At 34.6% G+C, this 72089-nt stretch overlaps 1 protein-coding gene and 1 pseudogene across 1 annotated transcript; one reads left to right on the forward strand and one right to left on the reverse strand.

Moving 5' to 3' along the window:
* Positions 1 to 43834: 43834 nt before the first annotated feature.
* LOC149557220 (peptidyl-prolyl cis-trans isomerase FKBP62-like) lies at positions 43835 to 50756 on the reverse strand. The gene is made up of 13 exons (XM_089831940.1): positions 50425 to 50756; positions 49180 to 49266; positions 48229 to 48489; positions 48065 to 48142; positions 47819 to 47899; positions 47498 to 47692; positions 47315 to 47401; positions 47032 to 47204; positions 46812 to 46934; positions 46529 to 46675; positions 46301 to 46428; positions 44278 to 44398; positions 43835 to 44185 (listed from the first exon to the last, which is right to left on the reverse strand). Exons 1-13 carry the CDS (start codon positions 50600 to 50602, stop codon positions 44117 to 44119), a joined length of 1728 nt encoding a protein of 575 aa, XP_089688066.1. The 5' UTR covers positions 50603 to 50756; the 3' UTR covers positions 43835 to 44116.
* A 1656-nt stretch (positions 50757 to 52412) lies between these two features.
* LOC149557221 (aspartyl protease APCB1-like) lies at positions 52413 to 56682 on the forward strand (annotated as a pseudogene).
* The last annotated feature ends 15407 nt before the right edge of the window (positions 56683 to 72089 follow it).

Here is a 72089-nt window from a genome sequence, read left to right on the forward strand (position 1 = left end):
TAGAAGAAGGCGAATCATCTAAGAAATGAGCTCAAAAGAATCAAAGAACTACTTGCAATCATTGTGTTAAGTTAGGTCATACATCAGACAAATGTTGGAGTAATAATAAAGACAAATTCAATGGAAAGTGTTACAATTTCAATAAGCATGGTCATAGAGCAAGTGAATGCAAAGAGAAATCTAAGTTTGAAGGTAAGTTTCACAAGCACAAGAAACAAGGAAATAAATCTTCTAAATTCAAAACCAAGATATTGAATCTAGTAGAACACATTGTAAAAGCTATATTTGGATGGGACTACAACACATGGTGTAGATGCCACTACTATGGAGAATTTGGCTACATTGGAGAAAATTGTGCGAAACATCGCATGAGGAAAAGAGACACCACTAGAAGATGTTTTATTTGTATGGAACTTGAACACCTTGCCAAGAACTATATGAACACTAGAAGAATTTGTAAGAATTTTTCTTAGGGAAAAATAAAGCCAAGATCAACAAGCACAAGACAAAACACAATATGGACCAAATGATGTATGATCATAATATCGATATAAAAATGAATTATAATGTACATACACACTAGAGGTGCTTGTATATAAAGGCCTCTAGGATGCTTCTAGAATGTCTAGGAATGAGCTAGGAGATAAGCATGAAAACTAAGTACATGTCCACCAGAAGTGGATTATCCTCCATTGTTCATGAATGTACATGCATCAGTGAGAGGATAAGTATGATAAGGTGTATCTCATATAGAGATGTTGTAGACACCATGTTCTTAAATTAGATGTTAACTCCTATGTTGTAGACACCTATGCATAAAAGAGTTGCTAACCCCTATGTTGTCAACAACTCATATGAGTACACATGATCCTATGTGTCTAACTAATAATAATAAAATAATACATTAACCTAAGTAAACTTAAGTAAAGTGTAAATAGTAATTGATTATTTACTCTAACACCCTTCCCCCCTTAAGTGCAACTTAGGGGAATTCTTTTAAGCTTACAAAAGATATGATGGGTCCCAACTACTAGTCCATGTTAGGTATCCATGTACAAATGCAATGCAATCTCTCTGAAAATGGAGAAAGAGGGAAAACCTCATGGGGAAAACCCTCTCCCAAAAAGAGAGATAAGTACAATAAAGAAAGATGCATGTATAGATCGAGTAATCAAGATCCCCCCATTATGACATACATCATGCATATACAATAGGTAATCCCTCCATAAGAAGGATCTCCTAATGATGAGTGCTTGAAGACAAAAGAGAATCCAATGCCTACAAACAAAATTTCTCCCTTTAGGAAGAAGATACACCAAGTATAGGTGTAAATATGATTCCCACTATGGATAGGAAGATGGAAGAGGGATCCATATGTAATATGGTGTGGATGTTTCCTTTGAAGTCTGCTCATATGCTGACAAGTCCTTGATGAATGTAGATGCCATGAACCGATATGGTGAATGCCCAAAAGAAGGTGGCAAATCAGGTAACATGTCCATGTATGAAGCTAAATCAACCTCCGAAGATGATTAAGCATCCATATAGGAAGATATGGGAACAGAAACAATGTAGCCTCTCCTCAATAATGAATTCACACCCATGAAAGAATCTCCTTGATGACTATAGAAGCTGCAGCATGAAAGTTGAATGATGTTCCTTCTTGTAGGAATAAATAGTACCATAGTTGTAGTAGAGAATGCTCCCTAACTAGTAGGAAGAATTTTTAGAAGATATGATATCTAAGGAAACTAGAATACAATCTCCAAAGATTGATATATCTCCTCTAAATCAAAAGAGTCCTTCTCCAACTTCTGTAAAGAGGCCATAATCAAGTTAGTCTCAAACAAAAGATCAAGTGGTTGAGGGTTAGAGTGTTCCCTCACAACAAGTGAAGAAGAAGTCTCCTCAACAAAGAGAAAATGGATTTCATCGATGATGTCTCCCACATCCTCAATGTAAGACTCCACAAACAACATTGCAATGTTTGGAAGTCATCTCATGAAGTTGAAGTAGAAAGACATGATATTTCCTGCTACACTGAATTGGGAGCATTTGTGGCTGGAAATGGATCAATAGAAGCAATAGGAGCATCAGGAGGTGGGATCTCATCTAGAGTTGTAGGTACCATAACTAGAGTGATTGGAGGTAGAATGTCCTCTGGAAATGGAGAAACTATTGGATCTCCATATGCTTTCCAAAGAGCCATACAAATATCATAAGGTTTACTAACCTTTCTAAGGACAGCAAAATAATAAAAATTGATATTGAAAAAAATGATTGACTCAATTGTACGAATAGGTGCCGAATCAATATAAGAAGGTAGTTCTTTAGAACATAGAAAAGAAAATACTTCCTTATGCTCTCTTAGATGATCAATGATTAAAGCACTCCATTTGTGATAGTTCCTCTTTGTCAACCTCGATCTTATACCAAATTGACATTTGAAACAAGACTCCATGAGACCAATGTATGCACCTCCCAAAATGCAAAAATAATCAAGAAACCCCCCCCCCCCCCCCCCCCTAATGCATGTTTTGGAACTTTATAGTTAGTGTGATTACAATAGCCACTAGCCAATTTAGGGCATAAGTGGACTTCAGATTTTGTTGTTTACAACCTCCTCTTGGAGTTCAAATCTAGTACTTTACAATGTAGTTTAGATAAACAAAAATTTTGGAACAATACAATGCAAAGAAAGGACCTATTTCTGAAAGTGGTATTTCTATCCACACAATCCTATAACCTAATTATAGATATGGAAAGTTGACAAAAAATTATGCACTTTCAAAAAAAATGGAACTTGATTATGTGTCTAGATGAGCCCAAACTAAGCCTTTGAGATTGCAAAAATTAGGATTTGCAATTTCTAGAAAAATTCAAGAATAGAGATCTCAAACATCCTGCACCAATGTGTAGATCATGAAATTCTACTCCAAAACAAAAAAAACAAAAAAAATTGCTTGAAAAAAGGAGTTTGTATGAGGGAGATATCACTATTCGAAAATCACCACTATAATTATTTTTCCTAAAGCACTACCGTCACACCTCCAAAAATCAAATGACTCTAAATTTCATCTTAGATATCTGATTTTGATGAAATAAAAGTTGATTTGGGGGTTTTTTAACCTTCTAAATGTGATGTCAATATTTGATTTGCATTAGCAAGCTCTAATCTTTTCCTTAAAAAAATCTCTCCTATTGGCCTAATGGCCAAAAAAAATTGAAAAATAATGCAAATCCAAAAAAAAATGTAGAGATGCAAAAGTAAAATGAAAATTTGAGAATCAATTGTACAGATTTGAAAAGATCATACCAATTTCACAAATCGGGCCTTTAGGTTCTAGTTTGCAAAATAAATTTATCTTAGATTTGACTATGGCCTAAGGTAGGCAAATTTATAGTTAAAATTCACCGAATTGATATTTCGGATGCAATGGTGAGGTCTGCTTTGGCTCTAGACGCTCCCAATTATTGTGGATACTCTAGATCTGAATCGAGGTCCTTTGAGAGGTGAATCAAGAATGGTCTCCAATGTCTATGAAATGATGCATCCTTAGCTCTAATACCATGTAAGAATTTTCCTTAGGGAAAAATAAGCCAATATCAAGAAGCACAAGAAAAAGCACAATACGGACCAAATGATGTATGATCATAATATCAATATGAAAATGAATTATCATGTACATACACAATAGAGGTGCCTATATATAAAGGCCTCTAGGATGCTTCTAGAATGATTCTAGAATGTCTAGTAATGAGCTAGGAGATAAGCATGACAACTAAGCACATGTCCACTAGAAGTGGATTATCCTCCATTATGCATGAATGTATGTGCATCAATGAGAGGATAAGTATGAAAATGTGTATCTCATATAGAGATGTTGTAGACACTGTGTGATTAAATTAGATGTTAACTCTTATGTTGTAGACACCATGTGCATAAAAGAGTTGCTAACTCCTGTGTTGTCAACAAGACAACTCATATGAGTACGCATACTCCTATGTGTCTAACTAATAAATAATAAAATAATGTATTAAACTAAGTAAACTAAAGTAAAGTTTAAATAGTAACTAATTATTTACACTAACAAAATTGAAGATGAAAAGAAATCGAGAGCTGCCAATATCAGAAAGCAGATGAAGCAGCAATGGATTTCAAAATCTTCTTAGAATGCAATTCTGAGTCATGAAGCATATGTCACTCAAGAGTTGGGTGACTCAATAATTTCAAATTGAATTCCCATAGGAATAAATAGAACTAAGACTTTGAAGTAGACATCTCAATTAGTTCTAGCCAGCAAGAAGAAAAGATCCATATCAACATTTAAGATGCAAAGGAATCAATGAGTGATTACCGAAACTCAAGACCTTACTGAGCTAGCTCAGGTCGCAAGACCCTACCAAGAAAGGTCAAGATACACTGAAATATTATGTGGACACCAAATAATAATGAGACCATCAAGCTATGAATGACTCTGTCAAGCATTAAGGTTGAACTAAGTGGAAGACAATTTGTCATCAAATGAGTGAACGTACTATTATAGTTTCACAATGCATGCCTCATTTCACCTAGAAATGGGGACTCCCTAGTATTTTTTTAGCTTTTCAGATCCCTAGTCCAAGGTATGATTCTTTTTTAGGGCTTTTTACCTACATTTTTTCTTAGTCTGGCTCTCTATCAAAAAACCCAGTTGCTTGAAACTGGAGAATTTAAGAGAAAATGAGTTTACAATACAAAGGTGTACACCTAGTGCACCCTTCAAGGTGTGCTAGTGTAATAAGGGTTCTAGTATGGGAGCACTTCCGTTTGGAAGTGTGCAACTATGCATGTGCACACCTCTAAAGGTGCACTATACCTTAGGCCTATAAAATCCTAGGGCCTCTCCCTCCTACCTCATTGTTTTCTCATTTTATCCTCTAGAACTAGCACATCCACACCTCTAGAGGTGTGTTATCTTCATAGACCTAGAACAAAACACAAAAAAAAACAATGTTAGAAGGTGCACACCTTGCGCACCTATCTAAGGTGTGCAAGGTGTACACCTTCTCTTCCTAAGACAAAATTTAAAAAAAACTTAAAAAAAACTTTAAAAAATTAACAAACATTATTCACCAAGTGAAAGATGTGCATGTGCACACATGTCCACCTTTCAATACTCTCAACATTCCCTTAAGTTTAGCAAGGTGTGCACATAGTGGACCCCAAAAGGTGTGCTATATACACACCTTTTTATTTTACACTTGTCCTACTTTGGTACTATAAGGGTGTGTACTTAGTGCACCCCATAAGGTGTGCTAGGTGTGCACCCTTAGTGTTGAAAGTTTTTTTTAGGGTAAGGTGCACCTAGCACACCCTCAAGGTGTGCAAGGTGTGCCAAATTCTTGTCTTCTAGAGGTGTTTTGAGGGTTTTTATGTGTTTTTCATAGTTTTTAAGTGTTAGGGTTTTTGGGTTATGTTTTTGTAATAATTAGGGTTTGTTTTAGTTAATTTTTTCAACCTTCCAAACTAATGGATGTCTATTTTTGTAGACAAAATGGCTTCTACCTCATCCTCTCTCATTGCAAAGATGGCTCTAAAACTAGTGGTCTTCAAATTTCAAGGTGTTCCATCGAAGTCCAACTTCCAAGATCTATATTCAAAGATCTTGGACACTGAGCTAGGTCATATTGACCAGAACACATTGATGGTCTTATGCAACAAGCCAAATGAAATGCCCCTTATAGCATCTACACTTATCAGATTTGGACTAGTAAATATAGCATCACACCTAGTTTCAAAACAGTCTTCAAAGTTGATTATGGCATTAGCAAAAAATTTATGTTTCAGAGGAAAGGGTTGTAAAAAGAATAATTGAAGAGATCATCCTGGATTTGAGGCAAGAATTTAGAGAAAGTATTCCATCTTCTGAGAGCATATCAATACATTAGGTTAATATATCATCAAGTAGAAAAATGGTATATAGAGCATGGAGAGGAAGCATAAAAATTATCCAATCTTCGTATTTCATTGATAAGACTCCTGTTGGGAAAAGAGTAGGCAAAGTAGATATGACGAGGGGCTATATGAAAGATGATATCAGACATTCTATAGTGCTCCTGAGTAGAGTCATGGGATTCCTAGCAACAGGGTATTTGAATATATGGATGGTACACTTTATTAAGACCATCAAGACAATGAAGATGCCAATTGATTGGGCTTCAATTTTCAGTAAAAATTTAGATGAATAGTTGGTGGCAGTCAAGAACAACCAAAGTTTCTATATGACATCCTATTTGGTGTACGTTTTAGCTAAAGGAGCAATAGATTATCTAGGATTGTTCAAAAGGGATAGCTTGCAAGATGCAAACATGGCTTTATGTAGTATACCCCTAGTTGGTAATAAAAAAGATTTCAGAGTATAGTAAGGAATACATAATAAAGAATGATGTCTTCATTTTTGTAATCATCTAGTTCATTGAAGGAGATTATGCAAAAAATATGTCAAAGGAAGCAATGGAAAAGATTACAAAAATTGGTGCCTATTACATCCAATACAAGAATTCACATATTTAAGAGTAGTGGGTACAACTGTGAATCTAAAGAAGCTCCCTAGGTATCTATATGATAGACTCATATTGTTGGAGATTGCATGACAACTCTCGTCTGCATATGAGAGAGTGAGAAAGCAACATAAGAAGACCTGAGTATGGCACATTAATATAGGCTCATTTAGTGTTAACCAGAAGTAGGACATTGTGACTTTTTAGTCTCAATGGGATCAATATCCCTTGGAGGATTATAACTCTCCTCATCCTTATTTTGATAACATTATCAAAGTTTGGTACTTAGCTGGAAAATAGTTCCAACATGCAGATGCCATAGAGGATCATAGGATGAATGCAATGGATGACTACATAATTCAACTAAGGGATTATTGTAGGATGACTCTTTATTTGGTAGGTAGTGCTTTAAAAATGAAGGTCCCATTAAATATCATGTAGCAAGACATTGAAGAGGTCTTAGATCCCTTATATAATAGAGATAAGATATCTGATCAACCTATTATGAATGCAGAGATTAATAGAGAAGAAAATGTAGATATCAATCAATTAGGTGAGGCATTTCATCCAATTAACCAAGGATTGGATAAAGAGACCATTCAAGCTAGATCCAGTTCCACAAACTATATTTTTCCAAGCTACAACCTGACTAGTGAAAGGTAGAGGAGCAAAGGTGACAGTGCCAACATTCACAGCTCAGTCTCCAATAAGGCCAAAAATAGTGTATCAACTTGACAGAGAAGTTGGATACTTTAGGGTGTAGAAGGGTAAAAATAAAAGGACAAGAAATTCCCCTCAAAAAAATAATTCTGAAGAAGATGGAACTCAATCGCTAGAACACCAAGGGGGAGAGAATGTAGAAAGGATAGAAAATGTAGAAGTTATCCAGACTTAAGATAATCTACCAATGCCAAGACTAGAACAAGGGCAAGAAGCTAAAGTCATAATATAGGAAGTATCTCTGCCTACACAAGAGGAAGAAGCCTCCCCATCAGCTTCCAAGAAAAGAAAGATGAAATCTCCAATTAAAAGGAGACAAAAGGTGATAAGAAACATTATTCCTTTTCCATTAGTCCCAGATGTTATTCCAAAGGAAGAAGAATAGGACGATGAAGATGAAGAGGATAACCTTCCCTTAAGTCAAAGGACTCATCTTGTAAGGACTACAGAGGTAGAATGGAGAAGAAGCTCCACTATAACACCACCATCCATTCATACATAGCTTATTAAGGCTACAACTTCATAGGATGAATTAAAACAATGGATTTATGAGCAAGAGGATGAAGGGGTTGATGTATTTAAGATGTCAGATTTTGATTTCATGCCAATAGGCACTAAGTTGGTAGGCAACAAGATAAGGGATATCCCAACAAAGAAACCTCCTCAAGAGGATTGGAGTCAATTTTTGCCTCAACAACAAGGAGCTTTAAGTGCTCCACCATCACCAAGTCAAGATTTATCTTGCTTGGATAAAGTTTCAGTTACTCCTCTCCCTTCATGCAATGAAGAACAGGTGCAAGTTGAACAGAAAGAGAAGCCACAACAAATACCCACTGTTGAAGTATTAAAGGAGGGGGAAATATATGAGGAACCTTAATAAACTTCCCAAGATATAGAGGTGAGGAATGTGGACTCAATAGACACAAAGATACCTGAGGTGGATCTCTCACAAAAGGAGAAGACTCTGGAGATGAGTGATGAGGGGAAAAGCCTAGTAGTACAAGCTCCTTCTTCATCAAAAGGTAAATCTCTGATGGAAGATATTCTGAGATGGTTGGAAAAAGAGGTGTTGGTTAGACACAAAAGGCAATTGTATTGTACTGAGGAAGAGGGACTGGGAAAATTAATTGAAGCTCTCAAGAAACTTGAGCCACCCCTAGGTGATGCATGAATACTAGCCGTTATTATGAGTGATAAAAATCAAGACTTGTTCACCCATGTTGCTATCCCTCCTCCACATATAGATATTGAGGATTTGACCCCAAAATATTATCAAATCAAGGAGGTCTTTCTTGGAAAACCCATTGTGGATATTGCCAAAATGATGGTTACTATGGGAATCAAAGAAGTGTTTAGGCACTTAGAATAGGACGAGATTGAATTGTTAAACCTTCAAAAGAAAGATGAAATCCTAAGAGGGTATTTGAATGAAGTATTTGGTTCATTAGATCCTAAGGAGACTCTAAATGTGCAACTTGATAAGAGGGATAATGAGACTATACAATTAGATCCATTTTTGAAGGCTTATCAACAATGGTAGGAAAGTTTTGAAGACAAAGGTGTGCAGATCATACAAGGAAATCTTAAATTGCTACATCATATGCAAAATAATGGAGATAAGCTAGTTGCTATATTGAACGAGTACATACCTAGCGTAAAGACCTAGAAGCATTACAATCAATAAAGGGTCAAAAGTATCAGATGTTGATGGATATATATTGTAGATGAGTTAGATAAGATAGAAGATTGAAAATGGTAATAAATTAATGGAAACATTACATACAAATATTCATAAGCTCAAGGATCGAACCCAAGAGAAGATTTTGGAGGTAGAGAGACATTGCAGCAATGCTTGCCTAGACATTTTTAAAGATGATTCAAGGGATAAATTGATGATTGTACAAGCAATATTTGAAAAAAATTGAAAGACTTTGGAAGAAGCTTCCACTGGTGAGGATATCAGATAGGCATTCAAGACTGAAGAGGCATTACTAGAATTGGATGTGAAATCAAAAGATTTTGCAGAGACTCGCATAGAGGTGGGAAACTATCAGCAAAAAGTAAAGGATAAATATGATGCTTTATATTTTTTGGATGCAACAAAAGTGATGGAGATTATAGAGAAATTCAAGATCAAATACCCATACATAGCTCTGGTATGAAGGGGAATAAAACCCACAAGCTAGAATTTCAATTTTGACACCTAGTAAAATTTTGCATTTTTGGACTTGCATTTTGAGGTGTGCAAGGTATGCAAGGTGCGCTTCTCCCAAGGTGCACTTCTCCAAAGGTGCACCATAATTTTTTGAAGAAGTTAGAGGTGCAATGACAGTTAATTTCCAGTTCCAAATTTAGAGGTTTCCATGCATTAAAAATGCATTCTAACAGTAGTTTAACTCCTACAAACATCTAGAGAAGGTTGAGCTTCTATTTTTGGCATCTCTAGAGACTCCTACATCATCTAAGGGCTTTATTCTTCTTATTTTCTCATTTTTTTATTTTTTTTAAGACATGTAAAGGCTCGTGCACCCATTACATGATATAAATAAAGGGTGGAGTCCTACTTAGCACCAATTATAGAGTCAATTTGTACATAGAAAGATTTGTTTTATTAGTTTAGAAGCATAAGTTTACATAAAGAGATCTCTCACTCTCAAAAAAAATTGAGGAGATGATTTCTTATAAATTTAGGAATGCAATATATATTTTGGGCTATTCTTTTGATGCAATAATATACGCTATTGGTGCTCTCATTCGGAGTGTAGTTATTCTTGCCTGAATGTGTTATATTTTGTGAATGTATGTTTATGGAGTGTAATGGATCCAATAGTTTTGTTTTGTTATTTTGATTGAGTGATCTTTGAATTTTGGTGTTTACCACATGTTTAAAAATTATGGTGATGTGCTTAGTTCAAGAAGATGTCACCCTATTGTTCCTGCATAGCTTTTTGACTCACATGAGCGCACTTTTTGTGTCCTTGCAATCTAATGATAAGTGAAACATCTTAAAGTTACTTAATTCCCATCGATGATTACATTAGTGGAATTAAGGGAGCACTTCTCCTATTTTCATTGGTTACCTACTGATATTTTCAAAGTCTTAACTCATAGACATGTTGTTTCTATGGCTTATGTCCTTTAGGGATTTATTTTTCAAGTCATTTTCTTAAACTTATTGTTACCTTATCTTCATTATTTTCTTTTACAAACACTTGGTTAATATAGGAATTCATATAGTTGCATAGTTAAAACTAAATTCATTAAAAAATAGAAAAATAGAAAAATATATTTCTTTTTGTGTGGTTACTTTTTTGAGATAGCAAGAAGATACAATATTTTATCTGAAATTGATCAGAACTAGAAAATGCCTCCTCATGAACACTCGCATTTATCTTCTGTTGAGAAAATTCTAGTCAGTTGCGAGATCACCCAGAACCTTGGAGTTGATCCCAATCAACTTTGAAAGAGAGGAGTTTGAAAGGATTCTTGTTGTTAAGCATCGTAAAAAGTGATAGCTCAATACATACCAAGCATTTATGGTGTCTGCAAAATGAAAAAAAATGAAAAGGAAGGAAATCAGATTTATTTTTTCGTCGTGAAATTTTTAGTGCTATTTGCAAAGAGCGATTTCTATGCTTCTAAGTGATTTGTGTGTTTTTTGATGAAGATTTTTTTGTTTTCATAAACCCTACTGAGAATGGCATCTTCCACTAGCAAAACTAGGAAAAGATTTGAGATGTTGGTTTGAGGAATCAATTGGAAGGCAACAGACTTCAAGTTGAGTCTGGCAATTGCAAAAGAGCTTGACCCAATTGGAGCTAAATCACAGTTTTTTCCCAAGGTATTACTCATTCATGATATCTGTTCATATTTTTGTTTTTTGATACAAGAACTTGGAACCCTAGAGATGGATGAGACTCTAGAGAAGTTATGTGTGAATAGTGTTTTGAAACTTGAGCATCAAGATTTGGAGACCAAGGGTTTAACACACATTCTACATATGCCCTGAGACATTCAAATAAAATGTATAAGGTTTATCCTTAGTCATGTACACAATGGGAAATTATGGTTGGAGTAGCCTATTAAAATCACAAAGAAAATGATTCATAGAATCACAAGGCTCCCAATGTTGAATAAAGCCAAGACTACCAAAACCCTAAGTCAGGTAGAACTAGAAAACAAGACTCTTTCCGAGTGTGATGGAAGAGGAATGAAGATAAAAAATGTAACTAACATGGAACTAAAATTTGGAATTCATGTGATCACTCATAAGATCTACAACTCCAGTTGTCTCAATGTGTGTCGTGTGAAGAAGTTGATCTAGCTCTCAAGGGAGTGAAGAAAAACATGTCCTTTGACCTTATTGAGTTAATGTTGAAGCAGTTCAACAAGAACATGGAGAGCATTAGATTTTCTAAAAATAATCTGTGTAATTTTGGTTTACTCTCAACTTGTTTATTCTTCTATGTGAAAAAATTCTTCCCTTCTAAAGGCTTAGTCATATGGAGAAAAGATGTATTAGTTTTATATCAAATTAATGAATATATAGTAGAGATGGGTGAAAACTTTGCTAGTATCATGGACAACTATTTTGATTCATTCAAGGAAAAGATTAATAATAGATATAGAATACCAAAAAAACTTGTAGAAGATGACAATGATGATATCTATTTCATGGTAGACTATGACAAAGTATACATTCAAGCAGTCATACCTAGAGTGGTGTGGATTAAGCCTCTAAACTACGAGGTTAACATTGATGACACCAAAGATATCATTGAAGCACTAGCGAATGAACCTGTGGATCCCAAGGCCACATATTTTGGTACCTATGAAGAATCCAATGCAAGGATAGAACTTGAAATTAAGCTTCCTCAAGTAGTTAACAAAGGAAAGAAGAGGATCACAAAACCAAGGAAAGCAAGTTCTACTCTCTTGTTGACTAAAGTAAAAGGAGATGATGTGGAAGAAGATGAAGTAGAGGATGAAGCAAAAGAAAACAAACCTAAGGAAGAAGAGCCTATAAGGAAGAAAGATAAGGTTATCATAATCAGACCTACTAAGTCATCCACTATAGTATTTAGAAGAAGAGCACCAAAATCCATTAAGAAATTGAAGTTAGGTGAAGAGGATATCGAGGAAATTATTTTCAAAAAGCCTCCACCTACATTTCAAGAAAAATTAAATGAAATAGAAAGAGGAGCTGAAATGGAAAACTTCAAATCTCTCAGATATGAAACCACAAATGCAGATGACAAGAAGAAAGTTGAGGACATGATGATGACAAAATTGGGTGAATGAAAGTACTCTCCTGATCAACTTGTACAATAAATTCCAAATAAGCTTATGTAAGCAATCAAGCCCAAATGGGAACATGCTAAGAAGACTATAATAGACATATTTGAATAGGCTCTAAGGAAACTCGTGTCAAGTCTTAGTGACAAAGAGGTCAAATAATCCATGAAAAATAATGAAGAAAAGCTCACTCTTAAATTCAAGACATGTCTTGTGCTAATGAAAGACATAGAATCTATGGTAAAATCTGCCACTACCACATGGAAGAATATTTACAAACTTCATCCACTAAGTAACTTTTTTGTTCATGTTATTGACAAGGATGATGAAGATGACAAGGATGATGATGAAAATGATGATGAAGAAGATATGGAAACAAAAGATAATGAAAATATGGATGATGAAGAGGAAGAATAGGAAGCTACAAAGGGGAATCTCTCTGAGATTCAAAGTATTGAGGAAACTGACTCAGAAAAGATTGCAACAATGGTGATGGCCTCATTTCCTCAATCTTTGAGAAAAGCTTTAATGCCATCAAGATTTGATAAAGCTTATGCCAAGTTGGTTGTGGCAACCACTACAAGACCAAACACCCAACCAATCTTTTCACTTGTTTAGCTGAGTACCATATTGATTAAAGTGATCAACACTTCATCTACCAAGCAACAAGTGCCACCATCATCAGATTTGACAATGTAGCAAAAAGGTATTTCTATTGTTAGTTTCATACCTACTTTTGTTGCTAGCCCCTCTATTTCTATTATTATTTTAATTCCAAGTGTGCATATGGAAAGTACAAGGATAGTTGAGAATAAGTCTCAACTGAGTACTAAAGTTTCAAATAAAGATAAAGGTAAAGAATAAGATATCGATCTAGATGAGGATATAGTTTTCCTAAATTGGGATATCTCTACTCTAAATTCTATTCAAATGAACATTATGGGTGAACTATTTCAAAAGAGAGCTAAGCAACAGAAGCTTAAAGAAGAGAAGAGTAGAGAAAACCAAGTGCTTGAAGATGTAAAGAACATACTTGTAGATGTAAATATTGAGGTTGATAGTACATAACCTATTTTGAATAAGTTAGCAGGAGTTGTCTATAAATTTAATTAAGATCTAAATGGACAAGAAAAGTTTCTACTAAGAGCATAGAGAAAATTTAAGAACAAGGTATTGGAGTTAGTAGCACAAAAAATTGCAATAAACAAAGTAGAATTGTCTACTATTCTTAGTTCATTGGAAACCTCTGCAAATAATGTAACTTCATTATTTGGTAAGTTGTGTGATAAATCTATCTTCATCCAAGGAATCAAAGAAAAATTATGTAAGATAGATGAAGATTTGAAGGCAAGTGCACACCAGTTACAATTGAACCAACCTATAGTTTTGCTCACTATTCAAAGATCAAATGTTTGACAAATTTGCAAGAAAAAATATTAAGGGAAGAAGCTAGGATAAGGTCCACACTTACAAAAATCCAAGACATGATTCTCCCAAACATGGGTATATTACAAAAACACATTGCACATGCCAAGACACTTATCCATGACAATAACTTCTCCATAGTTAATTACATGAAGGAGTTATCAGTAGAAGTGCAAATTGCATTCCATGCAAGCAAAGTGTTACAGGAAAATTGGGACAAGAGAATGGCATTGATTTTGAAGGTACATTCTAACTTCCTATCACATTTTGGCATCAACATGTAGTATACACCTTTGGCATTTATGTCAAAAAGGGGGAGAAGTATAATATGGTATCTATATATATAAGGGGAGAAGTATAATATAAGATGAATGTATATATGAAGAATATTGGGAAAAGTATAATATGAGCCATGTATGAGATAAATATATGGGGGAGCAGCATAGTATTATACAAATACATGTAAAAATAATCAAAAAACATCTTTTACAAAAGCAATTTTGAAAAATCTCAAAATACAGATTATGTAACCGAGTTGAAGACATACGATGGAGATAAAAAGAATGTTTTGACCTAAAGATTTTGATTGTTCAGTTTTGGATTGATAAGTTCTTTTGTCACTAATGCAAAAGGGGGAGATTGTTGACATTAAGGTCAAGTTTTTTTATTAGTGACTCATGCATAGTAAAACTAGTTAAGCTACTACCAAGCTCAATAATTAGTACTGACCCAAGCAGTCTCTAATTCATGCCAAGTGGTATCTACCATTTTGATCAGTGACAGTGCTACCCAAGATTTATAGTATTAATCGAGTTTCATAGCGTCAACTATGTTCTCCAGTGCCTATCAAGCTCGTAGTGTCAGTAATGTGAATCTAGTATTGACCAAGATAAGGAGTGTCAACCAAGTGATTTAGTTTATACTAGGCTCATAGTGTTAGTGTTGACTGAGCCATGCAGTGTCAACCAAGTGATTTAGTTTATATGTCAAGTTTCATAGTGTTCACGGAGTCACAAAAGTGTTGACCAAGTTCAAGCTACTTGGAAGTGATTGGTATGAATTGAGCTTCTATGTCTACTGAGTGCATGATGATGTCGAGCGTTGACAATGGTTGTTGAGTATTAGAACCTCACCGAGTTTGTCTTTAGAACTTGAGTGCCAGTAGTTGGGTTGGCTTTGTGATCTTGATGGAAATCAATGTTATAGCTGACTTTTCTAAATTGTGTTTTGGATTGGTATATATGCAATGTATTGTATCATAGCCAAATATGAAGAAGAAAGTATGAAGTGAATATAAAGAGTAGATGTGTGAATTGAGAAGGCTACAAGCAGTATAAGTGACAAAAAAGATTTATCTATTATAGCAAGGTGATCTTTACATTTCAAAGGAATCTCAACCAACAAATCAGAGTTGCACATCAGAGATTAGCCACTAGTTCATCCTAACAAGTTCATCAGTCAAATCCTTTAACATGGAAGACTTAACAGTCATTGACGAATCTCTTTACTGAGTGAATACTTTATTGTATGTTTTGTAAATCCTTTAACAAGGTGGACCTAGCATTCCTTATTGCTCCTAATAGGGAAAATCATCAAAAGTGATCAATTATAAGCCTTAATTAGCCAACTTTATACTATAGTACTAAAGCTTATGGGTATCATCCCCACCCCAGTTTTAATTTCTATTTGGAAGGTTTATAGATCACCATATCTTGTGTCAAATTGTTATGAATGTTTTACTTCTTTCATTCTTTCATGCATGAAATTAGATCAAAATATTATATGAAGGATTAGTTGATGAAATAAGTTAAAGTTTTATTGGTTCCTTATTCACCCCCCACCACCCCCCCCCCCCTCTCCACCTCTTAGTAATCTTTTCTACCTCATATATCCAACATATAGATTTGTAAGCCATTTTTGAACAAGTATAGAATTACCACTGCTCCACCCTAGCAACTATGAGTGACAAAAACAAGGGGGGTAGTGGACATAACTAGATAATGAGGGATATTAGACATGATTAGATAAATAAAGGATCACACAAAGAATAAATAAAGTTTTATAGATAAAAAGAAATTTTTGAAGTTTTGAAGTTTTACATATTTATACTAAGTATCAGAGTCAGTGTATGGACACTGTATATTGAGTAAGATGGGTCATCCCACACAACTTGTTCCCACTTTTCATCATGAATGGATCAGATGAAAAGTGGGGAAAACCTTTTTTGGGCACTTCAAGCAAAGCATTGGCTTCCATCAAAGCTGCCACATGGCTTCACTCAAAGCCATGTCGAGAGGGCTTCGATGGAAGCCAAGGGCTTCACTCGAAGCCCTTGCTACCCATAGGCCTATTTGGGCTTCGAACAAAGCTGTGGACTTCCTTTGAAGCCTTTATTTCTTCAATCAAAGCCCTTAAAAACCCTAACCATGATGACTTTTAAGCTGATTTACCACTTGAATGTCATTTTCATGATGACTAATTTGGACCAACGGTTGGAGAAAAGTTTGCGACGTCTATAATTAGACCATCATTCTGGATTAGCATATTCAACCTCCTTCGAGCATTCTATGTATGAGGTATGTTCATCTTTTATTTTTAATGAATATTTAGTTATTTTGATGAATTATTAGTAGTTTTTTTTAATACTTTTATGAATCTATATAGTTTTTTATAGGTATTTTGTTATTTTTAGTATACAGTAATAAGTTTTATGTTTATATGGTGTATTTTAGTTTGAATGTTATAAATTATTATTAAAATTGTAGTTAATAGAAGAAATATTATATGTTTAGTTTATTTAAAATGCTAGGTGGATAAATAATAAAAACAAAAAAATATGATTAGATTTAGAAAACCAAAAATATGATTCTAGATGTAGAAAACCAAAAATAGGATTTTCCATGTGTAGAAAACCAAAAATAGGATTTGATGTAGAAAACTAAAAATATGATCTAAAATGTAGAAAGCCAACAATAGCATTACATGTAGAAAACAAAAAATGATTTAAAACTTTGAGAAGAATAAAAATTAATAAAAAATTACCTTCAATATATTTGATTTTTGTTGATGATTGGATGAAATAAAGAGTTTCATGCATTTGAATTACATGCCCCTTTGATGCCTAATATGATTGTTATATCATGTTTCTTTCATCTATTTCTATTATACCTTGTCTTTGGTTAAAAGGTCGGGATCAACCTTTATGGGAGCCACCTTTAACCCACTTTCCAAACACACACCTGACATTGTACATGAATCAACGATGTTAAAAATACAAAAGTTAATTGAAAATGTATGTGATATTTCAAATGCTTTCTTCTTTGATGCACATTAAGGCTTGAATGTGCATGCATAAGTAAATGATCGTGAGCAACCTCTTTACATGTCATTACTTAGATCTTTGAGACCTAACATGTTGCTTTTAGAATCACTATTGAGGACCCTTGTACTTATTATATATTGTTTCATGAGTTTCCAACCTAAATTTGGTGAATGAGCTCTTTACCCACTACCAACTCAAATTCAAATTGGTTTTGATGAATGGTTTGACCTTTGGAGAGTGATGTGTGTTTACTCATTTCTCTAGAGTTGATGCTTTTAGACCAAATAAATTGAGCTAACAAATTTATTTGATAAAGATTCTATCAACCTCCCATTTAGCCATTTCATTTGTCATGAAGTTGTCTTCCTTGTATATGTGATTGATCAAAACTTTCTCAAAATTGTCTATCAATTTTAAAATTACTTCTAGTAGTGAGTGAACCTTGTAGTTTGATGTATGCTTGGATCTCTCTCTCTCATCATGTTCTCTCTCTTCACTTTGTCTCTTCTTACTTTGTCTCTCTTCACTTTGTCTCTTCTCACTTTCTCTCTCCTCACACTTTCTCTCTCTTCTCACTTTCTCTCTCCTCATATTTTCTCTCTCTTTGCACTTTCTCTCTCCTTAGACTTTCTCTCTTTTCTCACTTTCTCTCTCTTCTCACTTCTCTCTCCTTACTTTCTCTCTCATACTTGCTCTCCTCACACTTTCTCTCTCATCACACTTTCTCTCTCTTGACACTCTCTCCCTCTTCTTACTTTCTCTTTCCTCTCACTTCTCTCTCCTTACTTTATCTCTCTCCACTTTCTCTCTCTTCTCACTTTCTCTCTCCTCAGACTTTTGTAAGGAAACTTGTAACAAATAATATAATTATTTCTACATAACCCATAATAAATATGAAACAAATATGCAATTGAAATCCAACTATGGAAGCCTTCAATGCCATAGCCACAACCAAGCAATTCATGTGAACAAGCATGAATCCACACATCCCATGCCATGCTTCCAACCTTCACAAATGCTCCCTTAGCTAACCTATCGAGCCTTGTCCCACTCAACTCTTTCCCTTTTTGCCTTCTATCTTCTCCTTGTCTCTACAACTGCCCTTGTAGCTACTTATATAGTAGCAAGTCCCAAAAAACCACCAAGTGGTATTACATAAACCATGTTCTAAAACCATGTACTACCTAACCCATTGACCCCATATTTAATATTGAAATTTTAATTCTTTTCCCAAATATTAAATAATTACATGAAATATTATCACAATGTTACACTACAACTCATCAAGTATATCCTATGGGAATCTTTCCATGTTACACGTCCATCTAGGTGCTCTTAGATACAACACTACATAAAAAAATAAAAAATAAAATACAATATAAAAATATTATGCAATGTGTGTAACACCTATAATCTCAAAACTTTCTCTCTCCTCAAACTTTCTCTCTTCTCACTTTCTCTCTCCTCAAACTTTCTCTCTCTTCTCACTTTTTCTTTGTTCACTTTCTCTCTCTTCTCACTTCTCTCTCATCAATTTCTCTCTCCTCACACACTCTCTCCCCTCATACTTTCTCTCATCACACTTTCTCTCTCCTCACACTCTCTCCCTCTTCTTACTTTCTCTCCTCTCACTTCTCTCTCCTTACTTTCTCTTTCTTTACTTTCTCACTTCTCACTTTCTCTCTCCTTAGACTTTCTCTCTCTTCTCTAGTTCTCTCTATTCACTTTCTCTCTCTCTTCTCACTTCTCTCTCATCAATTTCTCTCTCCTCACACTTTCTCTATCTCTTCATAGTTTCTCTCTCCTCACACTCTCTCCCTCTTCTTATTTTCTCTCACCATTTTCTCTCTCCTCTCACTTCTCTCAACTTTCTTTCTCTCTCATCACACTCTCTCTCTTCTCACACTCTTACTTTTTCTCTCCTCACACTTCTTGAGCTCTCATCACACATGCTTTCTCCTTGAACTCTCTCTCACACGAGTTATCTGTCTCCTCACACTCTCTCCCTCTTCTTATTTTCTCTCCTCACACTTTCACTCTCACACAAGTTCTCTATCTCCTCACACTCTCTCCCTCTTCTTACATTCTCTCTCTTTTGAACTTTCTCTCTCCTCTCACTTCTCTCCTTACTTCCTCTCCTCACTCTCTCTCCTCACACTTTTTTTCTCCTCACACTCTCTCCTCCTTACTTTCTCTCTCATCACTTTCTCTCCTCTCGCTTCTCTCTCCTTACTTTCTCTCTCCTCACACTTTCTCTCTCCTTGAACTCTCTCTTTCTCACACACTTTCTCTCTCCTTGAACTCTCTCTCACACTTCATCTCTCCTTTCAAATCTCTCTCTCCTCTCACTTCTCTCTCCTTAAACTTTCTCTCTCCTCATTCTATCTCTCTCCTCACTCTTTCTTTCTCATTACTTCTCTCTATTTAATTTCTCTCTCATCACTTTCTCTCTCCTCACACTCTCTCCCTCTTCTTATTTTCTCTCCTTGCACTCTCTCTCGTACAAGTTCTTTTTCTCCTCACACTCTCTCTCTCTCTTCTTGAATTTTTTATCTCCTCTCACTTCTCTCTCTGTACTTTCTCTCTCAATAATTTGTCTCTCCTCACACTTTCTCTCTCCTCACACTCTCTCCCTCTTCTTTCTCTCTCTCTCATCACTTTCTCTCTCCTCTCACCTCTCTACTTAATTTCTCTCTCATCAATTTCTCTCTCCTCACACTCTCTCTCCTCACTCTTTCTCAAGCTCTCCTCACACTTTCTCTTTCCTTGAACTCTCTCTCATACACTTTCTCTATCCTCACACTTTATCTCTCCTTAAACTTTCTCTCTCATCAATTTCTCTCTCCTCACTCTTTCTCTCTCATCACTTTCTCTCTCTCTCTCGTTAGTTCTCTCCTTACTTTCTCTCTCCTCACACTCTCCCCCTCTTCTTATTTTCTCCCCTTACACTTTCTCTCTCACACAAGTTCTTTGTCTCCTCACACTCTCTCCCTCTTCTTACTTTCACTCTCTTCTTGAACTTTCTCTCTCCTCTCATTTCTCTCCTTACTTTCTCTTTCCTCACTCTTTCTCTTTCATCACTTTCTCTTTCCTCACACTTTCTCTCTCTCCTCACACTTTCTCTCTCCTCATTCTTTCTCTCTCATCACACTTTCTCTCTCCTCATAGTCTCTCCCTCTTCATTCTCTCTCATCACTTTCTCTCTTTCACACTTCTCTCTCCTTTCTCTCTCCTCACACACTCTCTCTCCTCAATCTTTTTCTCTCATCACTTTCTCTTGTCTCACACTTTCTCGATCTCTCCTCACACTTTCTCTCTCCTTGACTCTCTCTCTATCTCTCTCATACACACTTTCTCTCTGCTAGAACTCTCTTTGTCTCTCACTTTATCTCTCCTTTCAAATCTCTCTCTCCTCTTATTTCTCTCTCATCACTTCTCTCTCCTTACACTTTCTCTTTCATCGATTTCTCTCTCCTCACACTCTCTCTCTCTCTCCTCATTCTTTCTCTCTCATCACTTTCTCTTTCCTCATACTCTCTCTTGCCTCAGTCTCTCTCTCTCTCTCATCATTTCTCTCTCCTTTCAAATCTCTCTCTCTGAGCTCACTTATCTCTCCTTTCTTTCTCTTTCATCACTTTCTTTAGATCCTTGTGCACTCTCTCATCACATTCATAATATTAAGTTAACATTAAGTTCCCCTTATGTTCTTGTAATATTAAGTTAACATTTAGTTTGCACGTCGTACCCATAGATGGCATCCCAAGATCAGCCTCAAGATCAGGGACATGGATAGGATTAGGCACAGGGATAGGGATAGGGATAGGCTTGCATTCCTAATATGTCGACTATATTCCATTTTTGTTACTATAAAGACTACTAGACTGAGATCAGCTATTGAGAAATCTCGGGATCATTTATATAGAGGTATATGTCAGCATATTTTGACTAGTCTTGAGGAGCTTACTGACAAACTTAGATCACAATCTGCATTTACACCACAATTTGTAGATAAGATTTTTGATGAGCTTAGAGCAGAGATCTCAATTGGTATATCCTTAGACTAGGTTTCTAAGGGAATTATCAAATGAGAGGTCTTCCCATTTTATGAGGGGAAGACCACGGTCAGGGAATTTCAAGTTACTAGATGTGTTGTGCCACATATTGCTTGTATGATATACCCTCAATTCTTAGCAGCACATGGTTGTTATCTTAATAATGACCAAGTTCCATTATATGTTGCCCAGCAGCTGTACACAAAGTTCCTCTTGGGGCACTATGTCAACTATTTAGATATTACAAGATATTATGGTCAGGGACGTGGTAGAGTTTGTGATCATGATGCATATCATGAAGTGACTCCTGTTGTTCATCATCATCATGCATTGGTGGGATTTGGGACCCCAGCAATGACTCCAGTGATGGTTGCTACTGCGGATAGACTTGTCATGGCTTCTCAGAGGGAAGGAGTTGATCGGATAGGACACATTGCATCTATTGCTAGGAGCATTAAATATGACACTCTAGGTAGATTTCTTTTGAGTAGACCTAGTCAGTGCATATCATCTTCTGAGGCATCATAGAGTACTACACTGCCCACTTATGAGATCTATAGAGTTGCACGTATTCCTACCCCAACAGATATAAGTGGCCTCACTAGAGAGAATAGACATATGGACATGGCCTTGTATCTTCTACATGATCTTTTACATGCATATTCATACATCGTTGGTACACAAGGGATGCCTTTACCTAGTTTCACAAAGATGATTTCACATATGCCTATATTTTGAGTGTCCCATGATATGTCATGATTTCATGCACACCAAAGTACACAACACTGTACACAAGACTTTTGTGTTGAGCACTTTACACAGCACTCTAGTGCTTAGCTCAGCACTCAGCACAACAATCTTTATAGCTCCACATAAGGAGACCTTAGGAGTTAGTCAAGGTATATTTATTTCTACTAATGGAGTTGATGTGCTTGATTAGTAGTTATGAGATTTGAGTCAGATTCATGTTCCCAGTGACATAGGATCATACATGGACATGTTATTTTAGTTTATTGACTCTACACCACTTCCATCCTAGCTTGTTATTCCTTTGCACTCCTCACTATTTTTGAGGATTGAAACTATTAGAGATGGAGTTTCTTTTGATAACATCTTAGTAGGTGTCACTGATGACCCTCTTGCTTGTGAGATCTAGGTACACCTCTTTTAAGTTTCATTTTTACAATAACAAATTTCTATGTACAAACTTATAATTATGTACTCATATTTCCAAATGAGTTATATTTTTGTAGGAATAGGTAGCAGAGCATGCTTCTTCCAATGTGGACTTTGATTGTAGTGGGAGGAGAGATGTTGTCGATGCTACACCTACTACTCATGGGGGTACAAATATGATGGTTGTGACACCCACTAGTGCTCAGGTAATTTTTAATTATATAAATTTAAATTAATTTGAAATTTACTAGATACATGTGCACTTGTATCAATGCATTTAAATTTAAATATATACATTTAAATATTTGAAACTCTAGAACCTATGTTTACATATATACAGGTCCCTATACATGTTTAATACATTATTATATTTTAATTTGCAGGGCTTAGTTGATACTCCACAGACACATGATCCTCGTGATTCTCAATTAGAGGGTCGCTCTGTTCATATGCGTCTGGATGACTCTCTAGTTTAGGACACATGCACATGTTTACTTTATCATTAATCTAATTGAGACATATAACAGTTATGATTTGACACACTCACATGTATGTATGTATGTATGTATGTATGTAGGTAAGTATGTACGTATTGATCTTGGCACATACATGTGTGTTTATGATTCATTTTTTATAAAACACATGATTGGTTTGAAATTTATTCAATTTTCATATATGTTTCTAGTTTATGTCGTTCAATATACATGTATTTAGTTTATGGTTAGACATGTGTATGTAATTGGTTCAATTTATAATTAGAAATATGATATATACATGTTTCTAATTCATGGTCCATGTGATATACATGTATTTAGTTTATGGTCAGACATGTGTACATGTTGGTTCAATTTATTCAATTAAATCTAAATGCGATATATTTATGTTTCTAGTTTATGTTCCATGTGAACATGTAAGTACTCAAATAAACTCCTAAACTTCATATTTAAAATGAACATATAAGTATTCAATGTATTGTATGTATATGAAATGAATATCAAATGAACATGTCAAGTATGTATGTATGTAATGTATGAACATATAAGTATATCATTTAATGAACATGTAAGTATTCAATATAAATATGCAAGTTACACGTGTAAGTATTCAATGTATGTACATGTATGAAATGGATTAAATTAACTATGAAATATTAAATATCTAAGCAAGTGGTCTAGAAATATGAAGTATTAAACATAGCAAGTCTTGGAAATATGAAATATCTAAAGCAAGTTCTACAAATATGAAATCAATCAACTATACACATATAATAGGTTCCAAGTGGTTCCATAGGCTCATGGAGAATATTTAATATTCTCTCTTGGTCCTTAGTATCTAATCTCCACTTGCGACATCCACCTTTATGTTTAACTGGATGTAGAGAAATGGATGTAGCAATAACATGGTGACTATATTGAAGCACTTTATTGTTAGGTTGGTAATCAACAAAGTAAATTCCATGTTTCACTAATTTTTGTTGTCTGAGATATGTTCCCTCCAAAACAACTAAACCTCCAAACAATGCATTTCAAATTTAATTTAACACATGTACATAGGTATGTAATAAATAATTTTTCATCATTTAAATATAAATGTACTCATAATTTAAATTAGTTAATTTAATACACATGTACCTGTAGAGAATAACATTCCATCAATTTCTTTAGGTTCATTTAACGTCATCCCTTTAGCAATGCAATACAATAAATAGTAACTCACTCCTACATTTCCAAGCTTGGCAATAACGGCAAAGACTTCATCTATACACATAATTTAAATATCATACATATATATTGTGAGCTCTAAAATTTCTTTGTAACTTTTATATATTTATATATAAATTTATTATTTTTAAAATATTACTTACCAATTCGAACTGGTCTAGATATATGGTTATCATCAATAGAAATCAAAAGAATGTCATCAAAGTTTTCATCTTCATCTCAATTATCTAAATCAATAACAAAAAGTGACACCGAAGTCCATAGACCTACATATCTACGATCATGATTGATACACTCATTGTAATTCTCAGCAATACAATAAAAACAAAAACATGAATAGTCTTTTGTGCACAATGTCCAATTGTGATGATTGATACTCATAACAGAATGTAAGGATTGTGTTTTTCTATCCTCTTGCAACCATGCATAGTTTTTTTGTCCACACCTGAAGACATATATATTATATATGTGCAAAAAAAAAAATAGAGATAAAAATATATATATTCACATGTGTCATGTGTGTATAACTTAAATTAGATTTATTAGAAAATATATATACACACGCATGTACATTTGCCTAATATCTCCCAAAAGACTCTACATGGTACTATTTAACTCACTCTTGATGATGCGCCAACCTCATTTGATGCAAAATATGTCTTGCACCAGTCAACAATGTCATGTGCATTATTTATACAAACTCCCTTATAATTCATTTGATACTTTTGTAGAGCATGTTTGATACAAGCTCCAACACCATCATGTTCACCTTTGTCATGCCCACTTTCAAAGAAACTCCATACATGTGGTATATTTTCATCATAATGATATCAACAAAGTGCATAAAATGGTCAAGATGATTTGAATTGCACAGCACACCCATTTGACCAAACATAATGTTTATCGATACTTATGCCTCTTTCTTTGATATATGCAAAAAAATTCTTGAAACAATGCTCTACGTAATGAATATCATGTTCTTTATCATCACTTATGTAGAAGTGTTATTCTTTTTTGATGACTCATGTTTCAATTGTGCTTTGAATACCATCCAAATCTAACTATGCATGATGATAACACACTTGTACCATAATAGTAACTTGATCTGAAAAATAGTAGTCTGGTTGAATAGCCTTTTGATGAAAAAATGAATAGTTTTTTGCAAAGTCAACAACTGATAAAATGGTTTCAAGTGGGAAGTTATCTCTAAGTGTTTGAAACTGTTGTGCTTTCCACTTTGCAAAATATGCATGACAAATATATAGTTGTATCAAACTTTTAAATTTGTCCATAAATTCTCCAACAATCATCTCCTCTTCAACATATTCTAATATTTTCAATTCTTTCCTAGATTTAGTTTGATTCGTTACATACTTGTAACCCTTGCAAGTTGTCATTTTTGTGATATCAATATCTTCATTATTCAAAGCAAATAGAGCTAAATTAGAACACATGTCACATATTCCTCTAATGCAATTTATTTGACCAACAGGATCATCTATTTTTTCACACAAAAGAGATGAGATGAACCCACTTTATCTACTAGGAGGGGCATTTTCATAACCAAAATTTTCTTCTATAAATTTTCAATAAACTTGATAGTGGAGATCAAATTCAATATGATAATGACAAGAAGATTTAGACACTTTGTTTCTCCTAACATAATATAGCTTCAATCTTTCACATAATGTCTACCCAATACTTATATCTGGATTTGAACTACAAAATGAGACATACATTTCATGTTGTGTTATGTCCAACCAATATTTTGTATGATGTTCATAAAGCTTAGGTCTAACCCTATGTCTGAGAACATCTCTAGTGTTTGATAAAGATGAGTATTATCATTCCAAAATGATATTACCAAATTTTTTATTCAATCATCAATGATATCACAATGAGGAGCTCTACACATAATTGCCTAATTTCTTGCTATCATCCAAAATCATTCTTCTCTTAATATATTTTGATATGGTTGTTCTACTAAAACAAATATGTGATAAAATTGAAGATATTTATCTATTTTTTGGTATACTACTACCAAGAATAGATTGCAACATAACTCTTCTTGTAGTGCTCTTATCTTTACTTTGAGTTTCTTCCTATAGAGCTCAAACCTTTCTTAACATTTCAACAATATCACTTTGCACGTTAGAACATTTTCTCTTTTTCGATTTTATGTCTACACCTAACAATTTTAATGACTCTTCCAAGTTTTTCTATAAAAGAACATGAGCAAGTACTTGAGCTTTTTCAAGTGTTTCCAAAACATCAAATTTACTTGCTATATCTTTTACTATCTTATTCGTACATCTTTTTTTTGGAAATTAACGATTTAATATCAATAAGTGATTTCAATTTATCCACATCCAATTTAAGTAAATGATCTAAGTTTTTATGACTGATATTTTTATTTACACTTGTAACTAGTCTTATGCATTCACCCATACCAATTTGAGAAATTGTTCCTAATCCTTCTCCCTGTTTAATTGGTTCATGTCTTGAATTATCATGTCTTAGATTGCTTTGTCCTAGATTGTCATGTCTCAAATCTTCTTCAACATGTATTTGCTCATCGTGTGATTGTTTGTTAAGACCTACATGCATATAAATGAATAAATTCAAATAATTAATTATAAAATTGCAAATATACACCTTTATATGAATTTACACATATACATGCCTTCTCTTCTTTTGTGATAATTTGCTAAAGTTTTCTCACAATTTCTTTGTTCTGCATCAATTGATATATTTCTTGTAGATTTACTTTGTCTTGTTGTCATCTCATCTTTGATTTTCAAAATATTTTGAATTGTCAAGTCAGTCTCCAAAAAACTAACAAAAAATTTCAAATTGTCTTAAGTCTTCTTCCTTTTACTTCAAAACAATGAATTCCTTCTAATATTTTTGTGTATAGATTAAAATATGAGCCTACAATTATTATTTATACCAAAAACATGATTGCAAATATTTTATTCTGAGCTGACTAGGGGCTTCAAATGAAGCCCATAGCACTAATTTGGGTTGACTAGGGGCTTTGAACGAAGTCCATAGCACCTAAAAATTGTTGCTAAGGGCTTTGCTCAAAGCCTCTTGGCACCCAAACATGTACCTAAAGGGCTTCGAATGAAGCTCCTAGGTGGTTGAAGCCCTTTGGCCGTGGAAGGGTTGGCCAAGGGTCTTTGACCGAAGCCTGGTGACTTGCATAGGGGGCTTTGAACAAAGTCCCCTGGCCATCCCACATGGCCATTTTGGCTTTCGTGAAATAGTCCAGGGGGCTTCATTCGAAGCCCCCTTGATAAGCAATAAACTTCCCAAGGGGCTTTGTATGAAGCTGCTTCTTTCGAAGACCCAAAAATGGGCTTAGAACGAAGTCTTCTTCGTGTGAAGCCTCCAAAAATAGAAACTTTTCATATTATGCTCAATTTCTGACAAATTTTCTTCTTTTGATGGCTCAAACAAGGGCCAAATAAGTTTAAACTCTAAAACTAAGTTTAGAAATGTGTTCTCCTTTCAATAAGCTTTCCAATGAATATATTTTTAGCATATATTGTGTTTATTGTGATGTTTAATTTTTAATTTTATTAAATATAGGTTTTTAATCATATTAGAAACCTCCATTTGAAGCCTTGGGAAAAATATAAAAGTAAAGAATAATTTTTTTTAAATATGATCATCAAAGCTATGTGTATTAGCTTTCTAGCAAGTCAAGAAAAATTGCATTTAATATATACAAATCAAGTTATATTGATCAAAAGAAACCTATGTCTAAATTATCGTTAGTGTCACTTTGACACTAAATAAAACCTATAATTTTTAACAAAATTGAACAAAACCAAAAAAACTTGATAGTTATTGATGTTACTATTTTAGCACAAAAATAATTTTGTAATTATCCTATTTTAAAACAAATCTTATGTTGATCAAAATACCCATCACTTTTTGAAAATATAAATTTTCATATAAAACACTTCTCAGAGGAGATAAAAAAAGGACTTCAAATGAAATTATTAAAAAAACTAAAAATATTGTTAGAAACTAGATAGAAAATGATAAAAATCACTAGTTTACATCATCATTATATTCTTTATGATTTTTTTGTAATATACATTTGAAAATCAAGTTTTTGTTAAAAATATCTACTTTAGTGTCAAACTTGGCCAAAAAGTGGGAGCCATTACCATGGCCTTACCCAGTTGTATGGATTATATTCTAAGGGGGAGTACTTATTTATCAATTTTGTATTGAACATATTTTGATCATTAAAAAGTATTTTTTCCACTAATGTCAAAGGGGGAGATTTTTAATCTCTAAGTCATGTTGTCTATTAGTGTCAAACACTTAGTCATTCACAAGGAAAGATTATTTGGTCATCACTATGATTGAGACATCTTACTATTTTTGAGAAAGTCTATGGTCACTGAGTACTCCAATACATGTTGAGACATCCAAAAGATAATTTACATTGAACATATAGATGTTAAGTCACAAAGTATAAGCCAAGCAAATAGAGACTGAGTGATAGCATGAACATTAGACATGACTGAGCATCAGAATGTTCAAGTGTTGAGTAAACTAGTTTTGATATATTTGTTTGGAATGACACAAACATTGAGGTAAACCATTTTTTTAAAGTTGGAAATGTGTTTTGAAGAATAAGGAGTAAATCATGGAGGTGATTACATTTTTTTGTTAAGGATCATTAATCCCTAAGTAAAGTGATTAGCCAATCAAAAAAATGGAAGGACTAAGTAGAAATATGATCAATTCTATATCATTGATTTGGATCTAGAATGTTCACCCAATCATCTACTTAAGGAGGGTCTATGACCTAATTCATGGAGGTTGTGAAGATTGATTCATGCGAGAAAAGTTGCAAGTTTGGATGCTAAAGATGAAGTTTAAAGGTGAACTAGACAAAGCGACCAAGCATAGAAGTGAAGGATGGAATATAGATATATCTGATTAGAGATCAAATCAGAGTTTGTAAAGATCATATCTATTAACCATTTGAAGTGCAAACATCATGATTAGGTACTAATACATTTTAGTAGGTGTAATCAGGATAAATCTATTAACAGACTAGTTCTAACAAACCTTTGTAAATCTCTTAATAGAGTGCTTACTTAGATGTAGGTTTTAAATCCTTTAATCAAGGTAGATTGTATAAGTCTTGTAAGCTTTTAACAGTGTATTCCCCTCATAGGATAGATCATCAAAAGTGATCAAATTTGTAGCCCTAACAGGCAAACTTTATTGCTATGATAGTGAAGATTATAGTGGAGATTTGTGGGTGCCATCCCCACCCTAGTTTTACCTTCACCTTGGAGGGTTTATGGGTAACCAAATCTTTGTGTTATGTGTTGATCATTTGCTTACACGTTTCATGGATGTGAATAGTTGTTAGATCTAATACATCATAGCAGTAAATGTTTATGTGATTTATGATATTGTTGAGATAAGGATTAAGGTGAAGTTATTAGATTTGATATTTATTGAAAGGGTAAAAATTTTATAGATCCTTATTCACCCACCCCTCTCCCCCCCCAAGTATCTAATATTCCCATTAGACTTCTAGCATCTACTTCGTTCATATGTCATCTCAAGTATTCTTCAATAAATGCCTTATAATTCAGGGTACTTAAAATGACATATTTCTCCTTTTAAAATGTTCACAAGTTATTTTTGTAATTTCATAAGGTAATTTGGCTACCCTCTCCGAAATAGGAAAAAATTGCCACTTTGCACTAGTCATTTAGTATTGTTTGCAAGACAATGAAAAATCTCCACTTTGTAGTCAACTTTTACTAGTACATGTGATTTCGTGGAAAAATGTTATTTCATAGACCTCATACCTTAGTCTATCCAAAATAGAAAAAAATATCATCTTGTGAGGTATCTTCTTTGTCTTCTCTGAAACAATGAACTTTTTCTATTTCTCCAATACCTTTGTCCTCATCTCCTAATATGGTTAAAACATGTTTTCTTAAGTGTTTTATGAAGGAGAAACTGAAAAAATTCATGGTGCAATTTGCATAGGAATTATTAGGGTCTACCAGTGTTCTTGGAATCATTATTGTGGATGTCCTTTCAAGCTATATTGGTTTCCCTTCCCTTGTTTTTTCCTATAACGATGTGCATAGTGCATTCCTTAGAGATTTGACATGTTCTTTGTTATTATAATCTTTCCTCTTATTTGGATTTTTTTACCTTGTATAAATGGTTAGATGCATGTATTTATGAAATCCATTCTGGACACATTTGATTACTTCTATATGCACAAAACAATTATTATAATCTCCTAAAATTAGCATTTTGTATTGAATGCTCAACTATACCTTCTTTAATTTATTCCTCCCAAAGTTGTAATTTTTTTGATCCTTTTCCTTATTGTCTCATGCATGTTATTAATAACATTGTAAAGATTATACCCTACATGAATGTTTATGTGAATCCTTTTAATATATTTTGGCTTCTCTTTGCAATGATCATGTCTCATTATATTGTCTTAGTTATTACATCATTATTCCATGAATTTTAATTTTTATTATTATCTAGATTATTCTCTTTCCTAGAGACATCACTCTAGAGATTTAAGAGTATCTTCCTAGACTTACGAGAAATACACCCTCTATTGCCATTTTTCAATCTAGAGGATTTTGGCATTATTTCTATAGTAGAATATGTACATGTGTATGTTACTTTTAGATGTAATTTTTATGGTTGTTGAGGTGGGTGTGTCTATTTTTAGGCAAAGCACTATAAGCTAAATATTATTCTTTTAAACTTTGATTTTTCTTCATTTTGGTATGCTCATAATCTATGTGTGGTGCATGATAATAATCAATGGGTGTTTTTGTTTTATCTCTTGGGTTGTGAGTACACTACTTTAAAGTATTTTTATTTCATTCTATCACTTTTATGTTATACATGAATGAATGTTTACCTTATGTATACTTCAGCATAATTTTAGTTAGATCTATATGTAGATATCTAAGTCATCTATTTCATTTTACCAATTCCTAATATTTGCATATAACCTCTATTACACTAGGATTTCATTCAGGATATTTCTCTCTTTTTTTACTTTTCTTTCTACTCAATTAGTGAGAAATTACATTGAAAAACTAATTAGGAGCTTGTTATTAAATTTTTGGAGCTTGTTTGTAAATCAAGTCCACACTTATGAAGCTTCTCATTGTTGCACTATTTGTATGGTACATGTATACACCATATTTTTCATAGTAACAAATAGCCACTATATCTAATTGGTATAATATGATCAATTTTTTAATTAATTACTTTCGAATATAGTGCTTGACACAATGACTCGTTATATTTATCCTTTAGCATGGATTTTTTATTTTTGATGGATAACTATATTATTGTGGTTTAGTTATCTATGTTATATTATGATATTCACAAAACTTGACTTTATGTGTCTCATAGAAGTCAGTTCTTTATTGGGAAACACAACCATAAAAAAAGATATTTAAGCATTATAAATGTGTTTGGCCTACCAATGGTCAATATCTCCATTAGGCCTCAATACTAGTAATGCAAAAGTAAACAAGGACAAAAATGTTCAAATACTTTTCTCATTGACAAGTGTCTTTTTATATTTTGCATCTGAATATATGAGTTTGCCTTTAAATCAACATTTTTTTATTAGATGTTGAACAAATATAATATATGAATAAAAACACCTTTAGATGCTATATATATATATATATATATATATATATATATATATATATATATATATCTTGAATTTTATTTTACTTTTGAATTAAGCCTTGTGTTATTATTTCATGTGAGAAACATCCATATGGTTCCTATGTATGGCTTCTGTCATGTAAAGTAAGTTAAAACTTTATTTTTATGGTTCACATTTTGTTTCACTAGTTACATGAAGGGTCTAACTTTTGTCTTTTGTTTTCAATCCTTTATTATTTTGTGGCAATTTTGAAAAAAAAAATACTTATCCCATTATTGAAAGATTGTTGAGAGATTTAGTGAGACATATTGACACCATTTTGTTGTGTGTCTAACAAATCATCAACTACAATGTTCTCCTACTTTAGTTGTGTAAAATGAAATGTTTTAGTTTTGAATCTTCATAGTTGGGATTAGATACCCTTCTTGTAAGCTCATCTCCATTTGAACCATCAATGTATAGTTTGAAGGAAGTCATGGTTTCCAAAAAAATACCACTTTCTTACCCTCCTAGGCATAGCAATCCACTATGGGGATCAATACTTTAGCAACATGCCTTGATCATTCCTAGGCCCTCTGACTTCAAACATGCTCTTTACAAAGGAAACTCTCAGCTTCAAATACAAAAACCCTTCACTATACCTCATCTTGCAACTAACATTCATCCTCAATTTTGTGTCTCTACAAACCTATCGCCATGAACATGACCTTTATGCTTTTAAATAAACTTTGATGATAATTCTCTCCATCTTGGGATATTTTTTTGTGTCAACACCTTGAGCTAATGAGGAGACCTTTATCCAAGCATCAAATTGTTATCTTAACATGAAGATCAACAAGTAATGAGTAAGAAAAATGGACTATAACTATTTGACAACAAAATAGTGCATGGAGAGCAAGGTGTTAACATGGTAGTCTAGGAACATTGACCAGTGTGAATAAGGAATGGAGGACCAATTAGCAAAGTGTTATGAATGTCCAAGATACTTCCACCCAAATAGTCTTGAAAGGAAGCAACAATTTAGTGTGATAACTTGTAAGATGGGATAGTCAGGTAGATTTATCCCTTTATAATGTTGTAGGACATTGATCAGTGGATTGGACAGAAAATGAAATTTAAATTTGGATCAAAACTTTACTTGGAGTCACATAAATTTACAAGAAAGAATTTGGAAATGATAATCCAACTATGAAGTGAACCTATCGCAGCTAGGACAATAGAATATTAAAGTCAATTGCAACCCAACTTTGAGATTTAAATAGAGTTATGAAGAATATGGAGCCTCCTTTGATAGTCATCTCACAAATTTTACAATGATCGCATATCAATTACAAATGGAAATTAAAACCGAAATAACAAAAACTATGACTATCATTACATTAACCATTCATGGATGTGATTAAGGTATTAGTCTTCAAGAACTTTCTTAAACATGATATAACGATTTGAAATGGATTAATTGAGCTTTATACAATCATATTGAACCATTTCTAATCAATATAAAACTCAAATGATATTGGTTATTATCAAACAAAATAGAAATTGTTTTTACAATAAACAATAAAATGCATGACAATGTTGATAGGGCTCTCCAAATATTATGCCATATAATAGCATTCCTTCACAAACCAATTAAAATAAATAGATTAAATTACCAATAAAATCTAGAAGATGAGATTTTGTATGGATGGAATATAAAGATATAAGAAAATCTTTGAGTAACCCTTTGAAAGTAAGGTTTTTCTTATAATTTTGACACAAATTTATTGATCTCCCTAAATATTCAATGACCATACTTGAAGGCTATATAAAATGAAAGTAGGTTGACTTTACTTCCTTCACAACAAAGTTGTAGGAAAATCAGTGTATTTGCAATGTTTTTTTTTTTAAATCTTCACTCCAACTTCTCTAGGTATGGGTAATTTACCTTTTACAAACTATTTTTAACATACTTAAATTAAATATGAAATAATTAGATGTCAATTACCTAATCAACAATTTATTTTCCAAAGTTACACAAAGTTGACAAGCGACATTAGTGAACTTATTGCAATTTCCATTTTTTTTCTATTCATGTGACTTTAAATCCTTCCTAAGAACTTATGAACATGTGAAAAAGATCTCTTAGACATGGTTTCAACTTTTCTACTTCTATCAAGAAAAACATCCCCTTAGCACACTCTAATGAACATCACACAAGCCAGGGTTCCTATTTCGAAGGTCGCCATGCATGCTTCAACTGTGAAGACTTCACATATTATGAATAGTGGAGGTCTTCATGTTGTGGAACTTGTATCATCCTTTGCTATCACTATTGACGTGGGAGATTCTGCTCTTACATGTATAAATGGATTGATGGGTGATGGGTCGAAGACACCAGGCAACATGTGTATGAAGGGCCCTCTTCACCCAAAGTCCACTAATGTTGTGAGGGTATCTAACAAGGCTCCCATTGACGTGTCCAAGGTCCAAAAGGGGCCTATATATGTGGTAGATCCTTGTGAACGACTTGCTAAGAAGGGTTTCCCCCCTATTGCGCCCAAGGCTATATATGGTTATGTGAATGATGAAAGGTCTACTAGTAACAACAGATCTTCTTATGCCTAAATAGTAATCATTGGTGGGGGTTTAGAAGCTTCTATTGGAAGGGTTGCATCTAAACCCCTTTACTTGTCATTCTATTTTGTTAACTCTTGGTGAAGATATAGTTTCATATATTAAGCACCGAATTGAGGCTCTCACTGAGGATGCTATAATCTATTAGTTTAGGGGCTTCTGGCCCATGCTCCTAGAACTCCATGCTCGAATGCTCTAAGAGCTCCATGCGTCGACATCTAGGCATTGGTAACCACACATTATTGACTTAGTGTAGATCTTCCCCTTAGCTAATGTTTTCTTTATTACAAGAATCAGATCATTGTTTATGACCACTTGTATACTTGATGATCAAGCCTTGACATCAAGTTTTCAATCCTTCTTCTAAAACTTATTGTAAGATTTCTCTATGGGTTTTCCTTCCTAATCTTCCCCTACATCTTTGGTTGGATTCTATTCTTGAAGAAGTGGGTGAAGCTTTAGGATATTTTTTAATGGTAGATTATGCTTCTTCTTATTTTTTTTATTATACTTATGCTTAAATTCTTTTTGACATTTATCCATCCAAAGGTTTTCTAGTGGAGAACAAACTTTATTCCCCAAAGGGTTCTTGGATACAGACTCTACATTATGAAGGTATTCCTTATAGATGTAGAAAATGTTTCTAAATAGGTCATTTGGCAACAAAGTATGACATTATTAGAGTTAAATCTAGAAGGCCCTCTCCATCGTGGAAGAGAGCCTGAGCATAGCATTATACTCTATTTAAAAATACCTCTCAGGAGGCCGAAAATCCTACAAAAGGGTCACAGGGGTCTAGTAGTTCAGTTCAGGAGTTGGTTGTCCAAAATGGGGGAGTGATTCATGTTGTTGTTTGTGTTGAAAAATGTGGTTGTTGTTGATATGAATGGTTCAAAATAGATGGTTGAGGTTGTAGTGGTATCTAAGTCTACTGAAAAAAGAAAAAAGGTGGATGCAAGCCCTATTGATGTGGTTGGTGCTTCTGTGTAGTTTCGATTTTAGGATCTCACAATTGTGTTAGATCTCTGGAGTCACATTCTTGGTAGAATAAAGTAGCTATGGTTAAATAAGATTTGATTTGGGTTATGGAAGTGCTAGTGTTGTAGATTATGCCCTCACTTGTGCCCCCTTCATTCCCTTGATTAGCCTCTTCATTGTCACCTACTCAGTCTTGTGCTTCACTTATCTCACCATTGTTCACCTCCTCACCTCTTCTACCCCCCCTCCTATGCCTAGCACGTCCTTGTCTGCACCCCTATCCGCTTCCGCTTCCTTGACAGTAATGGTGACCTTTTCCTCTTCCATCTTTGACATCTCCTTCCCTTGGTAGGTTCCCTCTTGTCTTGTGAGGTCTCCTCCATGTTTTATGTCATGGTTGTTGTGATATGGGAGTCTACTCTCCTCTCCATCCCCCACTGCCCCTATCATCATGCTTTCCATTATAGCACTTGCCCTATGAAACATTGGCTCAATGATGACTGTAAATCCTTCCATCGTCATCTATGCTCTGCATTCCTGTCGCACTCCGATGATTTTATTAGTATTTGTTGCTCCTATAATTGTTTCCTTGGCTACAAGAAGCGCTTATTTATTTCTTCCCGGTATTGTTCCCTTTGTGACACTTTATCCCACAACCTGAAGCTCTTATGGTGTGCTTTGCTCCCCCACTGCTCCTCCTCGCCCTCCACCCTTGACCTTTGCTCCCTCACCACCCATGCCGCCACTTTGTATGATATCCCTAGTCAACCTCCTCTCCTCTTTACCTCGCCTCCCAATTGCCACTTCTTTAACCCATCCATTATTCATGAGGCCATCAAATTCATGAGCGCCAGTAGAGCTACGAACGAGGAGGGTTTTCAGGCTAAGCTCCTCACGCTCGGTGTCCCCGTCATGGTTTCCTTTCTTAATGTGCTCTTTGCTAGTGTGGTTTACACTAGCTTCCTTGACTCATGGTCAAGGTACATCATCTATCTGATTCTCAAGATTGACTTAGCTTTAGATCCACGTAATCACAGAACTATCATGATTGGACATACCTTTGCTAAGCTCTATGCTACATCTTTTAACATTATTCTTTCTAACAAGCTTGATAGAAGAGTGTGTAGAGCTAAGGGTCGAGACATTTTCAAGGTGATTACTAGACCATGGATCATATTTTGACATTGCAAGTCATCATCGAGGAGGCTCATCATCACTTAATGAAATTCTACTATTGCTACATGGACTTTCGTAAGGCCTTTGATACCATCCTGTAAGTTGCCCTCTTCCATAGACTAAGAGACATCGATATTTCAGAGATTTTGTTGACTACCAAAATGAGATCATATGAGAGTGTTACTGGTAGATTCAAGATGCAAAAGAGTTTCTCAACCCCTATTCAGAGCACCACTGGGGTGAAACAGGGCTACCCTCTTTCCCCCACCTTGTTTGGTATTTGTATTGATGAGCTACAGACCTTCCTCAGAGACTCCTCTCTCCCTGTGGATAGTTGCTACTTGAATCAAGTCTTGATCTCCATTCTCTTGTTCACCAACGACGTGATCCTTCTAACCACCTCTCTTGAGAGTCTCTAGAGACTCCTCAATGGCTTGGCCTCCTTTTGCGACCTTTGTTAGCTCTTTGTAAACCTAAGCAAGACTCAGGTTATGGTCTTTGACTACTGTAAGACCTTTCATCTACACTTCTACTTCTAGGGTCATGAGATTGAGATCACCACATCATATGCGTACTTTGGGATCAAGTTCTCTCAACCTTGCTTCAATTTGAGACTTGACATCTAGCCTAGGGTTTGCAAGGGTATGGGCTCCCTTGCAATGCTTAAGAGACAGTTCTTCAGACATCACTTCAAGGACACTTCATTGCAATTGTCCTTCCTAGACTCGTTCGCCAAACCAACAGTTCTATGTGGCTCAGTGGTTTGGGGGCCCTCTCTCCTTAATTCTGATTGGGCTTCCATTGAGCATGTCTAGACCCTTTTTCTTTGATGTATTATCAAATGTCATTGGTTCACCCCCCACAGTATTGTTCGAGACGAGTTTGGGGCCCATCCCTTTAGGTTGGCTACCATTTTCAATATGATTTGGTTTCCTCACCATCTTCATGGTTTTTCTGACTCTGTGGGTGATCGGTTAAGATACTCTTAATTGACTTATTGCTCCTTTATCATTGTGGTAGATTTTGATCTGTCCTCCTGACCCTGTTGCTGGTTCATCTGGGCTTTGTCTCTATTGAGCTCAATTGCAATTGATATTGACCACCTCCCTCCCTTTTAGTTCTCTCTCAATACTCCTGCCCATTTCCTCCCCTCTCATCAGGAGTTGAACCAGCATGTTAGACTTGACATTTATAGATAGTATATCACCATAACTTAGTGTAACCCTACAAGCGGGTTACACCCAAAGATGGCCTTTTATTTCAAGCACTTTTTGGTCATCAAAGACAGTATTATTATGCCCCCACCTACTTGTCTCAATGTTGGTGTCATGCCTTACGCATCTCTTTGGACTCCTTCAGGGTTGGGTCCCACCAGCTTTGAAGTCAGACAAATCACCACATGGACAGAGAGGATCGGACTTGTCACATGTGAAACTTGGGCATCACCAAGACAAAGATCCATTTCATTTTTCATTTCCCTACCTACTAATTCTATTGCTTATTTAGGGAGTGTAGCTCCCTCGCAACCTTTTTCAGCTACACGAACCATATATGCCTTGCACTATACCTCAGAGAGACATTGCAGCTTTGCGACCACACCTTGCAACTCTTATTCCTCCAAAAAGTGACCCTTGTTCAGCTTGTCACTGCTTTCTTCTCTCCCTCGTCTCTTGTTTGTGGGACAAAACGACCTTCTAGTGCCACCATCACCAGCCAATCCATATTTGTGAGACCTTGTTGTTGTTATACTCATCAACGATACCCTCCCATCTTTTCTTAGTGGCAATTTAGGGCACTTGTTTGCCCTAGTTCATACCCTTCAATGCTTGGCTTCTTTTTATCAAGGAAGGACCCTTAATCCTTGCCTCGTTCTTATGCTCCTTACTTCTTTTTGTATCACATGTTTTTTTTGTTTTCTTCTTTCCTTGGCACCATTTGGTGCTCTTGCAACTAGCGGTGTTTTATCTTGTATGCTTTTCAATCCCATAGACCCTTGTGGTCTCTTGTTGGACATTAATAAATTTATCTTATCTTTATCAACTTGATATGACCCTTCGATCCCAAAAGAAGGAAAACAAAGAAAAACTTAATTTTTCTTTGTTCGTTGTGGGATTTGATTATCCCCCTCAGACTGTCTTTGTGATGTTCATCTTGGATTGAGCTATCCTTGACAATCTATGGCATATCTATTTGAATTTTGTGGAACATAGAGCCTCATAGGCCAAATGGTTATATTGGCTCACATGCCTTACATTTGCAATCCAAAACATGTAAAGAACATCTCCTAAGTATGAAAATGAAACTAATCACCTTTCTATGGCCTTATTACAATTTTTGAACATCATCAGCCTACCTATATAGATTCTTGATGTTGCTATATCAATGTGTCCTTTTACTAAAGCTTTCTTTCTTTTGATCATCTCTACACCATCATTGCTAACCTTAATCAATTTTTCATTTTGTTCATCCAATATTGTGGCTAAATTTCTTCCATCTTTATATATAATTTCTTAATTTAAGGTCCTTTGCGACAAAAAATATAACATATATATTATTTAATGTGTTTAACAATTCTTATGAACGTTCTTATTTTTATTATATTTCTTTTGAATTTCTAGGAGCTTTTCTTCAATGGCTGATTATGTGGTCAAGGTTATCATAATTGGATGAAAGTTGATCAAAAGACCATTATTGCAACATTTTTTAAAGTATTTCTTCAATTAATTTTTATAATAAATTTATTAATAGAATTTTTTTTTAAATGATTATTTTATTCACATGAAAAAATAAATATAAATAAATGATATTTCTTAATCTATTTAAAAAAAAATTAAAATCATTTTATTTTAATTATAATTATTAATCATTTTATTTATTCAATAAAATTATATTTTTAAAAAATACTTTTATTATCAAAGTACCTATAACTTGAAATTGCAAACAGAAGCACACAAGCAATTGCAAACATAGAAGTATGCCACCACTAGTGTGAGGGTTGAAGTACAATGTTAATGTATTAACAGGATAAAGCTGATCATTTTTTGGTTGGAAATGTCGAAATAGATAAGTATTTTTTAGTTTTTCATTATTTATGATTTGATTCGTAGACTAAAAGTATTAAATAGTCAAAATTGACTTAATTGATTTATTACAAACTTCTTCAAGCTTATATGATGTTTAATATTTAAGATTGGCTGATGATAGCCTGCAAAAGCTCAGTAGCAAGCAAGGGCGCATCCTCATGTCAGTTCTTAATTCTATTGGGTAAGCATTCTATGGAATCCAAAAATGAACAAAGCCACATGATCCAAGAGCAATTTGGAATTCGGGAAACAAAATGATGGTAATTGACGCTGTGCTGACAAGGAGGACGGATCTGTCTTCCAAGGTTGTGGGAAGAGAGCCTCCTTCCTCGATGTCTCCAATTTTTTGCTACTCTTCACAGTTGTCCTCACCATTTCAGAATATGCAACTGCGAAGAGAGGTGTGTCTGTAGCGTGGGAAACATAAATGTTCAAATTTTCTCAGGCTTATGCAACCATTGAGAGTGTCGACCGGCCTCGTTTCAGCCATTGTTGCTCTCAAATTTACGGTCATTTCGTGCTATGACAGTAATTCTATGACTACATCTACATTCACAGGAAGCGTTTGTATCACTTTGCCCTTTTTGAGTGGAAAATCGTGTAGCCCTTTCGAATTGAGCGTTTTTTTTTTTTTTTTTTTTGATTTTCATGATACAAATGTTACTTTTCCTAGATTTTAGGCGTTGACAACTTGGTTGAATTGGGGATTCAATTGAATTGATGATGCCTTTAAAGATGTAAGATAGAGAAGGAAGCAAGACGATAAATTTAGGGGAGCGCAGGGACAGTCGCGGCAAACTCTCTTCATGTGATCGTAAATGATAATCACTCAAAAGTTGAAAGGCTGACAACCTATTTGGTGTCAGTGCTATCATATCCCTTCGCTTCAACTTGATCGTTCCACCACCATTCCTTACTGAAAAGGAGGCCTTTGTCATTCGGAGTGTTGATGAGAGCTTTGCCTCTTGACTCCACCGCTATAAAGCAATTATACTCCATTGTTGATTGAATGGTCATATTGGTTTGTGTTCTACCAATCCAACCAATATTTCTTAGGGACATGGCTATCCTCCATCTAAACTGTATAGTTGACCAATTTTCAAAAAATGAGAACATCATAGATTTCTCTGAAAATTTCAGTGTTTGATCTTCATGATTTGCATGTTTGTAATTGAAAACAACAAAATAATACTGGAAAAAAAATCACTAATTTTGGTGAATCTAGACTAGCCTGTCCCTATCTCCTAGAGGGGTTCCAATTTTTTAATTGTTAAACAGTGTATTTTTGCTTCCATGTTTTCGCCCAATTTTTCTAGGAAGGAAATAGGGCATAATGTCAAGACGAGGACACTTTCAAAGTTTATCTTTGTTTTGACCAATGCATTTTCTACAAATTCTTGCAACAAGTGCATTCCATAAGACATGGTTAAATAATTATGTGAGGTCACTGACATTTTACTAGCTAATTTAGGCAAATATTTATTTTCATATACTAAGCAACTCTTGATTATTGGCCTTCATTTTCTTATTAAATTTTTCTATTATTAATGTGATTAAAATGCTTTTATTCTTTTTCAAGTTTGTCTTTTTAGTATAGGGATCTTGTTTAAGAATGGCTTGATAAGAGTGCTATGATTATCACGGATGAGAAAAAAGGGAACATACTATAGCTTGAGTCTACTCTATTAGTTATACATGTTGTTTTAGTTATAAATATGTTTGTTCCCAAAAATAGATACAAGAGGAGGGGGGGCGTGAATTGGAAAAAGAATTAAGGACTTTTATATTATTTTACGAGGAAATTTTTTTTATTCATGATGGAAATATATTCTATTAAAATAGAAATAAAAATAGATTGGAGTTGAAAAATAAAATAATTGATGAATTAAAATGGTTATATAATTTTGGCATGATAATATAGCTTAGTTTCTTTTATAAAATTTTGTGGTCTTCTCAAACATATTTAAATTTAGGTGTACCAAAAACCATGAATGAATATTAAAAAGGTGTTCAGAAAGTGTTTTTTTATTTTTTAATAAGTAGTAATTGAATAACTAACGTATTTAATTTTTATATCAATTGCTTAATTTATTCTAAGAGAATTTGAATCTTTTCCAGCAAATTAAATTAATTTATATCCATACAATCTAAAATCCAAATTGTGCCTTAATTACCTTTTATTATCATGTCTACAAGGATTTAGTAGTTGCCTTTTCTTTTCTAATATATACAATCCAAAATCCATATTGTGCCTTAATTACCTTTTATTCATCATGTCTACAAGGATTGAGTAGGTGCCTTTTCTTTTCTAATATTTATTTTCATATACTAAGCAACTCTTGATTATTGTACTTCATTTTCTTATTAAATTTTTCTATTATTAATGTGATTAAAATGCTTTTATTCATTTTCAAGTTTGTCTTTTTAGTATAGTGATCTTGTTTAAGAATGTCTTGATAAGAGTTCTATGATTATCACGAATGAGAAAAAGGGGAACATATTATACCTTGAGTCTAGCCTATTAGTTACACATGTTGTATTGGTCGTATATATGTTTGTTCCCAAAAATAGATACAAGAGGCAGAAATTTAAATTAAAAAAAGAAATAAGGATTTTTACATTATTTTACAAGGAAAAAAAATTATATATGATTGGAAATATATTCTAGAAATAAAAATAGATTGGAGTTGAAAAATAAAATAATTGATGAATTAAAATGGTTATATAATTTTAGCATGATAATTTTGCCTAGTTTCTTTTATAAAATTTTACGGGCTTTTCAAAGATATCCAAATTTAGATGTGAGGAAAACCATGAATGAATATTAAAAAGCTGTTCAAAAAAGTGTATTTTTAAATTTTTTTTTATAATTAGTAACTGAATAACTAGTGTATTTAATTTTTATATCAATTGCTTAATTTATTCTAAGAGAATTTGAAATCTTTTCGAGCAAATTAAATTAATTTATATCTATACAATCCAAAATCCATATTGTGCCTTAATTACCTTTTTATTCATCATGTCTACAAGGATTGAGTACTTACCTTTTCTTTTCTAATATACTTGTTTTTTAAGATCTTCCATATGCATGTCCATGCCTATTTTGAAGTTCCATTCTAGAATAGTGATCATTCAAGGTGAGCAATAGATTGAAATATGTGAACCATCTAACCAAAAATTCCCAAACATGCAACTCCCCATGCAAAATAGGTACCTCTAATTACCAAGTTGTTTCATACACTATTGAGTGTAGTCAATGATTGAGTAGCAAACATACAACCACTTGGCATCCTATAATCAAATTTACACTCTGAAAGATAAATTTAATAGTACCAACAGAATTCCACAAGAGTACTAGTGAGGTAATTGCCCAAGAGATCGAGGGTTCTTAGAGAATAGAGATTCCCAATACATGAGAAATGGAGCAAGAAAAACCCACTTGAGGTAAATTGATAGAGGTAAATTGATAGAACTAAAGAAGATTTGAGTTGACACATAAGACCAGTCCAAGAAGTGTTGAAGGGGAGTCCAATCGAGCAACAAGTTCGTAGAAATTGTAGTGCTTTTGAATTGCACAAGCAATTTGTATTGTTTGTGATGATAATAACGTGAGGAATGATTGGGAGAATGAGGAAGAGCACAGATAAAAATTATGAAAAGTAACAATGCTGGTTACCAAACCATGAACCACCTACAAATTTTCTGCCAGCCTAAACTCTTACTCCCCGTTCCGAGCTCTACCCAACCTCAAGGTTAAGTAAACTGTTCTAAGCTCAACTTATTTACCTTGGCCATTAAAGGTCAATATAAAATTTTACTCCACGCTCTTTATGTTAATTATTAATATAAAAATATATTATTCAAAATGTCCCTATCAAACATCGATTTTATTCAGTAGTAAAATGTTACAGCCCTAAAGGTTAAATTGATCAAATAATGAAAGAAACATAAAAAGGGAACAATCAGTTTTAATTCAACGACTCCAATATCACACATACAACATCCACCACTGAAACAAATTAATCAGGTTCCAATTAATATATCCAATTACGAGACGAGCATCATGAGATATAACTCAATTGCTTCCATAAATGAACATTACGGCCTCTGGTTCAAAGCTGGTTACCAAACCATGAACCTTCTACAAATTTTCTGCCAGCCTAAACTCTATCACAAATTCTAATTAGTGAAATATGCACCAAACCTTAACATTTGATTCGCAGTACCACTCGAAAATGCAAAAAAATCTGTGCCTACAAATTTAAACAAAAAAGACTTAGAGTCGCAATGCATTAATAGTCTCCTGCCTCATTGTTCTCCTCCGCCTCTTTATCAGTCTCCATTGGTTGGACATCGGATTTCTGAACTTATTTCAATTGGATAGTCAGATATCTAGAAGATGAAATACTTTTCAGGAAATCAAAGCAAGACACTAGAGTAAACGATCATTTACCTTCGCTTCTAATTCCTCTAACTTGCTCATTCTTGCAAACATGTTGCCATAAAACTTGGCTTCTTTCTTGTTATATTCTTTTTGTTTTTCTTTGAGAGTCCTGTACTCCAGCTTCACATCCCTGGAAGTTACAAAAGCGCACGCGACCAAAGTGTTACAGAAATAACAAATGCAGTAAACGAAACTGTTCAAATCAACATTCTAGCAATCATCTGAAGGCTTGAAAAACAATAGATCAACAACACACATATATTTGAAATACAAATGTCTATTAGGCTCAGTAATTGTTATTCAAATCAATGTCTGCCTCATCTGCAGGCTTAAAAATCATTGGCTCAGAATTATAAAATACAAAAGTGAATATAGCCTCAGATTCTCCCCTTCACGTTAACACTGACATCAATATTTTTATTAATTGGTTTCGTCTGATCACACTCGTCTGCCAGTTTTCCTGGAAATGCGGAGCTTAATTATTTATTTTGTTGTTCTGCCTAATCCTCCATTCAGTGGGTGGATAGGAAACAATGCTATGTAATCAATCGTGTTTCCGGTTCAGTTTTGGACTTACATTCCGATTCAGAGATATATATGTAATATGTATGTTTAGTCGCATGTTCATAGATTCATACATATGTGACATGTCAATGTTCATTCATCATTAGTTCAAAATTTCAGAAATCAAAAACAACAATAAGTTAGACGTGATTTTCATAATACGACAAAATTAAAATCATCAATATATAATTATATCATATTCATACTGTCCAAAAAGTCTACAACCTTTGTGAAATTAGGGTTTAGAAGGGTTATAATAGGATTTAAATTCACTTTAGTTTTAAAATTGAAAAAAAAAAATCATAATGAGGCACTTTTTTGGAAACCCAAACCTGCTGATTCCTCCTTAAGATTCAAGCAGGGTTCTAGAATGGAATCAAAATTACTCGTGGATTCTTCCTCAAATCTAGGAAGAATCCGGATACAGATGACACCCATAATAGGTTCTTGGGTTGTCAGAAGAATCCACTTGTAGGTTACTCCTCAAATCTAAGAAGAATCCAGATACAGATCACACCCCTAAAAGGTTCTAGGGTTGCCAAAAGCATCCAGTTTCTTAGAAATATAGCAATAATGTAACAATCAGTCAATGCCAAAGAACTGGTGGAACCAAAACCTCTAGACTATAAGAGACTTAAAAAATGACAAATTCATGTATCACAAATATTTGTTTCAAGTGAAGATTCCTCCCCATAGAGTAATTTTCAGAACAATTTTGAAAAATATTTTTCTAAACCAAGAAAATAAATATTGATACTAACAAACCACTCCTATGTCACGTTCAAAAGCATGGAAAATTGTATCGCCCACATGGAAAACAAGATGGCCCATAAGATATAAGACAACTATACGAACAATAACAGATCAAAATCTTAAGCTCCGATTTCATGCAACATTTACAACGCAAAATGCAAAAGAACTTGTGAACCTAAACTGCTCGACTCCCTAAAAAATGACAAATTAATGTGTCAAATAACCCGCGGATAAAAAACCTATTACATGTAATCTCAAATCGCCGTATACCCTAGGATTTCAAGCTGTTCCCGGATTGTACTTAAAAGATTTAAACGGTCACCTACAAATACAAGACGAACCCCCAAGTCTGAATTCAACTGAGATTTAGAGGAGAATACTCAAACGAAACATTCAATCAGGACACATTAACCAAAAAAAGTAGAGGACTAGAAATATGTGTATCAAAACCTAACAAATAAATGCCCTTTCTTCGTATGATTTCGAATAAACTTATGCCGAAGGGAATTTCCACCAGTTCTAGCATTTAAGTCCAGTGCCTGACCTGGACCATAAAAGTTGAGCCCCGCCGCTAAAGGCCTTCTAACTAATTCCTAACCCACATAAGTTAACATAAATTTCTCCAGCACCAAAATCAAATTACCAGATAAAATTGAACAAAGCAACCATAATTGGCATAAACCATATATGAAGTAGCTTTTCAAAAGAGACAAACCTGTTGTTTGGGTCAATTTCAAGTGCCTTCTTTATGTCGTTCTCTGCAAGCTCCAAATCTGCTGTTTGGATGTATGCCTGTGCCCTTCTGTACAAAGCTTTGACATTTTGAGATTCAACTTCCAGAACCTGCATGTTGAAGTCAGATAATTTACCTATTTTTCAGAAATTGATCAATGTAATTTAACTCGAAATATATAAAAATCAGTTTGTCTGCAAACGCATATACCTTTGTACATAACGATATTGCTTGCTTATAATCCTTCAATTTAAGCTTACAAGCAGCATTGTTAAGATTACAAGTAACCTTTAGAGGCTTTGACTGCTTTTTCTCTTCCTCGGTAAATGAGGTATCGTATTCAATGTATTTTACAGCCTGTGTAGAGATGCAAGCAATATAAACAGCTAACCAATTTCATTTCATTTGCAGATGTAATTTTCACATAAATAACAGAAAGAATAGCCGGAAAATCTTGCGACAAGTTCTAAACAATGTTTAAAAGGTCCTGTACCTTTTCATATTTTTTGGAGGCTCTCCAGTACTTGCCAATCTTGAATAGTGCATTTCCCTCTTCCTTCTTCTTTCCAGCAGCCTCTATTTTCTCCGGAGTCTTCATATCCCAAGATTCTTTTTCCTTTTGAATATACAAGAGATATGAGAAGCCATAAAGAATAACAGAACCATAGAATGGACTTTAAATGACCTTTGTCAGTAAATGTTAGTAAGCATACCTTCACAAACGAAACCAGTTCAACTTCATATATGAGAGTAGATTGTGTTGGAACCACTGCCAAATCTGTCTTCACCTCTGTTCCATATCCATATTCAGGCGCTATGGTTACCAATGCAACTTCTCCTTTCTTCATGTTCATGATTGCTCTGTCCAAACCATCAATGACTTGCTCTGCAAAAGTGGGCGACAAATCAATAGTCATATTTTTTAAAGAAATCAGTATCAACCACTAAAATTTTAGGAACAAAATGTAGTAAATTATTTTTTTAATCAAAATTCACCTTCGCCGGTCATAAACTCAAATGGCTCTTCATCAGATCCTTTCTTATCGAATACAGTTCCATCCTCCAATTTCGCCACATATTTGACTGTCATTAACATATAAAATTGATTAACTAATATTCATCTTCGCATTTGCGCACTACTTAACAAAACATAAAACTAACATCAAGCCAATCTTCTACCTTTCACAACTGCCCCATCATTGGGTCGTTCGTAGCCCTCTCCTTGCTTAAGAATTTTCTTCAGCACTTTCTTATCATCAGTAACTTCTTCGACCACTTTCCACGAGACGAGCTCGAGATCAATAATCAGTGTTGCATTTGGTGGGACAGCATGATCACCTCCGATTGCTTCGCGTCCTTTGTCTCCAAAGCCATCTGAATCGAATTCACCTCTAGATTAGACAAGTTGTTAACCTTTGGGAGCGAAACTGTTGTATCTAGATTTTAGCACAGAGAAAAGCATTAAAAATTAACTGAAGTTGCATTAGGCCAATAACTTACACTGGGGCTTAACGGTTAAAACAACCTTTTCACCCTTTTTCATTGTTTTAATGGCTCTCGCAATAGCAGGGCAAAAGTAACCTGGTACACAAGACACTTGTTTTAGCACATCAAAGCTGAATAGTATGTTAGCACTAAAATCCAGATTCTATTGATCAAGAAAACGCAAGATTAGCATAGAAGTTGAGCAATCAACAGAGCAGACATTCTCTTAAAAGGATACATTTGGTGCTATAACATACATACCGTCCTTCACATAGAACTCCACACTGTCCTCTGATTTGGAGACAACGGTTCCATCCTCCAGTCTCACTTCATATATAACTACATTTTCAAAAGCATATGTTAAGGCTCTGTTAATAAAGATACACCATTAGAACAAATTCTGCACCAATATTCTCAAGAATTACCTGTTACTTCATCAGCGTCTTTAGGGTTCTCCCACTTCTCCCCTTCCTTTATGATCTTCTTGAAAATACCTCCATCTTTGCAGATATCTTTCACACTAGACCAGGAGAGAAGTTCCACATCAAATTTTAAAGTGGCATTGGGTGGAATTGCAGGCGGAGAACCAGATTCTCCGTATGCAAGCTGAGACGGAATAGTAAAAATTGCATTTTCACCCTTCTTCATTGTTGCAATCCCCAAATCCCACCCTTTTATCACTTGACCTGCGCAGGTTACAGACAAATCAATAAAAACAACGCATGAATTTCCTCAACAAGAGACTGGTGACTAGTGCAGGTAGTCATAGTTGCACTGGATATGACGTAAAGGCCTTTCAATCGAGGCAGGATAGAGTTCCATTTCTATGAATCATTCTACATTATGAAATTACCGTTCTATTTAACATGATGCATAGCACTAACGTACGTTAGTAGCATAAAACTCTGTACCACCATGATGATATACCAGTGTCTATGCAGCCAATTAAATCGCATAATATACAAGAAAGTTTTGGTAAAACAAAAAAGAGTTATCCCCCCTGCTAAGATACGCATTTTAGTTTGCTGATTAGACCTTTCCCCTTCCAGGCACAGCTAAATCAAATTTTATGTGAAACCGGACTTGGTACACTGTCCGAGTACCATGCAGGGACCGAGTACCAGCTAAGTGTGCCTCACCAGTGGTGAAACAGAAAAAGGAGCAAACAAGAATTCTAAAGCCAACCATATCTGAGAGTTGAAGCGCCTATCCTACTAGTATCAAGGTCGGAATTAAAGGCACAATTAGCATGCTGAAATTCAAGAGCAGTAGCCACTGTATATCCCAAGGCATTAAACTTAAAATCCCACATTTAACATAAACGAAGTCCCTGCAAGTAAGGAGTAATTTCAAATAGGAGGGAACAAAAAAATTACCTTGACCGAGCTTGAATTTGAATGGAGTACCTCGATCCACACTGGAATCGAACTTAGTGCCATCCAAGAGAGTACCGGTGTAATGAACTGTAAAATCATTTACAATCATCAGGCATCTTACAAACAAGAATTTAGAAATAGTTAGAAACCAGACAATCACATCCTTTCAATGTAAAATTAGGGAAGAAGAATATTTTGAATAGTTTGCCTCATATATTGTCTATCACAGTGAAATCAGAATTCAGATAAGGTAAGATAAGGTGGTTTTATAGTCCACGACACTATGCTATAGTATTTGGGTTTATATATGGTGACAGTGATATGGGACTACCTCGTACTCTTTTTCAAAAGGCGCTTGGCACTACAAACGAGGCATACATACCCTACCCCCAGATGTGACCATAGTTCACTATGTCCATTGCAAATTTCTAACAACCATTTTAAATATAATGAAAACCAATTCAATGAAATCAGAGATCAGACATCACACGAAATAAAAATAAAAATCAGAGAATGTCATCAGTCATAGGATGAGAAAGCCACAATAAACCATTAAAGATTAACTCCTATCAACTAACTTCAAATAAAAGATTATTTTATCCCACCTACTTAAAAGAAAAGAGTATTTAAGGGAAGCAGACCAAATTGTTGCTTGGTTATTTTAAGTTGTAAATACGATTATATACAGTGATTTTATACAATAAAAGTCGATTCTGCGACTTCAAAGATCAGTAACTGCACATCGATCGTCTATAGAAGTAATCATTCTTGACATCGATAATAACGAAAAGAGAACATCAAATACAGTTACAATCTACTACTTCAGGACATAACCAAAAACTCAGATCAGTATATCTTCATAAGAGAAAAAAGGAAGAACGTAATCTAAGAGGACTATAAATCAATAGCCATGCTCAGAGACTTGATTCTTGAAGCATTATACCATAAACAAGACTTGAAAGACTCAGCGATCCTAGGAATCCTTACTAAAATACAAACGAAGAAACCATTAGTTGCTAAAGGGATTCGATGCTATAGCGTACCACTGGTGTCTAGCAAATACATTTACAATCGCCAATTCTGTACTAGATTAACAAAACGCTCGAAAACACTACAGAAAACAGAAGGTTTTTGGATATCAATACAAACAAGCTTTTCTACTCTACACCCTTCACTTGATAACCCATTTAAGAATCTCTGAGATGAGAAAAGAAAAGGGACATAATAACCAAAATCAGAGAATACCTTCGACTTCATCGCCGGACTCTGGGGTCTCCCAGCCTTGTCCTTCTTTAACAAGCAATTTCTTTAAACCCTCTTTGCTTATTTCTTTCTCTTCCCCAACCTTCAAAATGGTATCTGCTCCTCCAAATTCTTCGTTCTCCATTTCTCCAGCATCAGGGAGTTCAAAATCATCCGCCATTGTAGCACCCGGTAAAGAGATCGTTTGCTAATAAGGGCTCCAAGCAATGAAAATGAATGGTACTAAACAAGGGCACGCACTGGGCGTGTAAAGATTTAAGCGTCGGGTAAGCCGATAGACACTCGCAGGCAACCAAAAATGCAATACGAGATACAAGAGGAAATGGGCCTTCTTCAAATTAATAGAAAGCAAACCTTCTAGAGGCTTCTTTTAAGCGATTGGTGAAGGAATATTTATATGAAGTAGTGTAGAGGTTTCTAGGTTTTTAAAGGAAAAGGGTTCCTTGCTCTCTTTTTGTGTTTCGTCGCTTCACACTTGACTTTTCACTTAAAATAATGTTTAGGGACAGCCTCATGGGGACAAACCAAGAATATAGGGATTTCAGTAGCGTTTATGAAGGCTTCATCCAAATAGATTCTAAATTTTTATAAGATATATAAATAGCAAAGTTATATAAAGTGTTAAAGTTGAGTTATTTCATTCTAATTTTGAATATTCTAAAATAAAATTAATTTTTAAAGATAATTTATATTTTTAATGAATAAATGATTTTTGGTCTACGAAAATTTTATTAAAATTAATTTACATTTTGGGTTCTTTCTTTAGTGCAAATACTAAAGGAAAAGAATTAAGGTTCAACATATATTCATATGATTATGTTAGGATCTTCATGGGGCATTCCTCATACTATGTGGATACATTACTCAATTTCATTATTTTAAGGGCAGTTCCCATTATTATATAGATAGATATATCAAATCTATTACGTCATGGGGCATTTCCCCATATTACACAGATACATTTTAACATTTCATTGGATTAGCCTTTAGGTTGATCCCTTACATGAGTTTGTCATAATTTAGAGCTAACCCTGGTGCTTGCTATAAACAAAGAAGGAAATAGACTTAAAAAAATATTTTGATATCCTTGTTTATATTAATAGTAATAAGGTTTCAATAATAAAGTTCCAAATAATTTAACAAGAGGCACAAGCACCAAAGTTCCTCCCTTTATTGTAGTGATTTTTGGAATAACATTTGAGTTAAATCGTACATGTAGAATTTTGAAGATTTAGTAATAGTGACATATTCTTTTAAAATATAAGCTTTCTTATGAAGATGAAATTGAAATTGATAATATATTTGTTATATGAACAAAAGGAAATTAGTTTTTTTTGGATTTGGGGAATATGAAGTTTGTTTCCTAAAGTTACTCGGAAACATTAATATTAAGATAATAGTATTTTATTTACTTGCATAGGTCCTTTCCAAATAAATAAATTTAGATTTTTGCTAGTTATTGAATATTAGTTCTTAAAACTAAAAATATATAGTTATAATATTATATTATTTTTATATTTGTATTATAAATTAATACTTTCTATTTTTTATTCCCATTATAAATTAATATTTTTAGCCGATTAAGCTATTTGCTACGGGATTCTTGAACAGGAGCCCATTTAAGTTGGAATCCATTGTTCAGGTGTTGGGTGTTGGAAATTAATCAAAATCTATGTTGCAAGTTGGTCAAAGTTGAAATGACCTAGGTCAGAACATGATGCATGTGTTGTCCATGCCTAATCTTGCCATAGTGTTACTTGTAGATGACCACCCTAGTTGCATAGGTCAAAAGCCATAGAACTGCTTGAAAACACCATCCTATTTTTGTGGTGCACTGTCATCTCTTGCCAACAACAGTTGGAAAAGGAGATTAGCATTAGGGTCGCCCAAAGATTTACTACCAATAATGGTAAGAGCAAAATGACTGCTCTCCTCTACAGGTGTGTCTAAAACCCTTCTTTTGTGCCTTTATGTTGACAATCTTGAGCGTAAGCATCTCTATGTCTTTAGTAGCAACAAATGTATTTCTAGTTTATCCCAAGAATGAGCAATTTGAGGTCTCCTCATCAGTCAAACAGGACACCGAGAGAATTGGGAGATTGCAGGTAGCAATGAAAACTACCATATTCAATGTACAAGGCAACGTTCTTCCAGATGGGTAACAAAAAAGAATGAGCCCACAAATTTTAATTTTCATTCTAGAATTTAAATTGGAAGCTAATGAATATGCAAATTGAATTGCAAAATTTACTATGTGGTTGTGTATATTGGTAACACCCCAAAGGAATTTTTTTTTGGATGTAGACACTAGTAGTGATTTAACATGGCTTCAATGTGACACCCCTTGCCGAAGTTGTGCCAAGGTAATTGACAATCGAAACCCGTATGTTATTTTTGTACCCAATTACAAGAATGTTGCATGTATTCTATGGCTAGTTTAGCACTTTTGGGGGTTTTGGATGCTTAGATGTCTTATAGCAGTCCATAGTGGGCATAAATATGATTTATGGTTTTTAGTTTCTGATTCAAATGGTTACTTTGGTTTTTTGCGGACATTCCATTAATTATACAAACCAAATCAATGCTTATTGGTACCATACAATGACCCCCTTTGTACAGCTATGCGGGCATGAATCGTGGAATATATGACTGTCAGAGTTCTAATCAGCAATATGATTATGAGATTAAATATGCTGATGGGGGGTCTTCCATGCGATTGCTTACTAGGGATAGTTTCATTGTAAAGCTCACCAATTATAGTGTCTTTAGGCCTACTTATGTATTTTTCTTTCCTTTTCACCCTTTTCAAAAAGAGTGCAAACAAATTGAGACAAATCATAAATTAGAGGAGCTAATAACCTCAAATACCATGAGAAAAAGACACATTAAATGTATAGGACACTAGCAATGTACAACTTCATCTGAATCTTGACACAAATTTTGCACATGGCTACAAATTCAACATACCTATTATCTAGAATATAATGCCAAAGTCGTATGTTGTCATAATTTATGATGAGTCTAACTAGAAAATGCATTTGAGGTGATATGACCTTCTTCACTTACTTGATTGCAAGAAAATAAAGGTTATGTAAAAGAAGTTTAGGGTATCAACGACTTCAATTTTTCTTGTGGTACAAATGTGGATATGACCAAGCCAAGTCTTTAAAATAGCCATGAACTACATATGGTGTTTTGGGTCTAAGTGGAGTAGAACAAGTCTTCCATCTCAATGGGAAAAATAAGGTCTCATCAAGAATTTCATTGGTATCTATATTGTTGGAGGAGCAAAAAATGAGGGATACACGTTCTTTGGTGATGATCATGTGCCCACCTCGTCCATGATCTAGGTTCCTATGGTTGGCATGCCATCCATGTAAGTTGGAATAAGGAACCTTGCTCTTTCTCTCTCATTTTCTTGAATTCAAAAATCAGAATAAGTCTGTTTGGATATTCTTTAGTTGAATATGATCCTCAAAATATAAAAGCTTCATCAAAATATTGGTAATGAATGTCTATATTTGTAAAATTCATCATCCATTACAAGTAGAATATTATTTCAATAAACACCTATGTATAACCATTTTTGACTTTGCGAGTTTTCTTTGACACTGTAGTTTGTAAGATTTTTCTAGCTTTGATTCCTTTGGCTTTACATTTTGAGAGATCTTGGTTGTTAGTAAATAGGAGTTGAATTAGGCTATTCGTTGTTGGTGTGAATGTGGTTTTATTTGTAACTACTTATTTGTGGGAACACATTCACATGGCTTAATTTTACTTGGTCCTAGATGGCATTTTAGATAATTTATCAAAGTGTTTGTAATCTCAATTTAAAATGGCATCTACAATCTTTTATGTTGGCAGAGCTGAGCTTTTCATCTTAGATTTCTTAGTCATTTAGACCTTAATCTCTATGATCTTGACCATTAGTTTTGGCTTCTTTACACCTTTCAAATTCTTTACAATATTTGGTTCTAGTCTGACTGGTATTAGGCATGAGAGGAAAGATTCCCACCGTCGTATGTTTATTTTTCTCCTCTACACCTATCATGAGATGTTCCTCTTCATTTTTTGAAAATTTCTCTTGTTATAACCAATCACTTATCCAAAACTATCATCTCTTCTCCTACTTTCTACCTACTCCATACATGAGCTCTAGGAGAAAGCCATAGTTTACAACTTCATATTTTTATATTGCCCATTTATAACTATGATAACTATAATTTGACTGAAGATTCTTACCATAGATAACAACAAACATGATCATCAAGCTTGAATTTTTTGTGATACTAGAAGCAACAAAGTTAAAATTTCATGATTATCACAAAGATTCACAATTATTTCAATGCATGGTTACCAAATAGAGAAGCATGGACTGGCTCAGACAATTCACTATAGAAAGAATATGTAGAAATTGAAAAGTTAACTATAATTTGAAGTGATTTTGTATTTTTTGCAAAATAAGGGTCCATTGAGTTGGAGAAGATCTGGTTGGATATGGTAACCATGTTTTGACCATTAGATCTCAAAATGCAGTGTAGATATCATCTTGACAAGTATTACATGGAGTATATTGAGGCTAGCAAAAGTTAAATATACATTCTTTCATATTGCAAATCAATGCTATTGTTCATTCCATGACTTCAAATCATATAACCACAATCTAGCTTAGTGGTTTTGCAACCTTCCTACTATGAAATCCCATGATTCTGTTAGATGCTCTATGAGGCTTAATTTAAGCATGGTGGACAAGTGCCTGTTCAATTTTCCTATAGCTTCCTCATGTTTCCCAGTATTGAGGGACATCCTAATAAACTTAGGTTATTGGTATGTTGAGTTTTCTCTTTTATACCTTTTGTTTTTAATTAATTTCCAACAAAATTATGTTTTGCATGGCTTGTTTAAATTCTTTTCAACCTAGAAATATAAGTTAAAAGATTAAGACATGTTGCTTTTTAAATAGTAGAAGATATTTTTTTATTTTATTAACATGCACTAATGAGTGTTAACCTCCCCATTATGAATTACCTTTATGACATCCTGTTATTGCCCAACTACAAAATGTTTGCATTTCTTCACAAAGTTGCATGGCATTTTTGTTTGTACCTTTTTTTCTTCTTCTAGTCATTTTTAATTCCTTTGTTTCTAATGCAAAAGGTTGGGAGGGAAAGTATTACATATTTGATTTTAGTTTGGTAATACAATTCTTGTGAAGTGCATCCTAATGTATAAATTATTAATTTTGTTTGTGCATTCTTGCATTGATGGTCTTCATTTTGTAGGCTTTGGAACTACTAAAATGAATAAAAGTTTTGGCAAAAAAAAAGCATTTCACTTTTTTATACTCAAGTTTCATTATTTTTTATCCCATTGCAAATAATCTGACAACCATCTTTACTATACGGTAAATAATTCAACATACAATGTTTATTTCTAGGTCATGACACACGTATTTATTTACATTTAGTACAACTCACAGGTAGTATATCACAACACAAAGTTTGTCTTTCAACTTATGAGTAAAGATGTTCACATAAAACATCTGTGCCCTTGAAGAAGCTAACAGATAGGCCTAAGTGCATGCATATCCTTTTGGTACATCTAATTGATGGAGACAAAATGTTTCTTGTTTTAGCTTCTATAAAATTTAAATTACAGGCCTTGACATTCTTTTGAAATGTGAACAGAGACAAGAAAAACTCATCAAACTTTGAAGTTTGGCTTGTGTCATTTCAAATTAGTGTGTTGAATATATTATTTAGTTACTAGATTCATTCCCTAGAGGCTGGATCTAAATTCAGGTTCAATCTGGGTCCAGATTCGTGCAGATCTGGCCGAGATCCTTGTTTTACACAATGGATTTGTCCAGATTCATGGTATCCTGAATTAGTAACTAAGATATTTTATTGTCACTAATAGTTTTAGAGCAGGGGTAAAGGGTCAAACTTGACTACTTGGATTCTAGTTAGGCCACCCCCTAATGGTTATATCTTACACTAATGTAAGTGGAAATTCTTGAACCCCTTCTATTCTAAGAAAGTCTTTGAGCAATAAATATCTCTTTTACTTCTCATAAAATACTACCATGTGGAGCTGCAAAGATGAACTTTGGTAGCAAACATCTTGCAAAAGATGGAGATGAAAGAAGGCTAGGAGGCATAATATTTGATACTGGCCAGCTCATATACATACTTTATAAAACAAGCTTATGATGTTCTTATCTCTATAATAAGTGTTTAGAAACTAGGCACAACGTTGACCTTATGCCATTTTGATATTACTTGTTTCTAATGTGACAATGCAAGTTTAATACATGTCAGAGAAGGCATTGGAAGATATCCGGCATGTGATTTAATGGATTAGGCCTCGCCACTCTATTGGCAAGGGAAAAAGAAATTCAGGTGAAGGGATTTATTCAATTCTTTTCACACTGACAATTCATTTTTAACATACCACAAAGAATCGTTACACCATTTGTCATTATGTCATAGGTATCCTTCTCCTTACCAACATTACTGTCAAATTTTCCTTTATTTGTCATGTTTGAGCTTGTAATCGAGTTATCAACAGTGTTGTTGTTGTTGTTCTAAGAACTTGTCAAATTGTTAGATGTCTCTTGATATGGTTTCAGATCTACAATTCTTCCTAATATGGCTGGGACATGATAGTTAACACACTTAGAAATTGGAAGCCCTATCTAAACCCACAAAAGAAGAACTAGGGCTTGTTAGTCTCTGGAGCTAGCATCTTTCCTAGATGATTGACCATTTTTATATTAAACTACATCTAAGGTTACTATATTTGCAAAACAATACAAATTAGGATGATGGGGACACAACCCAAGAACAGAATGGACACAACAGAAGAAGGGAAATTGTATTAACTGAAAATTAAGCTAGTACATTCAGTACAGAGAAAATAAACTTCAAAACATGCCCTAAGGGCTTACAATAGCATAAACGTGGAGATAATTTCTCCTATCAGTACCTCCTCTCAAACTTCGTTCCGAACTGCCTTTTACAATGCCAAAAATCTCCTTAAATAGACCCCGAAGGGTTAAGGACTAGGAGTACATTCTAGAAAGTGCTAGTAGGCATCCACCGACCAAATAGAAGGTTCTAGAAGCTGCATTAGAAATTGACGCAAATCTAGAAGAATCCAGAAACGGTAACTGAACTTCCGGGAGGCATAACTTTTGAACCGTAGCTTCGATTGACGAACCGTTTACATTTTTGAAAAGCTCTTGAAGCGCTCTATAGCTCTATGGACAAGCTTTGCTCGTCCCCCATTTCTTGGCCCTTTTTGAGGTCATTTAATGCCCCTAACCTAACTTTGAAGCATTCTTAGGAGGTCTCCACAACCCGAAAAATTGCAATAACTTTCAAACCGTGGGGCCTTTTGACCTGATTCTTTTTCTGGAATGCTCTAAATTACAATTATATTCATCTAGCCAATTTACACCTCCTAGTTCACCAAAATGATGGCCCAATTACATACTCCTATTTTTTCAAGATTTACTAGCACACTGATAGTGGAACTGTGAGAGTTGGAACCTTTATTTGATCCAAATGGGTATCCAAAAATGAAAACGCATGAAACATAAACTAAGTCTAAGTATATTTTTTTTTGGGTGACACAGGATTGCCCTTATACCTCTGGATGCTCCTGCATCAGACACCCAGGGTAGATTGAAAAGTGACCCTGTCACTTTATGAATGGTAGAGGAAATCCCAAATGGGAAACCTTAGCTGTTGAAATCCAAGTTGAGTCCTCGATCGATCGTCCTTTCCATTTGACCAAATACTCTTCATACTGCCTGTTTTTGGTACTCCTACCCACACGATGATCTAGAATGTCTTCTATCTCCTCCTTCGTAGAAGCAGGAATTGGACATGGCTCTAACACCAGCTCCTCATCTGCACCATCATCATGATACTCTGTTAAATCTGCAATGTTGAAAATGGGAGAAATGTGAATACCATCTGAAAGCTCCACTTCATATGCATTTCTTGAGTCATGTTTCTTCAAAATTTTGCAGGGGCCAAATTTCTTCATTTTCAGCTTGTTGTAAGTGCCGGCTGGAAATCTTTCTTTTCGTAAGTGCACCATGACTAGATCCCCTACTTGGAATTCCTTATGTCTTCTCCTTTGATCAGCCCTAGCTTTATACTCTTGATTCATCTTGGTAATGTGTGCCTGAACCTCCTCATGTAGACGCTTGATATGTTCAACAAATTCTTCCACTTCAACACTTGTCCTCTCCCCTTGCTCTATCTTCCTCAATTCTAGTGTAGTCCTTGGGCTATTCCCATATGCAATTTGGAATGGTGATTTTCCAGTACTCCTATTTATAGAGTTATTGTAAGCAAACTCTGCTTGTGGTAGAATCAAATCCCATCCCTTGGGCTTATCCCCAACTAAACATCTCAGCAAATTGCCCAGACTTCTATTTACCACTTTTGTTTGGCCGTCAGTCTGTGGGTGATGCGTGGAACTGAATTTTAGGTCTGTTCTCAACTTCTTCCACAATGTCCTCTAGAAATACCCCACAAATTTAGTATCTCTGTCAGAAACTATACTCCTTGGAAGACCATGTAGTCTTACCACCTCTTTGAAAAACAAGTCTGCAATATGGACATCATCATGATTTTTGTGGCCTGGAATGAAATGTGCCATTTTGGAGAACCTATCAACCACCACGAATACTGAGTCATTACCCCTTTGTGTCCTTGGTAATCCAAGAACAAAATCCATACTTATGTCCTCCCATGGCCTTGACGGAACAGGAAATGGCTGATATAGGTCAGTATTGTGATTAAACCCCTTGGCAACTTGACAAACTTGGCAACTCTGTACAAACTTCTTCACATCCTGTGAAATTTGAGGCCAAAAATAATGTTCTCTAAGAATGGCAATGGTCTTATCTTGACCAAAATGTCTTGCCATCCCTCCACTGTGTTTCTCCTTAATCAGATTTTCCCTCATGGAACTCCTTGGAATGCACAATTGACTACCTTTGAACAACATGCCATCCTGAATCAAATAGTCTAACCACTTGGTTCTATCTACAGCAACAGGTTCTTTACAAGCTTTCCATGCTTCAGCAAAATCAGGATCCTCGAGGTACAAATTCTTGAGTTCATCAAACCCAACTACTTCAACCTGCATTACTGTAAGCAACAATTGTCTCCTACTTAGTGCATCTGCAACCCTGTTAGATTTTCCACTTCTATGCTTCAACACAAATGTATAACTCTGCAAGAACTCTACCCACTTCATATGCCTCTGATTCAATTTACCTTGGCTATTTAGGTACTGTAATGCCTGATGATTAGTATACAAAACAAATTCCTTTGTCAATAAATAATGCCTCCATTTCTTTAAAGCCTGAACTATTGCATAGAACTCTTGATCATAAACAGAATACTTCTTATTTGCATCATTCAATTTTTCACTAAAATATGCAATAGGCTTACCTTCTTGGCTTAATACAGCCCCAATAGCGCTGCCTGGCATCACAATCCACCTGGAAAACCTTTCTAAAATCTGGAAGTGTCAACATAGGTTGTTCTGTTACCTTCTTTTTTAGCAATTCAAAACTTCTCGCAGCTGCTGCAGTCTATTTGAACTCTTTTCTATCCCCTCTTATTGTATCAGTTAGGGGTGCACATATGCCACTGAAATTCTTAATAAACTTCCTGTAAAAACTAACCAGACCATGAAATGATCTTACCTCAGTAGCAGACCTTGGAGTAGGCCATTCCAAGATGGCTTTTACCTTCTCTAGATCCATTTTGAGACCTTCAGGTGATATAACAAACCCCAAATAGACTAACTCCCTTTTTGCAAAGACACACTTCTTCAAATTAATTAACAGTTTCTCTTCCCTTAGCCTTTCAAGGACACTACAAATATGCAATAAATGTTCTTCTAAAGTCTTGCTGAAAATTAAAATATCATCCAAATAAACAATAACAAATTTTCCCAAGAACTTCTTAAGTACCTCATTCATGAGCCGCATGAAGGTGCTTGGGGCGTTTGTCAATCCAAAGGGCATGACTAACCACTCATAAAGACCCTCCTTGGTCTTGAAGGCTATTTTCCACTCATCTCCTTCTCGAATCTGTATCTGGTGATAACCACTCTTCAGATCTATCTTTGTGAAGTACTAAGCTCCACTCAAGCAGTCCATAAGATCATCCATCCTTGGCAAAGGAAATCGATACTTGATGGTTATCCTATTTATAGCTCGAGAATCTGTACACATCCTCCACTCTCCATCCTTCTTTGGTGCGAGTACTGTAGGTACTACACATGGACTCAGGCTCTCTCGAATCAAGCCCTTCCTCAACAGCTCTTGAACCTGTCTATTTAGCTCCTCTGTTTCAATAGGAGTCATCCTGTGAGTAGCCTTGTTAGGCAAACTAGCTCCTGGAATTAGATCTATCTGATGACTGATTTGCCTTACTGGTGGCAATCCATCTGGAACATTATCAGAGATAATATCTCCAAACTCCCCTAGTAAATCTGAAACTTCAAGTGGTATTTCACTACTACCTTCTTTATCTTTCCTAGGAATCAAAGCATAGCACATATGCTAATGTTTCATGCCATCTAAAAACTTCCTTTCATCAACAAGACAAATCCTAGCACTGCTACATACCTTTTCACCTTCCTTTTTCATGGGCTTCAATTTGTGGTGAACTTCATCCTTTGCCAGAGAGTATGTGTTTGCATGTCTATCAAACTACCATGGTCTAGCCAACAATAGATGGCAAACATCCATCGAAATAACATCACAGAGAACTTCATCATGGTAACTCCCAATTTTGAATTTTACTAAACATTGTTCATTTACCAGGACCTTATGATCATCTTTTACCCAAGCAATCCGATAGGGCTGGGGATGTTTCTCCCTCTTGAGCTTCAGCTTAGAGACCATCTCTTCTGATACCAAGTTATCAGTGCTACCACCATCAATGATCACGTCACAACATTTATCCTCACACTTGCATCTGGTACGGAACAAACTCCTCCGTTGTCTTGGTTCAATCTCACCACTTAGTAGGACTCTTTCATTTACCAAGGTCTCTCCTCTTTCTGCATCCTCTAAATGTGATGATTGTGCATCCTCATCCACATGAGCAACCCTAGCTTGGCCCTTAGCTCTCCTATCTGTCCTTCCTTGTCATTGAGGGCATTCAAAGGCACAATGACCTTCTTCATTGCAATGGAAATAGGTACCACAGAAGCCTCCTCTTCCTTGTCCACGTCCTCTACCTCTTCCTCTCTGATTTCCAAAGTCTTGATCATGGGAGCGGTTGAAACCCTCATTCCTCTGGTTCCTACTAGTACCCACATCTTCATTTTTCTTTTGGGTTTCATTGCGGCCTCCAGATGATCTACCGCTTCCCCTTCCTCCTTGACCGCACCCTCTTTTTCTTCCTTCAAACCTTTTATTTAGCTTCTCTTCAACTCATAGGGAAAATTGGTATGCCTCTTTAACATTGGTCATTCTTACTAGACTTAATTCCTCCTGGATGCTAGGTCGCAACCCACTGATATAATGAGCAACCTTCTCCTTATTTGCTTCTGCATTCCCTGCTTTAATCAAGAGTCAGTAAAATTCCTTTGTATATTCTTGGACTGATCTTCCTGCTTGCTTTAACCTATGCATCTTCTTAAACAAATCAAGCTCGTAGTCCACAGGAATGAATTGCTTCTTCAATTTGTCCACCATGTGATCCCATCTTGTGATCTTCTCCTTTCCTCTTCTATTTCTTTCCAATTGGACCTCTTTCCACCAGATTTTGGCATGGCCTTTCAGTTTGGCCTTTGCAAACTTAACCCTATCTGGGTCCCTAATATCCTCATACTCAAAGTATTCTTCCAGTTCATTGATCTAATCGATCAACTCATCTGGTTTCAGATTTCCAGAAAATACACCTAATTCAATTGTAGGTCTTTTCCCAAACTTAGTAATGGCCCTAAAAAGCCTTTCCTCTGCATGATTCAGAACTTCCCCGTCAAATTCCCCTTCTAGTCCAATTTCATCTTCTTCATTGTCATCTTCACTTTCATCACCTGCGGCCACGGTTGCTCCTCTACAGAGCTCCTCCTGCAATGCTTGTACCTGTCTTTGGAGGGCTCTAACCTCCTCAGGATTAATAGCTCTGGCCCTTTCACCATGCTCTCTTCATGGAGGCTTCTTCTTAACTCAAACCCACAACCACACAGTCCTGGTGCAAACTGCCTCACAATCGGCGCTCTGTCTACACACTCAGGAAAACCAGCTCCGATACCACTTAATGGGGACACAACCCAAGAACATAATGGACACAACATAAGAAGGGAAATTGTATTAACTGAAAATAAGCTAGTACATTCAGTATAGAGAAAATAAACTTCAAAACATGCCCTAAGGGCTTACAATAGCATAAATGTGGAGATAATTTCTCCTATCAGTACCTCCTCTCAAACTCCATTCCGAACTGCCTTTTACAATGCCAAAAATCTCCTTAAATAGACCCTGGAGGGTTAAGGACTAGGAGTACATTCTAGAAAGTGCTAGCAGGCATCCACCGACCAAATAGAAGGTTCCAGAAGCTGCGTTAGAAGTCGACGCAAATCTAGAAGAATCCAGAAACGGTAACCGAACTTTCGGGAGGCATAACTTTTGAACCGTAGCTCCGATTGACGAACCGTTTACATTTTTGAAAAGCTCTTGAAGCGCTCTATAGCCCTATGGACAAGCTTTGCTCATCCCCCATTTTTTGGCCCTTTTTTAGGTCATTTAATGCCCCTAACTTGACTTTGAAGCATTCTTAGGAGGTCTCCACAACCCGAAAAATTGCAATAACTTTCAAACCGTGGGGCCTTTTGACCTGATTCTTTTTCTGGAATTCTCTAAATTACAATTACATTCATCTAGCCAATTTACACCTCCTAGTTCACCAAAATGATGGCCCAATTACATACTCCTATTTTTTCGAGATTTACTAGCACACTGATAATGGAACTGTGAGAGTTGGAACCTTTATTTGACCCAAATGGGTATCCAAAAATGAAAACGCATGAAACATAAACTAAGTCTAAGTATATTTTTTTTGGGTCACACAAGATTGCTCTTATACCTCTGGATGCTCCTGCATCATAGGATCAAGACTACATCTAAGATTACACATATTTTTCTTAAAAAAGAAAGCTTACAAAGTGGTCAGGTTGGAATTTATACTTTATTGTGAATAAATCCTTCTAGAATGCAAGTTCAATTCAAGACAAATGTACTAAATAATGTGCATCATTACACTTGAAACATCATTCAATATTAAAAAAACCACATGAGCTTGAATATAACTCTTATGTGATACCAACTTTGACACCTCTGTAAATATATCTAGATCACAAGCCCAACTCTCACAGCCAAAGAGAGTTAAAAGTATTTATAGGAGACATGATGAACATGAAATCAAAGATGTGCTTGCTTAAAAGGTCTAACATGTGAAGAGAAATACACCATTTTTATCACTACTACGAGCACTTAAAAAACCCTTCAACTACACTCCACCTCTACTAACTCCACCCACTTTGCAGTTAAGGTTTTACCATAGGCCTCTATAAATTTTGCCTACAACTGGTGGCTAAAACATAAGCTTTGAGGTTTCATCTGTGGCATAGCTGAACATGTGACTCTAATCCCCTTCTTCAATCTCCTATGGTCACTTTGTCAAATTGCAATGAATGCTCCTAGCAATGTCTCGGCTCTATTGATGGATAATATTATGATAATCTACATTGGTATTGGTAGTGACATAGACCTTGTTGGTTTTGATGCAAGTCTCATAGGCCACTTTGGTGCTATAGTATCATATTTGCATAGAATCTCCTACTATCTCTTTACCCAACCACTGTTAGAATTAATGACAATGTGCCACAAAAGCAAAATGATTTACCACTAAGGAGCTCTATGTCTTTGTTTCTCTATAACTAGAGACCTTTAATTAAACAAAAAACACAAGCAAGATAACTGGTTCTAAGGAAATTAAAGTCGTCCAAGAGAAAAACTGAAAATGTATGGACATTAAACTTAGTGACCTTAGGATGCATCTAAATGGAGAATATGAGTAGCCTTGCTAATATGGAAAGTGACTAGGCTTATGATTATAACATGTCAGAATAAATATCATTTGTCTCTAACTATTCTCTTTGTTTGTTTAATATTTTTGTGTATCCTCAGTTGATTGGTAAACAGAGTAGCAACTATGTGTGTTGTTGTTTGGGTGTTATTAGGAGTTTCATTCCATCAACTAGAACTTGGCAGATTTTGAATTGTAATAAAGTAAGTCCAAAATTTCTCTTCTACTGATTCTTGATTTTCATTTAGGAGAAAATATTGATTGGGGTTGGCATCCTCTTTCTTGTTCCTCATTCTCATTTTCATCTTCTAGTTTCAAAGAAGATATTGAAGAACTTTGATAGCAATGCTTTTAATCTAGACTTTGTAATTGAAACCTGCCATCAGGGAATAAATATAGATATGTTGTGGTTTGCACCAGCTTCATATTTTAGATTTAATTATTACAGGTGTTGATGCAGATCAACCACAATCTTGTTTGCTTAGATTACTACAATATACTGCTTTGACAAATTTCTATTTTTTCACTCATGAATTTTACAACAATCTATTCTAGTTGCATTTGAACCTCAACCATTGTTTTGTATTAATTAACATCTTCAATGAAGAATAGATAATATTTTATAATGATTTTACATTCAAGCAAAATGAAGAGCCCCTTTCTCTCAAATGTCTCCATGTATGACACACAAACACAATTATTATCTTACAACCTTAATTACTTTGTTGGAAAACTTCTAAAATTAACAAAATAGAATGCCCTAAGATAAATTTGAATGATTTTTTCCCTAATGGTATTGTGAGTTTGCACGAGAATAGAGGAAATACTTTTAAAGGTTGGTAAACATCCCTCTTCCATTTCCCACATGCACAATTCATAGCTATTTACATAAGATGCTTCCATTAGATTGCATAATTGGAGGATAATTGGTAAGAAAAAGTGTCTGGGTTGAGGAGTCACCAACCTTTTTTCATTACACTATGTAAAGCCTCTATATGATTTGAATAGCATGTATGAACTAATCCCACTTCTCTGCAAACAAGCATGATAGCTATAATAAGTTGTATAGTAAAAAAATTAAAATGATTTTAAGGATGAGTGCATAATGACCTCACTGTTAATGCATTTTCAACCAAGTGAAATATAGGTGCTTGTGTTCCTACAAGTTCATCAAAAGGAACATCCTCAACACCATCTGCATCTCCACCATCAAGAATTTTCTCAATGTTTGCATCAAAATGTGCTGCTTGCATTTACAAATTAGCAGCTACTACATTTTTCCCATTTCTTCCGATCACTTGCACTGTACCAACATTTTCTTGACCTGCTCAAGCATCCTCACCATTTACAACATCATGTAGGAGTAACTGCCTTCTTGCTCTTTCTCCATTTTCCATATTAATTCCACCATTCTCTCTCTGGAATCTACCTTTGTATTTCCTGCAGATGTTTGAAGTAGTCCCACACGGACATTGGACCCAAAAATATGAACACAATTCTATCAGACAAAAGGAATCCATGTAAACAATTTGTAAGGAGTGTAGTAGGAGAAATATGAAGCCAACCATTAGAAGATATTCAACTTATAAACATTTTTTCGTGACTCCATAAAGATCCTCACAAATGAGAGCCTCCAGATCTAGAAAGTTATGAACAGTATGAACATAAGCCATACATAGAAATCACAAAGGAAAGCTGGTAAAAGAAGATCAAGCCATACAATTCTATCATTTTTTCACTGACTAAAACCTCTATAAAAGGTAACCTTGTTGGGGCATTGAAGTATAGACAAGAGATAAAGAAAGGCATGCTTGTAAACCTTCCCAAAATACATAAAGTGACTTAATAGAAGACAAAAAGAGATGTCGTATGGTACAACCAAAATAGAAAGATGACTTAAAAGAGAATAGCATGATCTCTACGAAGATTGAATATAAAGAAAATTCAAAATAATGTACTCGACAACACCTTCTATTATGGCCAAACTACACTAATATGCAATGGGTACAATACATTGCTTTGGTAAATACATAATTAATAAGATGTCTTTATAAGCTTCTAACATAAATTTACAAATAAGCAGTAGTAGGTAAATATACATGAATAGTCATTAACATAAAATTACTACTCATGGGAATTATCAACTTGTGTGTGTGTGTGTGTGTGTGAGTCAAATATTTCATAGTTATGAATCATAGTTATACCACCTTGGGGAAAGGGGGACAAGTTTGCAGGATGGGGGACTAAGGCCATTCTTCTTTTAAATTTTAATGGTTGGGCAATGAAATCCTTTTTCTCTAGTTCTCTATATTTCTCTTTCATCTTTGCCTCTACCTTTGTTGCCTTTACTCTTGCCACTTCCCCTGTTGCCTCTGCTACCTTTGCCCACATCGATCTACCCTACTATCTATAAGGCACCTGTAACCATTATTCTATATGTCTATCCTATATTTTTTTTATTATCCTTCTGCTATGGCTTTATCTCGTATGCTGACTTGAGTATATAAATCTACATTTGATAATGTGCTGCCTTCCCCTTTTACTTTTGACTTTAGAAGCATTTTCCATTTTTTTTTTTGGTTTCTACTTGGATTTCTATTGGTTTTAGAAGCAAGAAGCTTTCATAGTCCATATTAATAAATATAAGGAGCTTTTGGTGCAACAAAGAGTAGATTTCTAAACTATAGGCCTTATTTTTCATATAAAAACTAGCCTTATACCATTTACACATTAAGACTTATTAATGTTTATCCTCCTTTTCTATTCAAGGTGAGTTGAGCAAAGACCAATTATCAAAGATTGGTTGAATGGTTGTCAAAAGCATGATCTTGTTGTGGAATCCTGAGATCATTGACAACATATTTACCTTCATGAATCTTTCTAGGTGAATACTAAGTTAAGGTTCTTTTGATATTTTGATGCTAATTTACAATTGATATCGACCATGAGAAGAAAACTAAGTGTGAATATTTGTGCATATTGTGCAATATTATTTTTTCTTAATAGACATGCATCTTAGTTTACTAGAGAACTGTCCCACAATTCTTTATCCATCAACATAATGCATTAATGTAAAGAAGTTTTATATTCATACTATATCAATAGTTTGTTAAATATTAGGTGCATCTGATGTGAATTTGTTGTATTTAAGGACAACATAAAATTTTAACTTTGATTTGTGTAAAATTAGGCTCCACCATTCTTATCAATTTTTTTTTAGCAATTATGTAGCTCCTAAATATGTTATGTGAAAGGCAGACATTTAACTTTGGGATAGTTGCATTAGAAATTGTGACTGACAAGTCCAATGTGGATCCCAAACTACCCATAAGTACATTATATTTAACTTCAAGATATTTGCATTGGAAATTGTGAGGGGCAGGTCCAATGTCAATCCCAAACTACAAATTAGTACATTATATATCTAGGATTGGGTATGATATTTTTCTACTTCTAATTTGTTAGTATTAAGGATCTTCTCTACATCATGAATTTGGTTTTTTGTACATCTCTACAAAGTTGTGACAAATTATAATGACAAATTGCTGACATGAAATTTATGCAATTATAATATTTGAATTTCTTAGTGAATGCAAAGCTTTTGGATCTTGTGGATCCAAAATTGGGAGATGATTATTGTCTAGAAGACATTTTGAGAGTTATTCAAGTGGCACCCTTTTGTGCTCTCAAGTAATGAGTTGTTCCTGACCATTTATGAGCCTAGCACTTTCAATGCTATTAGGGGAGGCTTCCATTGAGGATGTATGCAAAACAAGCTTTGAAGATTCTGTAACCAGAGTTTCACTACGTTCATCAAGTACAAAAGCCTTTTAGACCACTAGCACTTACTACAACTCTTATGGTTCTTCAATCACTTGTCATAAATGTTGTGAGTAGGAACTCATATAGCATAGTCTTATGTTGAAATAAAGGATTCAATAGGAAGAAGTGGCTAAAATAAAATGCACCACTTAAATTGTATACCTTTGGCATCCAAAGTTGATTCTTGTAGTTGTGGCAATCAGTCACTACTTATAAACTCATATTTAGACATAGATTTACAAATTTGGAAATGGAATTAATTCCTTCTACCAATGCTTATGTAAAATCTTCCAAATGTTTTCCTTGGCTTAGGTGTCTTCCAAGGTAGACTGTAATCATTAAATTCATAGTGTAATCATAATATTGTACTTTTGAATGTTTGACTTCTTATATTGTACTTTTGAATGTTAGATTTGTTATCATTTATAGTACCTTTCATGATCATTTATATTGTCCAAGCAATGTAATTGGATAATCCAAGTGATAATATCTACTAAATGTGCAACAATAAATAGAAGAGAGAAATATAGGATAGTTAAGATCTTGTTGGAGGAAGCTGCTATACAATAATATGTTGAAATTAATTTAAATTAATCAGTATTGGAGTTGGAAAGAAAATTAGCACTGGTCTATTTGGAGGTTTTCTTTTTGAATTTTTAATGACAACTTGGTTGAAAGACCGACACCTATAGTAGACGAGGATGCAAAGTTTAGTTGAGTTCCATGATTTTGTAGATTAAAAGTCAATAAAATTAAGATTGTGGCATTAGAAATTGGCATGACTCTTGGACCCGCGGGGTACGAGTGCTAGTTTATTTACTTTGAATTTTTGTGTTGTAAATAAAAGTTGTTGTAAACTGAAATGACAATCTATTGATAATAATAATTTGATTTACCCTACCTTTGTTTTCTTATAAATAGCATACACTGAATATTTTGCAATTAATGTGACACTTAGAAAGCTCCTCATGTAAACAAACACACTAAGAAGATAGTTTATGCTCCATGACTACCTGTCAATACACTTACGTGTGTCTCCTGAATCAATATTCCATTTGGTTATAAGGAAACAAAAACTATTCTTGGCAACATTGGGACAATTTTTGGAAATGATTGGTAAGATGGATTTGTTTTTTTTTTTAAAGAGGGGTAAACACTTTGGCTTGGAGCTATGAACTAGTGAGGCCACAAACAGAGGACCTCATCCCCATTAGATTTGAACCTTGATGGAAAGGATAACAACTCAACAACTTAACCATCACAACATGCCACTATTGGTAGTAAGATGGATTTGTTACAGCTATTTTTAGACTTACATTTCCACCATTGACAATGCTCATCTTGGCAATGGCATTTCCTCTTTTGGTATTGATAAAGATATGTGGATAGCTCTACCATTTCATGTTTTATGAGAATATGTAGGGGAAATTTATTCTAGTCACTGGTTCATCTTCTGGTATTGGAGAAGCAAATTCAATTGTGTAGTAAAATCTTCTATGTATTGAGTTTATGCTTTGTTTGATTGAATTAAATTGCCTATCGTTATGCAAAGAAAGGAGGGAAATTGGTTCTACTTGGTAGAAGAGAAGACCGTCTTTAGGTTGTTGTTGATAAATCTTCTTATACACAGTTGGATTTGATCTTTTGGTTGAACATTAAATGAATATTTTTTTCTATTTGGTTCTGCCCTACAATAGCTTTGCAACCCATCTTTACTTGTTAATTAGCATTGCTCATCATTTTCTTGAAATTAATTGACTTAGATGCAAGAACCCAAGATGTGAACTTCTCTTCATCAAATTGCACCATCTCTACACAACATGTCTCTTTCTTTCCCTTCTCCTACTTTCCCTATCCCCTATTTCATTACCTTTATACATTATTTAGATGCAATTCATAACTATTTTCTTTTCTTGTCATTTTTCTATGGTGACATGAAATTCAAGTTGAATGTACTATTATAGAGCTGATGGATCATCAATATCATATGTTGGTTGAGAACCAATGCAAGGAGGGATACACTACCATCAAGAGGTGAATTAAGGCCTATTAACATCCAGGCATGCTAGTTAGTAAGTGTTACTTTTATTGACCATCATGTTGAAGCTACTATATGTTATATTCAATTGTAAGGTTTAACACACATATAACATCTTTTAGCTTTGCACAATAATTAGGACATTTTGCAGCACTCGAAAGCTCTTATCTCATGGTAATAGAGACAATAATTTTTTGGCCAAATTTTTTGATTGAGGCTACTAAAAAAATATAGATTTCAATAATGTTCATGAAATAAATTATGGAAGAAGGATATTTGGAGTATTGAGATTTGCACAAGATTCAAACATAAAGTTTGGATTTGGACAATTTGGTAGTGGAAATTCTAGTTTTTGCACTGGATGAATAGGGATTTTGGGGTACAGTTTTACTCTTGTGCAACAAAATCTCCTGACTTGTCCATCAAAATGATAAATATATTCTACTTGTTTGGAAAACTCTTGACAAGATGCTAAGAGAATGGATCACAAACAATAGCTAGAATGGAATTGAAGGGAGTGAAGAGTATTGGCAATGAGATATAGGCTAGGCCATGTAAATATGTTTTTTGGTATTTATGCATTGTCTTTGTACATGTTTACATGGCGTGTGGCTCAGAGTCAAAAGATATTGCAAATGAATAAATGAATGCCATAGAATGGGTGTATTGTACAAATAGGCCATGAGGTTGTATTTTTGTTACAACTTAGTACTAATAAGAAGTTATCCCAAACAAATTGGTACCAAAAATTGTGCTGCTCAAATGCAACAATGGTTATCGTGTTTTTAGAGTGTGATTGATGGCATTTTAGCACATAATTTTTGTAGTTTCAAGGGGTACACATACTTTTTCTACACAAATTTTCTTTCAAGCCTTGATGGTTCGGTAGGCTTTTAAATGCTACATTGAGCTAGCAAGAAAATATTGGTCTAGCTTAGGGTTAGAATTATTTAACACAGAGCAAATATGGGAGTGATTTGTGACATTGGTATGAATTAATGACTATTTTTTAGGTTGTTCTTGTTATAAATTGGGTGCTTTACAACCACCCATTTGATGGTTTGTTTCCAATTTGGCCTATAAATTTTCCCAATTTGCCCTGTAGATTTTTAGCATATTGATTTTTTGTAAGAAGAGATTTATATTTGAAATGGGTTGCTTAATGTCAAAGCTTGACAATGAGGATGTTGTCTTATGGTGGCTAGAGCTAGTGTAGCCATTGACAGGCACACAAATAGCATGCAACCTTATTTCCTCATTCTTTCCCAATACCTGTATAGATAAAAAAAAACAAATTAAGTTAATAAGAAATTAAACAAAAAACCATTGTTAGAGCTAAGAATAATCACATGACATCAAACAAAATGAATCAGAGGCTTCAACTGTGAATTTAAGAACTAAGTAATTAGTTTAAATCACCTAAATCTAAAAGAAACACAAATGTGTTAAATTTCTAAAAGGTGCTATCCATAGCTAGGGCTTCACCAGGGGTAGAAATAAAGAGCTTTAGTTCTCTAAGAAATGTGCTTCATGCTAATCTATTAAATTTACTAACAACATGTCTACAAAAAGAGCATCCGCTTATGTTAAATGGAGTGGCCTTTAGCAACATTCATCGTCAACAGGTACTACAAATTGTTCAAACTATTTAA

Source organism: Cupressus sempervirens, chromosome 5 (assembly GCF_028749045.1).
Source record: "Cupressus sempervirens isolate cs-2001-9-10 chromosome 5, ASM2874904v1, whole genome shotgun sequence".
NCBI lineage: Eukaryota > Viridiplantae > Streptophyta > Pinopsida > Cupressales > Cupressaceae > Cupressus > Cupressus sempervirens.

Bases quoted from the DNA above. Each gene is read 5' to 3' on its own strand.
- LOC149557220 (XM_089831940.1), bottom strand. From the start codon at position 50,602: ATGGCGGATGATTTTGAACTCCCTGATGCTGGAGAAATGGAGAACGAA. The intron at 49,267-50,424 runs GTATTCTCTGAT...ATGATTTTACAG, and splicing joins GTCCGGCGATGAAGTCGAAG to TTCATTACACCGGTACTCTC. The intron at 47,402-47,497 runs GTAGAAGATTGG...TGTTAATGACAG, and splicing joins TGATGGGGCAGTTGTGAAAG to TCAAATATGTGGCGAAATTG.